The sequence below is a fragment of the Scylla paramamosain genome, chromosome 45 (genome assembly GCF_035594125.1).
Source record: "Scylla paramamosain isolate STU-SP2022 chromosome 45, ASM3559412v1, whole genome shotgun sequence".
Lineage (NCBI taxonomy): Eukaryota > Metazoa > Arthropoda > Malacostraca > Decapoda > Portunidae > Scylla > Scylla paramamosain.
Genome location: NC_087195.1, coordinates 11,193,578 through 11,265,666, shown reverse-complemented (window position 1 = coordinate 11,265,666; position 72,089 = coordinate 11,193,578). Strand labels below are relative to the sequence as shown.

At 41.1% G+C, this 72,089-nt stretch overlaps 1 protein-coding gene and 1 long non-coding RNA gene across 3 annotated transcripts; both read right to left on the bottom strand.

Moving 5' to 3' along the window:
- Positions 1 to 26,298: 26,298 nt before the first annotated feature.
- Positions 26,299 to 36,417, bottom strand: LOC135094519 (uncharacterized). 2 transcript variants are annotated; one of them, XM_063994680.1, is made up of 4 exons: positions 36,189 to 36,417; positions 35,803 to 36,023; positions 34,416 to 34,546; positions 26,299 to 26,504 (listed from the first exon to the last, which is right to left on the bottom strand). In XM_063994680.1, the coding sequence occupies exons 1-2, from the start codon at positions 36,370 to 36,372 to the stop codon at positions 35,896 to 35,898; spliced, it is 312 nt and encodes a 103-aa protein (XP_063850750.1). In that variant the 5' UTR covers positions 36,373 to 36,417; the 3' UTR covers positions 26,299 to 26,504; positions 34,416 to 34,546; positions 35,803 to 35,895. The 2 variants fall into 2 exon arrangements, with proteins under 2 accessions (XP_063850750.1, XP_063850751.1); XM_063994681.1 differs by lacking the exon at positions 34,416 to 34,546.
- A 20,851-nt stretch (positions 36,418 to 57,268) lies between these two features.
- Positions 57,269 to 58,306, bottom strand: LOC135094349 (uncharacterized). Its single transcript, XR_010263755.1, has 3 exons — positions 58,190 to 58,306; positions 57,837 to 57,947; positions 57,269 to 57,600 (listed from the first exon to the last, which is right to left on the bottom strand). It is a non-coding gene; the product is annotated as an uncharacterized LOC135094349 (long non-coding RNA).
- Between the last annotated feature and the right edge of the window lie 13,783 nt (positions 58,307 to 72,089).

Genomic DNA, 72,089 nt, shown 5'->3' with positions numbered 1-72,089 from the left:
TGCGTCACATGTCTGGGGGGGGGGGGGTTCACTCATACTGCTCTTCTAGACAGGGTGGAATCAAAAGCTTTTCATCTCATCAACTCCTCTCCTCTAACTGACTGTCTTCAGCCTCTCTCTCACCGCCGCAATGTTGCATATCTAGCTGTCTTCTACCGCTACTTTCATGCTAACTGCTCTTCTAATCTTGCTAACTGCATGCCTCCCCTCCTTCCGCGGTCTCGCTGCACAAGACTTTCTTCTTTCTCTCACCCCTATTCTGTCCACCTCTCTAACGCAAGAGCTAACCAGTATTCTCAATCATTCATCCCTTTCTCTGGTAAACTCTGGAACTCCCTGCCTGCTTCTGTATTTCCACCTTCCTATGACTTGAATTCCTTCAAGAGGGAGGTTTGAAGACACTTATTCATCAATTTTTGACCAGTGCTTTGACCCTTTTATGGGACTGGCATTTCAGTGGGCATTTTTTTTTATTAGATTTATTAGATTAGATATATATATATATACATACATATATATATATATATATATATATATATATATATATATATATATATATATATATATATATATATATATATATATATATATATATATATATATATATATATATATATATATATATATATATATATATATATATATATATATATATATATATATATATATATATATATATATATATATATATATATATATATATATATATATATATATATATATATATATATATATATATATATATATATATATATATATATATATATATATATATATATATATATATATATATATATATATATATATATATATATATATTTTTTTTTTTTTTTTTTTTTTTTTTTTTTTTTTTTCCAGTTTTAAGGAATATTCTAACTACCAGTCATTCACTTACGGTCAGGTCATTCTTCTGTCATTTTATCGTTCTGAGAGGAATATTTTTAACTGTGTAATCTATCAACGAAATATTTATATAACTCATCAACATTTACTTCCTCTAATCTCCTATTCTCAGGCCCCTCCATTGTCTCCACTCCATCTTCCACTCTCCTCGACCTCAGCTAAATCATCTCTGCATTACCTGACCCCCGAACTACATACTTGCACCACAGCATATTGTTATGACCGCAAATCGCGTTCCTCTCACAGTCTGTCTTTTATCTGGTCAAGGCTCCCTAAGCCACCACCTACGTAATCTAGTGTAGGGCTCAGTTATGGGTCACAAGTTTCTTCTGGTCTCTTGCACCTTATTAACAAACGGCCATAACACCAGGTTCTATTCACCTTTACGGCTGTCACTACCTGCGATCAGTCTCCCTACAGTGTTACTTCTACACAGCGTACACAGCGTACACAACTAAGGTTGTCAGCCTGTTTCACACACCTACAGGCAAAGGAATATTACTACTGCCAAATCATTCCAACAGCTGGGAGAGAATCGATAGGCACGTTCTAGGAGGGGACAATTACATACAACACAGGACACACACTTAAGAGGTATAATACCTCGTTGGACAATCGCCATTGATAACTGATCCCCCACTTCCCAACAAAGTATTATATCTTCCTGTGGATCAGTATTGTTTACAGCTTCCTGGAAGACAAGCCCCAATCACCCACACAACGGCAGGGCCTGAGGAAGGAGTAAAAACTTCACTGCACGGCAGTTTGCATATAATTCTTTTTGTCTAGCCTCTTTACAAGATCGCTAGATCAAACTAACATGTAACAACGAATACACGAACAAGCTGCTCACAAACAGAAAAGGATGGTTCACTGACCGCTCCAAAACTACAGCACTTTACGAGCCGTCAACGAATCCAGTAATTATTGACATTCTTGCGCGAGAGGGACGGCTGGCATATGTTAGGGCCTAACACAAACCAGCCATCCCTCTCGCGCAAGAACGTCCTCGCTATGTGATGATGCCCACTCGACTGAGCCCAGAGGCTTGAGAACACAAAGCCCCTGCTCGTCATAAATATATGACTAATGGGAGGGGGGAGGAGGAGGAGGGGCGGGCAACCCACCCTCGGCGGCCCACATTCCCTCAATCGGCTACCTACGTACAAGTAAACGGTTATCTTCAGAAAATAATTGTTATTGAACTATAGGGTTGAATGCATTCTGATCACTCTATAGGCAAGAGGGACTCAACTAAGCAAAACGTGGGACTCAAATTGAATAGGACGACTTGAAATATGGTAAATTAAATGGAGAAGGATGACTACGTATGAGATGATTTTATAGTAAACTCAAAGGCGCGCGGCCACCTAGTCATCATATGCCGGGCGTTTGGACTCTCTCTCTCTCTCTCTCTCTCTCTCTCTCTCTCTCTCTCTCTCTCTCTCTCTCTCTCTCTCTCTCTCTCTCTCTCTCTCTCTCTCTCTTTCCTTCTTTCTCTCTCTCTCTCTTTTTTCTCTTTCCTTCTTTCTCTCTCTCTCTCTTTTTCCTTCTTTCACCTTTTCTTTTTATTTCGCCACTTACGCCCCACACAACAATATCTCTCCCCTCTGCCCGCCCACCCCTACCGTCCCCTTGCTCATCCGGGCCATTTCTCATCTCTTGCCCTCCACCTTCACATCTTACTTCACCTACCTCACCTTGCTTTATATTCCTCACCTCTGTCCTGCATCTTACCTGCCTATCCCCCTCCGTCCGTTGCCAAAAAACTCCCTGGAGTTACCTTCTTATTCCCTCCAAATCTGCTCCCCTATATATGGTATCTTACTATTGTATTTATTTATTTACTTTTTTTTTTTTTTGCCTCTAGAACCTTCCTCCCATTTTAATGTGTACCTAATTTCACAATGGTTACTGTTACTTAGCTGTCCTCCAACCTCCACCTGTGTGATTGCTTCCTCCCTGTTAGTCACAATTAAATCTAAGATATTATTCACCCATATGGGTTCTGAGATTACCTGTTTAAGAAAAAAAAAAATCCTGAATTACATTAAGAAATTTCTTTCCTTCAGTGTTACCCGCCATAAGGCTCTAGTCAACATTCTTAAAATAAAACTCTCACAAAATCTCAAATATCTGACTGTATCTGCCTACTTTTTATCTCTTGCCATAGTGATCTGAGATTGTGATCCTTCCTTAATATCAACTCATGTTTTGCTGTTTTTATGTTACTGTTAATACAACATTATAATGTGTTCCTAACAAAACACGATGTCAGAACATCGCTTCAAAAGATTCTGAAACTGGATTTAAAAAAAAATTTAAATCCAGTTTCTTAATTTAAAATCCAGTTTCTTAATTTACTGATGTTATGTTCTCGCGTTGCCTTAATTAGAAAACGGATTTTTTTTTAATCCAGTTTTTTTAATCTTCAGCGATATTCTGGCAAGGCCTAATTGAGGCATCGTCAGAAAATCGCTTCAGTAAATTAAGAAACTGGATTTAAAAATCTTTTTAAATCCATTTAAAAAATCTGAAGCTATGTTATGGTGATGCCTAGTTGGGCAGAGCGACGACGGGTAGAAGCTGATGGTTCTCCAAGGACACTGCCGCGTACAGCTTCCACCTCTGCGTCAATGCGCACAGTGCTCTTAAGACCTCTTCCCGGAAAATCGCCGACTGATCCAGTTCTTTCATATCTGGCGACTAGATTCCGAATCATGTTATCGCTAGGAGATACTCTGACATCATCATCAAATGTTGCCGGTATTTTCTCTGAGTACTAATAATTGATCTTTCACTGGAAAAGAAAAAAAAAAGTTTTTCACGTTGCTGGACATTATACGTAACCCTTTTAATCTCCAATGAATGCTCTGTAACCTATGAAAATAAGTAAATAAATAAATAAATAAAAAATACAAAATAAAATAAAATAAAATAAAGGAAAACGAACAAGTTATGACTTCTTCAAATCTTCAGTGGCCACCTAGTAGAATAGTGTATAACTAACAATCTGAACCTATGGATTAAATACCTTACCTGACATATAATCAAGTGTCTGGTAATGCAATGATATCAAAGTTTTATACATACGCCATTCCTCTAAGTATTTTTATTTTTTTATTAAGAATACTTCTACAATTGTTGTAATAAACATTTGAGTTATTCCTCGCCTTCGCTGAACTAGTTATTTATTTTTTTTTTTATTTCCTTCGCTGAACTAGTTATTTTTTTTTTTTTTTTTATTTAAGTAATTTATCTTTCCGTTCATCCCCATAAGCCCTTCCTCCCTCCTGACTAACGAAAAAAGCGCTGGGGTGCAGATACCTCTCGCTAGAGTATTCCGGACAAACTCCGAACACTCTGGTTTGATAAATGCACTCCATCACTGGTATACAAGGTGTTTCTGCCATGTAAGCGATCCCAGTTGTCGATGAATTTCTACGCGAGCCTGCAATTCACTGAAATTAGCCCTACACAGCCACTCAGCCCCTACTCCGTTCTGACCTTATAAAGGTCATTTACGTCACGGTCACGCTGATATATATATATATATATATATATATATATATATAGAGAGAGAGAGAGAGAGAGAGAGAGAGAGAGAGAGAGAGAGAGAGAGAGAGAGAGAGAGAGAGAGAGAGAGAGAGAGAGAGAGAGAGAGAAAAAAAAAAAAGTTTGGTCCCATCATTTTCCAAGCACGCCTATCCGCTACCTTTCCTATTCCTGTCAAACACATCCCATTTCCTAAGTTTCCTATCTTTGGCACAAAACACACTATCTAAGTGTTTAATTTGCCACTTTCTTCTACTTGTCTCCTCCCACCACGTCTCTCCCTCCAACACAGTGAAGGGATTCTTCGTCTCCACGTGGCGCCCCTTGAGGACGTTCATCCTAGGAGACGTTTTTCCTCTTCACGCCCTTCACGCAACCTACCACTACTTCTCCATCACCTTACTTTAATACTCTTTTTATTCTCGGAAGAATGTTTAGACGTTGGCCAAGATCCGTTAGCTACTCTGCCACATCACACAATTTCTCATAAATAAATAAATTTCAATTTTTATTTTTCTATTGAAATTCAAATATTAAGTATGAACTATTTAGCTCATCAGACTATGCAGTACTACAAATGGTTCGGGTTTTAAGATAACAAATAGTCTGGATTTCACATAAATATCACAGCATTCAATAGCATAGCTTTGCGGCGTTATCATTTAGGGCGAGCACCCGAGGCGTTTGTCGGTAGGGTCAGGTGGTTCATGTCAGAGAGAGGGGCTGCTTAGCCTCTCAAGGGACACTTCCACGATGGAAGCAACTCCCAAGTGTTCGTGTGGTCTTCATAACCGGAAGGAATAACTTATTTATAACACGAATAAATATTTTTAGAAGAAAAAAGCCAATAGAGGTCCTACCATTGCATCCTCCAGAGCAATAGCTCGAACAGCCCAAGCCACTAATGCGAGTGAGACGACAGTGCGACGAATCTTCTGTGCCCCAAATTAAGACTACGAGAAAAAATTACCACGAAAAAATACATTATAGAAAAAATAAATAAATTCTCACAGTATCATACAATGCCTTTGGAGATAACAGAAGCGATAGCGACAGAGGACCCTGGGCCAGCAGTACCACACCCGATCTCACCAGTAGTTATATCGGGTGAAGACTCGTTGCCGCTAGAAGACTCGCCCAGGAGCAGTCGTGCGCTACTACCTACAAGCAGTGGCCGCAGGAGGTGGCAGCCTGACAGATTTGTATTATCATGATTTCATGTTACTGTACTTGTTCTTAACTGTAAGAGAGAGAGAGGTAGAGAGAGAGAGAGAGAGAGAGAGAGAGAGAGAGAGAGAGAGAGAGAGAGAGAGAGAGAGAGAGAGAGAGAGAGAGAGAGAGAGAGAGAGAGAGAGAGACGGTTACCTGTCCTTTCCGTCAAGGTGTTAAACCGATAATTGGTCCAGTAAAGACGCGGCAACGCAGCTCATTGGAATTCCCCTACTCGGCCAACGCCCATACGCTCTTCCAGTAGTAAAAACACTATAGGTAAAATGACGGCAAAGCCTGAGCCTCCCTCAGGTGTTGAGATCTGCTCAAAGATCTCAGCCTGCTGGTCTGAGATGCTCTCAAGAAACTCAGCCTGCACCTGCGATATCCTTCGATGAAACTCGGTCTCCATCTCTGAGACCTTCACAACGACAGCCTCGAGAACAAAACTATCACAACCAGTTAACTCGGCAACACAAGCCACCATCTCTATTCTTGGTTCAGTTCGTTGGCTCACTACATACAGACACATCCGTTCCCTATAAACTCTGACCTGAAACTGAAGAACTCTGACCTGAGACTCAACAGTATCAAACGATATCAAAGATACCGCAAATTTAGTTGATAATGTGGAAAGGATATGTGGAAATTTTCATGCCATAGATACTGATGGTATAGTGCCTGGTCTCAAGGCCAGGAGGGTAAGGAGAGGCGCACTGCCTGTACAACCGTCAGGAAACCAAATCCCGTTTATTTGCTTGGTAAACCCGTCACCAACTCTGGTCCAAGTCATTGGTCCAAGTCTGGTCTAAGCATTCGAACTGACCGAACATAATTCAACCATACCACAAAACAACCCAGCACTACATCACCCCCACTTTAAAACAATTCATATAACCTATTCATTTTGAAATATACACAACACCGTACACAGAAGTTGGCAGGGAGTTCTAGAGTTTACCAGAGAAAGGGATGAATGACTGAGAATACTGGTTGACTCTTGCATTAGAGAGGTGGACAGAATAGGGGTGAGAGAAAGAAGAGTGTCTTGTGCAGCGAGGCCGCGAGAAGGGAAGATCAGAAGACCAGTTAGCATGAAAATAGCGGTAGAAGACCGCTGAAGATGCAACATTGCAGCGATGAGAAAGAGGCTGAAGACAGTCAGTTAGAGGAGAGGAGTTGATGAGACGAAAAGCTTTTGTTTCCACCCTGTCTAGAAGAGCGGTATGAGTGGAACCCCCCACACATGTGAAGCATACTCCATACATGGACGGATAAGCCCCTTGTACAGAGTTAGCAACTAGTAGGGTAAAAAAAAAAAAAAAAAACTGGCGGAGACGTCTCAGAACACCTAACTTCATAGAAGTTGTTTTAGCTAGAGATGAGATGTGAAGTTTCCAGTTCATATTGTGATATTGTGATTGTGATTGTGATATTGTTCATATGTATAAGTGAAGGACAGACCGAGGATGTTCAGTGTAGAAGACGGGAACAGTTGAGTGTTATTCAAGAAGAGGGGATAGTTGTCTGGAAGATCAGAAGAGCAGTTAGCATGAAAATAGCAGTGGAAGACAGCTAGAGATGCAACATTGCGACGATGAGAGAGAGGCTGAAGACAATCCGTTAGAGGAGAGGAGTTGATGAGACGAAAAGCTTTTGATTTCACCCTGTTCAGAAGAGCGGTATGAATGGAATCCCCTCCAGACATGTGAAGTATACTCCGTACATGGACTGATAAGGCCCCTGTACAGGGCTAGTAGCTGGAAGGGTGAGCTGGCGGAGACGTCAAAGAAAACCTAACTTCATAAAAGCTGTTTTAGCTACAGAGGAGATGTGAAGTTTCCAGTTTAGATTATAAGAAAAGAACAGACCGAGAAAAGAACAGACCGAGGATGTTCAGTGTAGAAGAGGGTGACAGTTGAGTGTCATTGAAAAAGAGGGGATAGTTGTCTGAAAGATTGTGTCGAGTTGACAGATGAAGGAATTGAGTTTTTGAGGCATTGAACAATACTAAGTTTGCATTGCCTTACTCAGAAATTTTAGAGAAATCAGAAGCCAGGCGTTCTGTGGCTTCTGTTTGTGAAATGTTTACTTCCTGAAGGGTTGGACGTCTACGGAAAGACATAGAAAAGTTCGGAATGTTATCAACAGTGTAGGAGTAGATAAAAAAATAAGTTTGGTTCAGAAGATCATTCATGAATAATGGGAAGAGAGTGGGTGACAGGACAAAATATTTAGGAACACTACTGTTAACTTTGGGAGAACAGTAACTATCTACCACAGCAGCAATCGAACGGTGAGAAAGGAAACTTGACATAAAGCTACAAAGAGGCTGTTACAGAAGCTGTAGGAGGGCAATTTGGAAATGAAAGCTTTGTGCCAGGCTTTATCGAAAGCTTTTGATTTGTATGATATATAGATTTAGGAGAAGAACAGTGATCATCTACCACAGCAGCAATAGAACGGTCAGAAAGGAAACTTGAGATGAAGTTACAGAGAGAAGGATAGAAGCCGTAGGAGGGTAGTTTGGAAATCAAAGCTTTGTACCAGACTCTATGAAAAGCTTATGATATGTCTAAGGCAACAGCAAAAGTTTCACCAAAATCTCTAAAAGTGGATGACCAAGTAAGGAAAGCCAGATCATCAGTAGAACGGTCTTGACGGAACCCATCCTGATCTGATATAAGGCTGTGAAATGATAGATGTGTATGAATCTTCCTGTTGAGGATTGATAAAAAAAAAAAAAAATAGGCTAAAAAATTCTTTTTAGAAACAGGCTGTTCCCCTACTCGGGTCTCAGTTACTCCAGTGGCGAGGTTTGAGTTAATGTAGCGTGATACGAGTAGGCTTAAAAAAAGAAAGTTTGAATTAAGTCAATATATTCAATTTATTTACACTAACAAGAGTTTTCTTTATGGGATATTGTACTAACGTGGTGGTGTTAGGTCTCTGATTACTGGAGAGACTAACTATACATCACTGTTTTGTATCACTGAAACAGTGACATTACTTCTCTTAGTTTTATAGTTTGTTTAGAGTTTTACACACACTCGCAGCACTGAGTTCAGTGGATATACACCGGCAGGCTTGCTTGGTAGGACTACTCCTACCGCACAGCCAGACGGGTTGGAGCTAAATGGGAATAAAGCCTTGCACATAAACTCCTCGAAGCGACTTTATGTACAAACTCCTCAAAGCGACCTTATGTATCAGTGATAGCTCGCTGTCACCGGCGGATCTACGCACCGAAGCGCTACAAGCAGCAGGATTCTCTAAGGCTTCAGTCAAGACCTTTTATTCATAAACTAAAGCCTGGGTAAGAAATGCTCCTTGCTTCAATCTCATCGGACAACCAGAAGTATTTATTGCAAGAACAGTGGTCTGACTGTCCTCATGGACTGGGTTAAATGTAGGCTCCACAGCTAATCTATTCACTCGAATGTAGCCTTCCAGGCAAACATCACAGACTACGGGGACATTTGTAATGGATACTGGTATGTGTGTGTGTGTATAAATAAATATATAATATATATATATATATATATATATATATATATATATATATATATATATATATATATATATATATATATATATATATATATATATATATATATATATGGGCAGCAGTACGGTCAGGAATGAAATGATTGCCTATTACCGTGGCTTTATTTGATTTCCAATCAGTTGTGATGTCTTTTTTCACAAATTATTGAATGCTAGAAATATTTTGGTGTCTAAGAGCTGAAGTGGTGTTTTTAATAGGGCGAGAAGAAGACATGAGGCGCATGGGTTTACCTATCGCCTAAAAATATCTCACTCCAATCTTCACTGAGTTGGTCTGAGGGTGAATCTCCATATGGTATGCCTTTAATTATTCTAAGCCAAGAAGCTTACCTGAAGGCAAGGTGAAATTAGAAATAACAGAAATCCATTCTCATAACCTTGGAGTTCTTACCCAACCTAATAGATAGGCAAACAACATCCAGTATTTTAAGATGGGTATGCAAAACACCTAATAAGTTGGATGTAGTGGGTTTCAGAGGCCAACGTCCGTAACGCGACGCACTTTTTAGGGCTAAATGGTAGTATTCTTCTGACAGCCGCTCACGCGCCGGTGTCTACGGCAAATAAAGCCTTCAGAAAACCCTATTTGTGAAGGAAGAATCATTGCACCAGGCTGAATACAAGCATCAACTAGGGAAGCGCGAATCCCCTCCCCTGCTGTTTCAGCAATTCTCAGCTGCTATTTTGTTCTCTAAACATTTAACCTGGTTTGGGTGGCTTTCCCCGACTGGATATTTCCTGAAGCGTCACAGGTCCTTTGTTGTGTCTACACCATTTGTCGCAAGTTTTCCACCGCGTTACGCTCATCAGTGGGTGCTAGTGTTGTCCGCGCAGCAGTATTTAGCAGTTACATCAGAAGATGCAATAGCATTTTCCTGAGTGTTACTTCTGTTAACAATTCGGTCATCCACTAAGGTCCTCTCAGGACGAATAGCGGCATTACCCCTTGCCCTTGAAGCTGGAACTTGAACAGCTGCCAAGGGCTGAAGATTGACATTTGGTTGTGACTGCAGAGGCACAAGATTCCACATCTGGGTCTCGCCTTTGAGATGCTGGTCGAGTGGCAGCAACGGTAGACGCACTATAACGAGCATTTGTCGTGCTTTCATCTAGCTTGGTTTTTATTTTTTCAGAAAACTCATGGAGATTTCCACCACGGTTAAATTCAAGGGAAAATAGTCCCTTGCGTTTCCCACCATTTAAAACTAGCATGTAGGTCAAAATCTCCATTTTTTTTTTTTTCAATGATCCTTGACACTGAGGGTGTCTTGATTAATCACCCCATTGTCCCTCTGGATTCTTCCAATGTCTGCAGCTGTTTGACTAGTAATGACTTGTGCCTCGAGGAGGGTGTCTTATTTATATCCCCCCATCGTCCCTCTGGATTCTTCCAATGTCTGCAGCTTTTTGACTAGCAATGATTTGTGCCTTGAGTCTTGCTTTCGCGAAAGTGAACTTAGCCAGGCGCTCACTGACTGCATTTATACCCTAGATCACACGAGTTTGGCATAATCTTTAAAGGCTTCTAGGAAGTGATCTTTAAATGTATCATAATCCTAGTTCTCTGTTAGTTTGGTGAATGTCAAGGTTGGGATGGCTACTCTTCCTGTCAACACTCCTAAGATAGGGACGTAAAGAAAACGAGGGAGAACGGAACTCCACAATTATAAGAAAAACAAATCCACAACCCAACAATAATAGAGATATCCGGCAATATCACCAAGAGTCCTGGGGGAGTCCTTGGAGGCCGGCGTCCTGGCAGCCATAGGAATCTCGCCTCGGCTGGCAGGGGCCAACGGCAGATGAGTGCCAGGTACTGAGGGCAGGTGAGATCAGCCCACAATCTTATCAGAGCCGGCCACATGCACGACTCTGAATCTATAAGACTGAAGGCCCAACGCCCATCTTAAAACTCGATCATTTCTACCTTTGAACTTTTCTAAGTAGGTCAAGGGTTTATGGTCAACTTTAAGGATAAGCTCCTTTCCTCGGACGTAGAAGTCAAACCTATTAATGATGAAGACTATGGCTAGGCATTCCTTCTCGATGGTAGAATGTCGTTGTTCCCTCTCCAACATCTTGCGGCTGGCGTAGGCAGTAGGGTATGGAAGATCTTCATGGTACTGTAGAAGCACAGCACCAATCCCGTGGTTGGAAGCATCAGTCCGCAGAACAAAGATCCGGTTCGGGTCTGACGGACAGAGAACAGGCGAGGATGACAATGCCTGCTTCAGTTGTTCGAAACGGGAGCGAAGATCAGCAGAGAGGTTCTCGTACCGCCTTCTTTAGAAGATCAGAGAGGTGTCCAGTTAGCTCAGAAGTCTGAGAAATAAAGCTCCTGTAAAAAGATATCCATTCCAGAAAACTCCGAGGCAACTTCTTAGTGGAAGGAGAAGTCATTGATGTTATGACATCTTGTCAGTTTGGGACCGAAGGTAATCGGGTGTCATGACAACCCCAGGTAACTGATGGATTCCACTCCAAAACGACACTTCGAGGGCTTGACTAGACGTCCATGGCGTTGGAGACTCTCTAAAACAGATCTTAGAGCAGAAATGTAAGAGGGCCAATCTGGATTCCACTCCAAATCGACACTTCGAGGGCTTGACTAGAAGTCTATGGCGTTGGAGACTCAACAGACCTTAGGGCAGAAATGTGAGTGGGCCAATCTGAGGAGTACACAAAATTGTTATCAAAATAGAAAGACAATTAGGTAGACCAGCAAGAATTATCCTCATTACCGGCAAAAAATGTGAGTGGGCCAATCGGAGTAATACACGAAATTTGTTATCGAAATAGAAACACACAGCAGGTAGACCAGTAAGAACTCTCCTCATTAACGGGACGCAAGTGGCACAAGCTGTGACAAGACCAAAAGGCATACGCGTGAACTCTATGAGTCCTCGGTGTGTAGGGAAAGCCGTTAAAGAACGGGCCCTAAGTGAAAGAGGGACCTGATAGTATGCCTTGCATAAATCTAACGCTGAGAAAAACTTAGCTCCAGCAAACTTATATAGCTCTGTCTCAACCCTGCAAGACGGTTCAGCGTGAAAAACTAACTGAATTAAGCAGTCTGAAGTCTACTGCCATCCTGTATGAACCATCTAATTTATGAAACATAACTGGAGACCAGTGAGAAGTCGACAGTTGAATTATACCTTGACGGAATAGTTGATCAGCCTCCTTTTGGCTGCAAATGGATGGGGACCGGGTAGATCTTGGCCTGTATCCTCTGTCGTCGTACACACGATGTCATGCTCCAGTTTGGAGATGCAGCCAGGTTTTTTTTTTGGAGAAGGTGGCCGAGAAAGCTAGCTGCAAGTCCTCTAGGTCGACCCTCAGTTGCCATGTAAGAGTAGGATTAATAGTTGGTCGGGATTGGTCGCTAGGCTCCTGGTCAGGGAAAGGAAAACACGGCAAATCATCGATGTCCTTAGCACATATGTTCTTCCTCGCGTCCTGGGTGTTCCTAGGCGTTAATTCATCCAGGACCTGGACTTAGTTAACTTGGACCCTCCGGTGGTATTTCTTCAAAATATTTGCAACAAAGTTTTGGTCCGTTAGGCTCTTTGATTAGATAATCCACCTTGCCTCGCCTCTCAACAACCTTGTACGGACCAACCCAATCAACCAGGAGCTTATTAGAGGAGCTGGGAAGTAGGACTAACACTTCATCGCTATGCTGGAATTGGCGATCCTGCTATTTCAAATCGAAGTACGATTTGTAACAGGTGGTACTCACGTCAGCATGCGCACACTCTTTCAATTTTTTACGAAGTTCGATGACATACTGGAAGGTAGTGTGCTCATCCTCTGCGATCCTCTTGTCCTTCCATAAATCTTGTAGTACCGACAGCGGTCCTCGCACGCACCGACCATATAAGAGTTCAAAGGGAGAAAATCCGGTTCTGTCATTAGGGACTTCCCTGAGAGCAAGAAGTGAGCATTAGGTAACGGTGCCATTCTCGTTTGTCTGAACACAATTTCCGAAGTACCATTTTCAGGGTGCTGTGGAGTCTTTCAACACATCCATTTCCGCTAGGATGATGTGGGGTCGTGACAATAGGTTTCACTCCAAGCAACCTATGTAGTTCCGACATCAACTGGGAGGTGAACTGGTTTCCACAGTCCGACAAGATCTCCCTGGGAATTCCTACTCAGGCGAAAATGGTAAGTAGAGCATCGGAGACAGATGGTGCCTTGAGTGGCATGGCTTCTGGAAAACCAGTGGAAAAATCAACAAGGGTTAACATGTAGCAATGTCCATCTGAAGAGGCAGGAGTCAAGGGGCTCACTAAATCTATAGCAACAGTGGAGAATTGTTCAGTCACCACTGGTAACGGCTGAAGGGGCACTGGTCGTACTCGTCCCTTATGAGACATGCGTTGGCACTTGTCACAGGATCTGTAATAGTTCCTCAAATAGGCTTCCATACCTGGCCAGAAGTAGTCTTAGATAACCTTTATTTGGGTCTTCCTATGAGAAAAATGACCAGCAAACCGTCCTTCATGAGCAATACGTAATGCAATCGGCTGACATTCCTTTGGAACGACGAGAGACATGTTGCCAATTTTCCTAGGACAGAGATGATGCACTTACGGTATAAGAGACCGTTTTTTACGACGAACTGGGAGATGGAACTATTACGTGCTTTATCACCCTCACCTGAAAAAGCTATAGTTCGTAAGTCAATCAGGGTTCGGCAAGCCAATTTTGGAGAGTTGTGTCCAGCGGCAGAAGTTTAGGATGAAGTAAGGGATGAACTCTTTTCAACTACCCTGTTCCGGTTTTGCCCGGCTCATACCTGGGTGGTAATGGAGATTACGTCAGCGGCAGAAGCTCCAGGAGATACGGAAGGCCGGGTTTTGATATTATCCTTGTTGGTAGTAGCAGCAGGAGTATCGGTAGGATCTTGCTCATCCTGCCCATGGGCATCAGAGGGCTGTTCCTCGTTAGATTAGCGAGGATCGTTAACGCCGGGAATGTTCTTAACGAGAGGAATCGCGAATTTGATTGGCGCCCTCATGACGTCGGTCCAACCCGTGTAGAAAGGACACCGTAGGTAGCGACGGACGACTGGAAACTCATCGACGCGTCCTAGGTAGTCTGTCACTTTGACCCTAGGAAAAAGGAATGGGCAGCATCTCTTCTGAAACCACAACACCAGAACAACCAGTGTCTCTAATGATGGTCGAAGCCCGGGATCCATTAATGTTACTAGTCACGGTGAAAGAAGGGACACTTCGATCTTCCATACAAAACCCAATCTTGTATTGGGGAGTGGTGGTAGTTAGGTGATCCTTCAAAGCTCATGGATTTTTGGGGCACCGTGGTCGAATGTGGCCCTCCTCTCCACAGTTGTCACACCTCACTGTGGACGCAGCGGGCTTCGCAGGAGGAGAAACGATTTGCTTGGAAGAAGGCATAGCCCTGGGTGGCAAATTCTTGGGTCAAGGAGATGTAGAATCCTTTCGATAGGCGTTATGGGCAGACGCCCAACAATCGGCAAGGCTGGCCACATCCTCCAACTTCACATCTCTTCGCTCCTTAATAAAGAGGCGAAGCTCGGCGATTAGCGAGGACAAAAACTGATCCAGCAAAAAAAAAAAAATCCCTCAGATCATCGTACTCCTTTTTAACCTTCCACGATTCAAGCCAGGAATTGAGTAATCTGCCTAGTTGAATGAGGAGATGCGGATAATCTAGTCCTACCCTGATCTTGGCGGACTTGAATTCGTGGCGATATTCATCAGAAGTCTTGCTGAATCCTGTTAGTAAAGCTTGCTTAAGTAGATCGTAGTTATCGGTAGCAGAAGGTGGGAGAGAGATATACAGTTCAGCGGCCTTAACCGTGACAAGACAAGCGAGTCAAGCGGCATATCTATCTGTCAATTTTTAACAAGGGTGCCACACGTTCCAATCTAGCCAGGTAGGTAGCAATATCTTCATCCTTGTAGCCAGGTAAGGTAGGCCTGGTAACAGCATCACGATGTTAAAAGCTGTCTCGGTCCGGTGGCAGAAGCCTGAATTTTGACCAGTCGAATCTCCTTCTGCTCGTTCCGCTCGGTCTCGTTTTTTTCTGCTCGCTCTGACGTTCCTCCCGCAGAAAGGCCAGCTGTTCTCTGATCAATTGGCTCCCTTCCGTGCCTTCCAGACCCAATGACTCGGCCTGGGACTTGCGAAAAATCATCCATGTTAAATGGATGGCAGAAGACGGCGGAAGTTTATAACAAAAAATTACTACATCAACAAAAACACAAACAAGGGTTGTCAATGTCAGTTAAGTCAAAAACACGTGGCAGTGTAAGTGAGAGGACAAAACCTCACCTCACTAAAAGATAACAACAACACTTGACAGAGTCGGGTGAGAGGAGAACAAATCCGCACCTCACCTCACAATCCAGGGCGTTGAAAACACCCGAACGCACTTGGTAGTGCTGGCGAGGAGACATCAACATCCACACTCACCATGAACCTTACTCCCGGGCCTCAGGCAACAAGGGCGCGCACTGGCGGCTTATACACGCTCAATCTGCATTAGTTGCGAAGACGTTAACAGCAGCCGAATCCTGGCGAGGTCGCCAATATGTCAGGGCCGGAATGGCTACTCTTCCCGTCAACACTCCTTCTAAGATTGGGACGTAAAGAAAACGAGGGAGAACAGAACTCTACAATTATAATTAAGAAAAACACAAACCCACAACTCAATAATAACAGAGATATATGGCAATATCATCCAGAGTCCTCTGGGAGTCCTTGGAGGCTGGCGTCTTGGCAGCCGTAAGAATCTCGACTCGGCCGGCAAGGGTTGAACCAGGAACGATTTTGGGGCCGACGGCAGATGAGTGCCAGGTACTGAGGGCAGGTGAGTTCAACCCACAATCTTCACCGAATCCTTCCGGAATGGTAGAGGAGAACAGCTTAACGGAGGTGTACTCGTGGCAGGTGGTGAGAGCTGTCTACTTCCTGGTGTCTGCTGGCCTCACGATGTCAGCTCCTGCCGAGTTCCTCTACCAAGGAGAGAGGGAATGGTGATGAGGGCACTCGAGGCGTTGCTCCGGAGCGTTGACGCTGTATCATGAGGAGTTAGCAGCCCGAGCCCCTTCTGCTCGAGGATTCGGGAGGAGGAAGAGGAACCTTGGGTGAGACACTCCGCCCTTAACATGAAGGAAGGATAATTATTCCTCCCTTTACCACAGTACTTAAAGTGCTGCTTAGATGGTTGGCGATTCCTTCACAGTGAATGTACGTGAGTCCATTAAATAATGGGCCAGATAGCCAGGGTGAAGTTTTGATTTGACAAAAGAAATTTTACCACCCGACTCGGTGATGCAAGCTTGAGTCATTACATCCTCACACTGAACAATGAATTGTCGGGCTGAGCACCCTGGATCTGTTCCCGAAAATAGGAGTGCCTTATTGGTGGTAGAGAGTAATTTAAGAGGAACTCTCTTTGCACCTTGCGTGAGCTGTTGTCCAGCACCAGTACCATGGGAGGTAGTGGTTGTATTAGTTACGGTAGACATGATGTTAGTAGGTGATTTAGACATGTTTTTTTTTAGGAAATCGGTGGTGTCGAGTACCACTCCTTAGTTCACAGTGGTCATCACTCTCGTTAGACTCATCCTCCACGTCACTCGGCTCTAAAAACTCACTATCTTCTAACGAAATATATCCCAGAGAGATTAAATATATCCCAGGGAGATGTTGTAATAAACGACTCGAAATCTGAGTGGGGTCATGTAATTAGTGGGATGCCACAGGGATCAGTATTAGGGCCATTGTTATTTCTAATATATTTCAATGACTTGGATAGTGGAATTAGTAGTGGCACAAAGATAGGTAGATTAATTAGGTCAGAATCGGATGCCATCGTCTTGCAGGCAGATTTAAATAGAATGAACGGATAGATGGCAAATGCAATTTAATATCAATAAATGCAAAGTACTTAGCGTAGGTAGAGGAAACCCACACAGTAGGTACACATTAAACAACCAAACTCTGGTAGGTACAGGGTACGAGAAAGATTTAGGAATTATAGTTAGCTCTGAACTCCGTCTAGTGAAACAATGCATAGAAGTCAGAAACAGGTGGAAATAGGGTACTAGGATTCATTTTTAGGAGTGTTAAAAGTAGAAAACCAGAAGTAATATTAAAGTTATATTTGGCGCTGGTCAGACCTCATCTAGACTACGCTGTGCAGTTCTGGCCCCGACATTACAGGAAAGATATAGGTCTATATCAGTACAGAAGAGAATGACTAAAATGATACAGGGGATGAGGAGTATTCCTTATGAGGTGAGATTGAAGTTGCTAAATTTACATTCTTTAGAAAGACGTAGGTTAAGAGGGGACCTGATAGAAGTCTTTAAATGTTATAAGGGTTTTAACAAGGGAGATGTAAGCAAAATTCTTAGGATCAGCAACGAGGGTAGAACAAGAAATGACGGGTTCAAGCTTGAAAAATTCAGGTCTAGGAAGGAGATAGGAAAAAATTGGTTCTCAAATAGAGTGGTAGATGAGTGGAACGGACTCAGTTATCATGTTGTTAGTGCTAGGACACTAGAGAGCTTTAAGAGAAGATTAGACAGGTTTATTGATGGGGATAATAGATAGAAATAGGTAGGTATATTTCATATTGGGACCGCCACGTGTAAGCCTGGTCACTTCTTGCAGCTTCCCTTATTTCTTATGTTCTTATGTTCTTATGTTAACGCGAAGGAAACAGACTGAGAAAAACACAATCGATGAAATTCCCCAGCTAATTGCTCTAATTCCTTTTTTTTTTTTTTGAACATGGATGGGTTATGTAATAAGTTAAAATTATGGTGCAGTATTAATATAATTTTCTTTTAAGTACAGAAAACTTCGAAGAGTTTTCAGAGAAAAGTTACAACACTAATAGACTAAAAAGGAAGGATGAATTGAAATTGAATGATTAGTAAATTACAAGAAATTATATAATTATTATATGAAATGAAAATGAGCTTTACTAAAGGAAAACACATATTTTTTTTATCAAATAAAAAATGTTTTACACAAAATATTTCTTTACTCATTTAAGTGTAAAATAATTACATAATTCACCACTGAGGCCATAAGTGATGTTATTAAGTAAGGTGTCTATTAAAGTGCCAGCTAATGCGTGTTATAAGCTCACCTACTGCAGTGGAGTTACTCTAGGAGTAGTTTTCCTGTCTTCCTTTGTATTCCTCAGGGACGCTGAGTCACCTTGGACAGCTTGATCGCCTGGCGAAGTGTTGTCACAGATCTAGCAGTGGTCCACAGGAAGAATCAACAGTTGCTGAAATAATCATATAAAATTAATATTTATACTAGAATGAGTATGGACGACTTTAGTCTCGGGAAAAGGAATGTGTGCGTGTGTTGATCTTAATTGTGACTCTAAGTTGAGGGAATTATCAGTGACTAATTAAGGGCCCGTCAACCGGTCGTAGTCAGTTCACTATTTCCTCACAATGAGTCTTAGGAGTGAGTGTCTGATATTATGTATGGTGATAATAACATCATCATGACATGGCAAACAAAATTATATAGGAATGGACAAGGAATAATGGAGAAGGGATAGCGAGAGCTGGACGCGGGGCGAGGCAGTCCGGACGCCGGGAGTGAGTCTTACTACCAGTTCACTCTTCACTTTCACTAATGCTTTGTTCACTCACTCCGTTCCACAATGTTTAGTGTTTTTTTCACTCACCCACGATTTTCCATGTAGTTCTTTGAGTTTTTAGGCACAGTTTTCAGGCATTGGTTTATCCCACGCTGTGACACCATTTATGTTCCCCTATTTGGCTGTTTGTCACGCCAGCAGCAAAAACATTTTATTTAAGGTAGCATGGTATGAGTAGGCTTGAAAGAATGTTTGAATGAAGTCAATATATACAATTTATATACACCAACAAGAGTTCACTCGTTACGAGGTATTGTAGTAACGTGGTGGTGTTTGGTCTCTGATTACTGGAAACACTAACAATACGTCACTGTGTTTTGTATCAGTGAAACAGTGACATTACTGCTCTTAGTTTTATAGTTTGTTTAGAGTTTGTGCACAAACTTGTAGCAGTGAGTTCAGCGGAGATAATCGGCAGGCTTGCTTGGTAGCACTACTCTTGTCACACGGCCAACCGGCTGCCAACTGCCTCGGGAGGGTGCAGCCGGCAACAGCAGTGGACGCAGACATATCACTAGCACCTCGTGATCAGTCTGTGCTAGGTGGCGACATTTCAACAGATGCAAAACAATGGAAATTTTCACCATGGAATTTTCCTACACTACACGAATAAAAATTCTATCTATTCCTACCTTACCTATCCTTATTTACCTATGGTTACAAGGCTAATGTACTTAAATTTCCAGCAAAAAGGAAAGATAGATGTTGGCAGAGAGAGTTGAAAGATTTTGACTAGGCAAGGTGTAAGCATGGAGGCGCAGTTTCGAAGAACAATAGGAGGAACCCTATCAGGTCCATAAGCCTTCTGAAGATTTAGACCAGCGAGGGCATGGAAGACATTATTGCGAAAAAAAATTTTAATAGGTAGTATGAAGAAGTCAGAAGAATGCAGAAGAAAGAGGAACAAGCCCTAAATCATCCACGGTAGAGATTTAGCAAGTGCACGAGCGAAGAGTTTAGCTTTAGAGATAGATATAGTAGCAGTGATGCAATCTGGTTGAAATAAATGAGGGAAAGAACAAGCAAAGTTATTGGAGATGTTTTTGGTTAGGTGCCAGAAGTCACATATCGTGTCAAAATCTTGAAAGATTTTGACACTTTCTATTAATGAAGTTTTTAGCTAGTTGGAGAACAGACTTGACATGGTTCTGGTCAGAAATATAAAAGTGCATGAGATTCTGGTGATGGAAGGCTCAAGTAAATTTTGTGAGCCACCTCTCTATCATGTACGAGTATAACACGATAACAGGCTGTGTTAAACCAAGGTTTAAAAGGTTTAGGTTGAGGAAAAGAGTGAGGAATTTACGCCTATACGCTAGAACTAGCACTTCTGTTATGTGCTCGGCACACTGAGACGGGTCTCTGACACGGAAGCAGTAGTCATTCCAAGGAAAATCAGCAAATGGCAGTCCCCCAACTAGCGGAGGCAAAACGCCAGAAGCACCACCGCTAAGGGGGGATACTGAGTAAGGATTGGAGCGATACAAATAAGAGATTGTGATCAGGAGGAGCCCAACGGAGATTATAGGGTAAAAGCATAAGCAGAAGTATTAGAGGTTAGGAAAAGCTCAAGAATATTGGGCATATGTCCAAGACAGTCAGGAATACAAGTAGGGTGTTGCACCAGTTACTCTTGGTCGTGGAGGATAACAAAGTTGAAGGCTAGTTCACCAGGATGGTCAGTGAAAGGAAAGGAAAGCCAAAGCCGGTGGTGAACACTGAAGTCCCCAAAAATGGAGATCTCAAAATGGAAGAGTCAGAATGTACTCCACCTTGGAAGTTATGTAGTCAAAGAATTTCTTATAGTTAGAAGTGTTAGGTGAGATGTATACATCTCAGACAAACTTAGTCTGAGAGCAACTGTGTAGCTGTAAACAGTTGGTAGAAAACTGGGAAGATTCAAGAGCGTGGGCACGAGAGCAGGGTAAGTTGCTGCGCATATAGACGCAACAATCAGCTTTGAACTGAAAATGAGGATAGAGAATGTAGGAGAGAACAGAAAATGGGCTACTGTCAGTTGCCTCAGACACCTGTGTTTCAGTGAGGAAAAAAAAGGTGAGTTTTAATGAGGAGAGATGGTGTTAAAGGGTACTAAGAAAGAAGAGCCTCTCCTAACCCTCTCTTCCAACAGCCAACATTAAAAGAACGAAATAATGATACTTTATATTACAGCAGCAATCACCCAGCAAGAGCACCATTTTAAGGTGACTAATATATGAATACATACCCTACGTAGCGGCGGCGGTGGATCACTGTGCGCACATAAGCAAGAAAACAGACAACGAGTCCGAGAGCACAGTTCACTCGTTGCTGCCCTGCTTCTACAGTTCTACGAGAAATTCATTCCATTCTATTTTACCTATCTTTTGTCACGACAGTGCAGTTTTTTAGTCTAGAATCACTTTCACAACTTCCTTTTTAACACGGACCACAAAACATGCCTTCAAACCTTGTCCTTACTGAGGTGCTTACTGTTTAGCAGTACTTTACCGCTTGGAGCCTCACAGCCACTTGTTATGTGTTAGGTTAGGCATTTTCATCAAATTAGTGTAATTTAATCACTGAATAACTATCACAATTATAGTCCTTTATAACATATTTTCATTCATTTTGCACCACACAGTGATCTAGGTAAGTGTATGTACTACACCAATCCAGTCACACAAAACAACATTGCAGTGCAACAGAGATTAGCACTACAGTGCAGACTTACCCGGCCACAGTCACGATTATCGCTCCCCCACTTGAGTTGTGAACAGTCGGCAATCCCCACACACAAGGAACATCACTGGTTAAAGATACTGTATAACTGCGACAGTCCTACATCACGCAATCCACTGCCAGGACTCTGTGACTTCAACTTAGTCCTGTTGATCATTCACTCGCCCAAACACTGGCCTTTATCAGCAATTCCGTGGCCGGGACAAGACACATGAAAGTCCTTCCTCTGAGCAGCAGGAACATTATCCACGAGAGCAGAGGACAAGATACACGACCGTCCTTCTCAGCAACAGGATCACAGCATACGAAAGCAGAGGACAAGACACACGTACGTCCCTCCTCTGAGCAACAGGATCACTATCCACGAGAGCACGGGGCAAGACATACTTACGTCTCCTTTGAACAGCAGGATCACTATCCACGAGAGCAGGGAACAAGATTCATATACATCCTTTCTCTGAGCATCAGATCACTATACACGAGAGCAGAGGACAAGACACACATGTGTCCCTCCTCTCAGTAGCAGGATCACTATCCACAACAGAAGAGGACAAGATACATGAGCGCTTCTCTTCTCAGCAGCATTATCACTATCCATGCTAGCAGAGGTTTGCTGTGTCGCGGGATCTTTTCGTTCAAACTCTTGTCCTTGGAGCTGGCATGCCCTGCAAATATCTAGCTGTAGCGGCGTTACATCTATCCAAGGAGCTGTATACATAACAATATATGTACTTCAACGTAACAAAAATTTTCTTGCTAATTGTTGTACACATAACATAACCCATTAATCTTAACTTAAAAATAAAGCTTAAATACAGTGCCATGTGGCCAGCAGTAAAGATGAACACAAGAGTGAGTGAAGCTGTTAAGCTGTGAAACAACTGGAGGCTTTCATGTGGGTTACTATCAACCTGTGGATCGGTAACCGCTTCTTATCTTCCTGCTTTTCATTTTCATCCTTACATTCTTCCGTTCCTCCTTGGTTCTCTCTACAAAAAAAAAATAAAATAAAATAAAATAAAATTATATATATATATATATATATATATATATATATATATATATATATATATATATATATATATATATATATATATATATATATATATATATATATATATAAATATAAGAAGAAGAAGAAGAAATAAGAAAAACATTGAAATCATAAAAAAAAAAAAAGCTCACAAACCAAGTTTTCATAAATCGTTTTTATTACTGTGTAGTTTGTATCTGCCTCCCAGCCTTCCTATCGAAAGGAATAAACATGATAAGTTTTTAAATGCTCTCCCTTCTCCTCTTTTTTTATTGAGACTTCATTGGTCGATATCCTTTGTGAGATGATGACTCTTTCAGCCCTCGTTGTCTTTTACTTCTTTTTTTTTATTATTGAGGATTCAGAATTAGAGACTTTAAAATCTGGAGACATTATCCATTTCCATAGTCACACCACTACTTTTACAACAATAGATCTTTCTCTCTGTACCTCTAATTCTTTTCTCGATTTTAATTGGAGCCTTTATCAGATTTATATGGAAACGAGCACTTCTTTTTTTTTTTATTAGAGTCAACTGATTCTGCACCACAGCCATGTCTTCGGCAGTGGTGTGTAGATAAGACGGACTGGCAGCTATTCACAGAACTCAGCAACCCTGCTCTCTATGTGGATGAGATAGGAAACTGTGATGAGGCTGCAACATACTTCAGTAATGTCTTGCACTCTTCTGCTCTTCAATCCTCCCCAAAGACTTCTGGTCGCTTTTCTAAACGTCCTGTTTTCTGTTGGAATGGAATGTTGGAATGAATGTTTTCTGTTGGAATGTTCTGTTTTCTGTTGGATTCCACAGGTGTCATTCGAGAAAACCGTGGTGCCTTTTCTCGCCTTCGACGACATCATGGGGACGCCCACTGCATGGGAGCTTTTCGAGAAGCACGTCCCCGTGCTCATCGGACTTATCTTAAAGACGGTGCGGCAGGAATCTTGGAAGAGGTGTGTCTCTTCCATCACAGTTCGCACTCCACCGATGTCCTCGATAGAGTCCGCAAGATATCTGGGAAGTATTCTTCACATCCTCCATCTGTTTTTTCCCATGATGGAGGAACGGTGACAAACCTTAAGACAGCTGCTGACATGTTTGCTGAGCACTTTCCTAGTGTCTCCAGAAAGGATCAAATTGCACCTATGACACTTCTTTGTCGACACTTAGAATCTGTTGAACTCAATTTTTCATCTTCTGGTGGAGAGTCTTATAATGTTCCATTTTTTTGTTCTAGTGCCTTGATTCATTCCCAGATCCCAATGACATCCCATATTCCTTTTTGCGCTTTTACCTTTGTACTTGAACTCTATAACCTTATTTGGAATACTGGTGATTTACCATCTTCTTGGGCATTGCTGTAATTATCCCCATTCCAAAGCCTGGAAAAGATCATCAGTTAGCGACCAATTATGGTCCGATTTCCTTAACCTCATGCATTTGTAAGTTGCTGGAAAAGATGACAAATGTCAGGCTCATGTGGTACTTGGAGGGAGGGAATTACTTGTCACCTGTTGAATATGGTTTTAGGAAAAAGAGTTCTACGTGTGGTGCCCTTTTATCTTTACAATCTTCTATATATGAAGCATTCTCTAATAAAGAGCATCATGTCACAGTATTTTTTCGATTTGAAGAAATCAAATAACAGCTTGGTGCAATGGCACTTCATTCGGTCTGTCTGAGCTCGGTCTCCGTAGCTGACTCTATTTTTATACAGCAGTTTTTTTTTTTTTTTTTTCTACCAGTACAAATTCGTTCTAACTAAAGCTCACCAGCTTGAGGATGGTGTGTCGCAAGGGAGTATACTCAGTGTCATCCTTTTCGCTGTGACTATAAACAGTGTTATTGATGTGCTTCCAGAAGGAGTTCATGGTAGCTTATATGTCGATGACTTGTCGATCTCCTTTTCTGCGGCGCGAATGCCTTTGATTGAGATGAAGTTGCAGTTAGCAATTAGCAGGGTTTCTCATTATTGGGCTACAACTGGAAGATTTCGTTTCTCGTCTTCGAAAATTGTGGCCTTGCATTTTTGCCATCTTTTTTTGGTGTTCAATCTGATCCAGATCTCTATTTATAAGATAGAAGAATTTCTTGTGTGGAGGAAACAGGTTTCCTGGGATTTATATTTTACAGACACCTGAATTGGGTACGTCACTTTCATTAAATGGCAGCATACATGAAGGCTTTGTCACTCCTTAGAGTCTTGGCTCATACCTCATCGGGTGCTGACAGACAGACCCTCCTCCACTTGCACCGAGCTCTTATTCCGTCTAAGCTGAAGTATGGTTGCGAGATTTATTTATCTGGCACTGATGCCTGACTTCATGTGTTGGACTTGGTGCACCGTGCGGGTGTTTGCTTGGCAACTGGTGCGTTCCGCTCGTCCCCAATTCCTAGGTTACTGGTAGATGCTAGGGTCCTCCCGCTGGACTTCCGTCACCAGTCTTTATTATTGAGGCGCTGGTATCGTGATCTTTCCGCTGTTCAACATTTTAACTCATCTTCCGCCCATCCACTTGTTTTATCGAATCTTGAATGGCTCCACCTTCTACGTAGTAGAGGCTTTCTTTCATACATCAGGATGTAGGACGAGAAGCAATTTTAGAATGTGGACCTCAAGAAAACTGTGGCAGCATATACCGAATCCCGTTTCCATTTTCTCACCCACAATTTCGTACATCCTTGCTTTCTGCTTCCTGTTGATTGCAAATTATTGTTATGGGTAGTCTTTTGACTTGGGGTCTCGTTTTTCTTCGAGAGGTGTTAACAGTCTATAATTTTGTGTTTGTAATGCATTGTGGGAGCGGTTATCGACATGGCGGAGCAGGCCGAGGCAACGCTGGCCTCGCTCCGGTCAAGCTAAGCGACTATTACCTGAAGTTAGGTTACCTGTGTGTCGGGGGCGGTGGATTTACTGTGACGTGTGGTTGACTTATGAAATTAATTTACGGTATTTTGTTGTGCTAGGAGGAATGGACTATGGTGCTAGCTTTCTGTGTTGTGAACAATCGCAGTCTGAGCTATGGGATTTGTCCTGAGATTAGATTATGATAGGTGTGGGTGTGAAGCGGTATATGGTTGTGGGTGAAGGTGTAGGTGTGTGAGCGGGATGCCATGGGGATATTGATATTGTGCTTCTGTGTTGGATGATGGTGGATTGTGAGTGGTAATGTAAGTGGAGTAGGCGTGTGACCGAGGTGTACTGGGAATGTGAGTGACTCTGCAGGTGAGAAGTGGTGTTCACTGATTTCAGGAAGTGGTGTTGATGTAAGAGAGGAGTGAAATCGGTGGGTTTATTGGTATTGTTATATATCTCAATTGTTATATTTTCTTATTTCAATATATTTATTAAGATGAGTGGCTCACTTCTTAGTTGCTTTTCTTCGCTCAGTGACATTTAACAGGTGAGTTACGAGACGGTGTAATGTAAATATATTTATTACACACATATAAAGCCACATCAGAAGACTAGTGATAATATTATACTAATTAAGCTCCAAAATAATGCAACAAGTACTTGTTATATGTATTTGCCTGTGCTTGTTGCTTTGAAGGATCTCCTTTAAAAGAAAATGATAAATTATTATTATGGCAATGGAAACAATATATCATCCACAATCCCCTCGTTCACACTCCCTGTGAGTGGTGTGCTACAGGACGTTGTCGCATCGATGGGTTGAAAGCTTCACATTTCTCCCATACACAGTCTTCACCTGTTCCGTTCCAAATCGGCCATGGATGAATATGAAGTCAGAGGGATAGTTGAGGGAGCGAAGGGAGTACAGATACGAGATGATCATTGCAGGACCACCGCACATAACAATCTGTAAGGCAACAATAGTAAGCTTATTAATGTACTGTTGTGGTGCCGCTGGTCCACATGTGTACCGTCCCGCCGATGTCACCACCTGTACCGGGAATGGTACGTCCTTTTCCCCTCCTGCCTCATACAGGATGGGAATATGGAGTGAAAGAGTTACATTCTGCAGAGTTGGACGTTTATTCTAGTTTTGTTACCTAACATCTCTACAACCCACAGCTCCGTCTGGCACCTGGAGGGCACAACGATGATTTGTAAAGGAGCACCTTGTGGTGCTCATCGCATATAGAAATTTCGATTCTAGTCTCGGAAACACCTGCAGATAAGTAACTTCTGACGGAGATCTTTCCTGATTTATGAGATTTCTTCGTCAGACCCACCGTTTTGCCGTATTTTACATATTTTGACTTATCGAGCGAGGAAAATGCACGAATTATATCTCATGACTAACTTCATATATGGGATAGCCAGTTTAAGTTGGCATCATCAGACTCAGCAGTGATTGTGGAATAAAAAAAAAAAAGTGGTTTATAACGAGCTGACCTGTGAAGATGTTAAAAAAAAATGTTTTTAATATGTTTTACTTATGGTCCCTATTTTCATCAGTTTATCAATGACTGCTGAAATATATTATTACATTAATTAGGAAAAACTCTTTTTAACACGATGGTGTGAACAGAATAGAGATAAACCTCCACATATTGGAAATACAGAGTTATTTATAGTAGCAACATGTCACTCGCCTCATCCACCAGGGCGGAGCATCACTTGGCGTGACGTTATGTAAGCAGGCTTTCTATGACCAGTTCTGCGACGTGTCTAAAAATTAGAACCCTTCCAGCCACTGGGGAAGGTTAAAGGACCTATTTCCTGGTTTGATATATAATTAAGGTGATACTGAGTGTGCTCGCTTCTGAGTCTTGTCCTGCACTGCCCTCTCAATGGAGGGGTCAGGCAATATTTATTTGGTACAAGTCATACGTACACATAGTGGGTTAACAGCTCCGACTTCAAAACAGCGTGAGACGAAACCGGAAGAATTAACACAGGCAAATGTGATAAACCATGAGAGGAAAAGGAAAGGAATATATTTGTACTGGTGTTTTTTCAAGGGACACTTGGCGAGGGTGAGTGTGTGGGGTCGAGCATTATGCACCGAAACAATATATACTACTACTACTACTACTGCTACTACTACTACTACTACTACTACTACTACTACTACTACTACTACTACTACTACTAGCACTACTACTAGTACTACTACTACTTCTACTACTACTACTACTATTTAAGAGGGTCACTGGCTAAAGGAAAACAAAACCGGAAAAAAAATCCCACTTAGGCGCCAGTCCAAAAAAAAAGATGTCAAGAGAACCATTAATAAAATGAACGATAAGTTTCTTAAAACCTCCTTCTTGAAAAGTTCAAGTCATATCAAAAAGAAAATAAAGAAGCAGGCAGGGAGTTCCAGAGCTTACCAGAGAAAGGGATGAATGACTGAGAATACTGGTTTACTCTTGCACTAGATTGGTGGACAGAATAGGGGTGAGAGAAGGAGGAAAGTCTTGTGCAGCGAAGCACAAGGAGGAGGGAGGAATGCAGTTAGCAAGATCAAAAGAGCAGTTCGCATGAAAATAGCGATGAGAGAGAGGCTGAAGACAATCAATTAGAAGAGAGCAGCTGATGGAATGAAAAGCTTTTAATTCCACCCTGTCTAAAATAGAAGTTTGAGTAGAACCCTCAAATACTTGTGAAGCATACTCCATACAAGATAGATAAGACCCCTTTACAGAGTTAGCAGTTGGAGGGCAGGGGACTCAGAACGCCTAACTTCATAAAAAGCTGTTTTACCTAGAGATGAGATATGAAGTTTTCAGTTTAGATTATAAGTAAAGGACAGAGTGAGGATGATCGGTATAGAAGAATAGGGCAGCTGAGTGTCACTGAAGAAGAGGGGATGGTTGTATGGAAGGTTGTATGGAGTTTCTGAGGCATTGAACAGTAATAAGTTTGCTCTGCTTCAATCAGAAATTTTGGAGAGATCAGAAGTCAGGCGTTCTGTGGCTTTCTTACATAAATTGTTTACTTCCTAAAGGGTTGGATGTCTAGAAAAAGACGTGGAAAACAGCAGGGCAGTATCATCGTCGGAGTGGACAGGGCCATAAGTTTGGTTTAGAAGGTCATTGATGAATAACAGGAATAGAATGGGTGACAGGACAGAACCCTAAAGGAAACCACTGTTAGTAAATTTAGGTGAGGAACAGTACCCATCTGCCACAGCACCCATAGAACCGACAGAAAAGAAACTTGAAAAGTTACAGCAAGAAGGAAAGAAGCTGTAGAAGGGTAGTTTGAAAATCAAATCTTTGTGCCAGACTCTATCAAAACTTTTTGATATATCTACAAAAGGTGCACCAAACTCTCTAAAAGAGTATAAACAAGACTGAGTAAGGAAAGCCAGATCACCAGTAGAGCCGCCTTGACAGAACCCATACTGGTCTTCGGATAGGATATCAAGTGATAAATGTTTCAGGATGCTCCTGTTGAGGCCAGATTAAAAAAAATAGATAGGCAGGAAGTTAAAGCAATAAGACGGTATTTTGAGAGATTACAACGGTCACCCTTTTAAGGAACAGTAGGTAACCTTCCAGCAAAAAATGAAAGTTAGATGTTGATAGACAGAGTTGAAAAAAGTTCGACTAGACAAGGTGCAAACATGGAGGCACAGTTTCGGAGAAAAATAAAAGGGACCCCATCATGTCCATATGCCTTCCGTGGGTTTAGGCCTGCAAGGGCAATAAATAAATAAATAAATAAATAAATAAATATATATATATATATATATATATATATATATATATATATATATATATATATATATATATATATATATATATATATATATATATATATATATATATATATATATATCAATACGAAGGATTTTGATGGGTAGCATGAAGTACTCAGAGGGTACTCCAAGGAATAGTTTATTGCAAGGATTTGAGCGAAGATTTCGGCCTTAGAAAAAGATGAGATTACAGTGGTACCATCAGGTTGAAATAAAAGAGAAAATATTAAGAAGATTGAAGATATTTTTGAGTAGGTAGGTGCCGAAAGTCACGAGGAGAGTTAGACATTGAAAGATTAAGACACTTTCTATTAATGAATGAGTTTTTGGCTAGTTGCAGAAAAAGACTTAGCATGAGAAATAAAAATATAAAGCAGAAATATAAAGCACATGAGATTCTTGTGACGGAAGGTTCAAGTACCCTTTTGTCGTCCACCTCTCTATCAGGCTGTGTTATAGACCAAGGTTTGGAAGGTTAAGGTAAAGAGAAAGAGTGAGGATTGTACGCCTCCATGCCAGACACTATCACCTGTATTATGCTCTCAGCACACAGAGACGGGTCTCTGACACGGAAGCAGTAGTCATTCCAAGGAAAATCTGCATAAAACCTCAGATTCCCCAACGAGCAGAGACAAAACGCCATAGGCACCTCCGCTTTGAGGGATCCTGAGAAAGGATCAGAATGATATGACAAGATACAGATGCGAAATTGTGATCCGAGGAGTAGACAGGGTGACACGTTAAGCAGAAGGATAAGAGGTTAGGAAAGGGTCAAGAATTTTTGGTGCGTCTCCAAGACGGTCATGAATACGAGTAGTGTTTTGCATCATTTCCTCTAGGTCGTGGATGATAGCAAAGTTAAAACATAGTTGAACAGGATGGTCAGTGAAGGGAAAGGAAAGTCAAACTGGTGGTGAACACTGAAGTCTCCAAGAAAGGAGATTTCCTGCAAAAGGCAAGAGATTTAGAATGTGCTCCACTTTTGAAGTTAAGTAGGCAAAGAATTTCTTATAGTTGGAAGAGTTAGGTGATAGGTATACAGTACAGATAAATTTACTTTAAGAGTGACTCTGTAGTCCCAGATGGTGAATAATTCTAAAGATTGAATAGCGTGGGCACAAGAGTAGCTTAAGTTGTTGCGCACATAAACGCTACATCCAGCTTTGGATTGATAACGAGGATAGAGAAAATAAGTAGGAAGAGAAAAGGAACTACTGTCAGTTGACTTTGATGAACTGGTTTCAATTCATCCAAGGAAAAGAAAATGAGATCTAGTAGAGGAGAGGTGGTGTTCTACAGATTGAAATTTAGATCTTAGAGAATGAATGTTGCAAAGTTAATGAAGAAAATGTTGAAGACACTTATAGTCGATACCAAAAGAGCAGTCCGACACATCTGCGGTTTCCCTGCTGAGATAAGGAGTCCGAGGCTGGTGTAGGAGTCACCATGATAGTTTTGAATTTTGAGTGAAGGGTGTGTATGTGTAATTACGTGCATGTGGTGTGAAGGAAGTGAGTTGTCTTTAGGATACAGGCTTTGACTGCCCCCTTTTATGATGAGACACAAAGGGAAACGTTCAGTGAGGTAACAACTGGGCTTAATGTAAACTTCACAGAACCCTCTGATCCAGTGCTTAAGAACTCAATGGTAGTAATTATTATTTTGCCAGATGTCTACTGCCTCCTTTTCCTCGAAGTGCTTCTATTACTGCTACTACTAGTACTACTACCACAACAATAAATACTACTACTACTACTACTACTACTACTATTAATAATAATAATAATAATAATAATAATAATAATAATAATAATAATAACAATAATAATAATAATAATAATAATAATAATAATAATAATAATAATAATATCTGCATCCCAAAGGAATCAGGTGGTGGACATCACGTCACTAACTCTTTTTTTAAGTATTCCTCGAGAAAATATCCGTACAAATACATTCTTTTCCCTTTCCTCCCATGGATTATCACATCGGAATATATTAATCCTTCCGTGTCCGTCTCACTCTCTTTTCAAGTCGCCGATGTTAACCAACCACGTGGACCTATGATTTATAGCAAATAAATATATCTAACCTCTCCATCGAGAGAACAGTGCAAGACAAGACTCTGTAACGACCACACTCTGTATCATCTCATATGTACATCAAATAAAGATGCACCTCCTTTACCCCATACACTTATGAAGGAGGCGGGATGGTAGGAGAAAATACCACCCCTGATACACGTGGTATCATCGGCGGGATAAGAACATAAGAATATAAGAAATAAGGAAAGCTGCAAGAAGCCAACAGGCTTACACGTGGCAGTCCCTGTATGAAATATACCTACCTGTTTCCATCTATTGTCCCCATTCATAAACCCTTCCAATCTTCTCTTAAAGTTTCCTAATGTCTTAGCACTAACAACATGATTAATGAGTCCATCTCATTCATCTATCATTCTACTATATATGAGAACTAATTTATTCATATCTTTTTCTTAAACCTAAATTTTTCAAGTCTGAAACCGTTATTTCTTGTTCTGTCCTGGTTACTGATCTAAGAATTTTGCTTACGTCCCCCTTGTTATAACCCTTATACCACTTAAAGACTTCTATCAGGTCCCCTCTTAAGCTACGTCTCTTTAAAGAATCTAAATCTAACAGTTTCATTCTTGCCTCGTAAGGAATACTCGTCATCCCTTGTATACTTTTAGTCATTCTCCTTTTTGCTGATTCTAATAGACCTATATCCTTCCCGTAATGTGGGCAACAGAACTGCACAGCGTAGTCTAGATGAGGTCTGACCAGCGCTAAATATAACTTTAATAATACTTCGGGCCTTTTACTTTTAACATTCGTAAAAATGAATCCTAATACCTTATTTGCCCTGTTTCTGGCATCTATGCATTGCTTTCTTAGATGGAGTTTAGAGATAACTATAACTCCTAAATCTTTTTCGTACTCAGAATCTACTAGAGTTTCGTTGTTTATTGTGTACCTACTTTGTGGGTTTCCTCTACTTACGCTAAGTATTTTGCATTTGTTGATATCAAACTGCATTTGCCATACGTCCGTCCATTCGTTCATGCTATCTAAATCTGCCTGCAAGGCGATGGCATCCGATTCTGACCTAATTTACTTACCTATTTTTGTGTCATCCGTAAATTTACTAATATCACTACTAATTCCACTATCCACTATGGTAAAGTCTGGTCTCTCTCTCTCTCTCTCTCTCTCTCTCTCTCTCTCTCTCTCTCTCTCTCTCTCTCTCTCTCTCTCTCTCTCTCTCTCTCTCTTATTATTATTATTATTATTATTATTATTATTATTATTATTTTTATTATTATTATTATTACTATTATTATCATCATTATTTATTCTAGATAGAATGAGGAATAAAATACTCCCTGAGACTGGAAATGCACAGTGTGGTTTCATCAAGGAGAAAGATAGAGGAATGCGATCTTCATTCTGAGGATGTTGATGGAAAATTTAATAGAAGTGAAGAAAGATCTTTATGTCTGTTTTGTAGATTATGAGAAAGCGTTCGACCGTGTTAAACATGTAGACCTTATGAGAATGCTGGAAGGGTTGGAAATAGATGGTATAAAGATCTTCGACTAATACATAACTTATATTGGAACCAAGAAGCAGAAGTGCGAGTAGGGGATAAAGAGTCGGAAACGCAGAGCATAAAGAGAGGCGTGAGACAGGGATGTGTGATGTCCCCTGATCTCTTCAATTACTACAGTGAAATTATAATGAGGGATTTAAGAGATATGGAAGGAGTAAAATTGGCAGGCACTAACATCAACAACATAAGTTATGCAGACGATGCAGTGCTGCTGGCGGAATCCCACGACAAACTGCAAGACCTGGTTAACACACTAAATAGATCAAGCAAACAGAGAGGCCTAACAATTCACAAAAACAAAAAGTGATGGTAGTATCGAAAGAGGAGTAACCGCCACAAATAAATATATTACTTGATGCGTAAACTTAAACAAACAGACAACTTTAATTATTTAGGAGGCACGATCACATGTGATGGGAAATGTGAGATGGATATAAAGAAGAGAATAGTACTTGCAAAGAATGCATTTGGCCAGATTAAAAACTTGGTGACGAATGTTAAAGTATCAATAGGTACAAGAAGGTTTGTGAAATGTTTTATATGGTCGGCTTTGTTGTACGGCTGTGAGTCCTGGACAATGAGAAAGCCAGATGAGCAAAGACTTCAAGCAGCTGAGATATGGTTCTGGAGGAGGATGCTTAAGATATCTTGGATAGAAAGAAGAACAAATGAAGAAGTGTTGCAAGGGGTAGGTGTTGGAAGAGAGTTTATGAGTACGGTTAGGAGTAGACAGATGCGCTTCCTGGGCCATGTTATGAGAAGAGAGGGACTGGAACATCTATCTCTTACTGGTAAAACAGAAGGCAAGAGACCACAAGAAAGACCAAGACAGAAGTACATGGATGGACTGATGCGAGTGATTGGAGGAGGAATGTCTGTAGCTCAGCTGATACAAGCAACTAGAGATAGGGAGCAATGGTTGCCAACGTCCTATGGGATATGGCACGTCAGTAAGTATTATTATTATAATTATTATCATTATTGTTTTAATTATTATTATTATTATTATTATTATTATTATTATTATTATTATTATTATTATTATTATTATTTTTATTATTATTATTATTGTTATTATTACTTTTATTATTATTATTATTATTATAACAATTATTATTATTATTATTATTATTATTATTATTATTATTATTATTATTATTATTATTATTATTATTATTATTATTATTTTATTATTATCATTATTATTATTATTATTATTATTATTATTATTATTATTATTATTATTACTATTATTATTATTATTATTATTATTATTATTATTACCACTATGACTATAAATATTATTGCTGTTACACTCTACGGCTATTATAATGATTGGCGTAATAACCACCACTCCTATTATAGTCTTCACTCTCTCTTTACCTGTCAATCAGTAATCAAACATGCTAGTAATCATGACACAATTACCTTGTGTTTCTCCATATTAGGTTTTGCGACATGTTTGTCAAGCATCTGTGAGCTAATGAATCCCTCTTCACCCTCCCACTCTTCCGGCGCCTCACCCAGTGTGTACACCACCTGCAGGCGACTGTCTTGTTCTGTCAATGAAAAGTAGTCCGGGCAATTGGCACAAAATATTTTGCATCATATATCAAATACAACAGAAAGGGACTAGCTGCTCTCTATGCAGGCATTTGAGCACACATTGTCGTGCGATGTAGGTGTGAACCTGTTTTAACCGATTCATCAACTCCAGCAGGGAAACCCAGCAGGATTGGACATCCCTTATTTTCATCTCTTTCCATAATGCTCGTGTTTCTTTTAATAATTCTCCCCTTGGCCTTCGATATGTTTCATAAAGTCTTTAAGTAGGTATTAAGTTCGGTTATATTGCTATTGTTAACATTTCAATATATTTTACTTTAAGCATATTTTAGTGACCAGGATGAGATAGTGAGATGACTACCAAAATCGCTTATCGGGGTTCAGGGATATCAATGCGTTCTTCCTTTCCTTAACATAACTGATCTGAGGTCACCCCTCCTTGCCTGTCCTTCGTTTCGACCATTGCTTCACTATTGTCTGACCACAACAGTGTACCTTCCTTCCCATACAAGGGAAGTGTACACCCTCCAGATTTTTTGCATGTGAAATGTATGATCTTATGAGGAGGTATATTTACGTTAACTTTTCTTTATATATATATATATATATATATATATATATATATATATATATATATATATATATATATATATATATATATATATATATATATATATATATATATATATATATATATATATATATATATATATATATATATATATAAAACATAAGTTTCTCTCTCTCTCAGTTCCTCTCTCTCTCTCTCTCTCTCTCTCTCTCTCTCTCTCTCTCTCTCTCTCTCTCTCTCTCTCTCTCTCTCTCTCTCTCTCTCTCTCTCTCTCTCTCTCTCTCTCTCTCTCTCTCTCTCTCTCTCTCTCTCTCTCTCTCTCTCTCTCTCTCTCTCTCTCTCTCTCTCTCTCTCTCTCTCCTGCTCACAGCTAATAGCTTAATTTGATTGTATTCCCATGTTCCAGGATTTTTTCTCTCCCTTTTGCTCCGATATGTTCATCTTTATTCTTTATTTTTGTATTACTCTGCGTGCTTTGCCTGTTATATGTGTACATGATATTAATTTAATATATTACATTCTTAATTTTTGTATTGACTTTTCCAGACATGAAAGCAATTCAGTTAACTAATACCAAGATTTGAAAAACAATTCCTTATTTCGATCTTGACTAATACTAACTATCTCCCAAACAATACATTACAACATTGTCTAACCATAGCAAGAGCAAATGCTTACCTCTATACTTATCCAATTCTTCTTTGTATAGTATATCATTGTAGTTTTCAGAGAAGTAGAGCAATTTAATGTTGGTTTTGTCTGCTGAGTTCTTCAGGATGAGCGGACAAGCTGCATACTGGGTGTGATTTCTCCTCCGGAGGCCAGCAGAGTCGATTCGTGCAGTTGGTTCGGCGTGTACTCGAACCCTCCACAAGGACCCTGAAACTCCATCCTGTCACCTGCAAGTAAGTTTTCATAAGATTACCAACACTTGTGAAATTTGCCACCTATTTTTTTTTTTTTTTGACACTAAAATGGAAATTGAAAATGATATGCCTCATAAATATAAAGTAAAATATGCCAAACTGAACTGAAATGACCAGGAATATCTGAATGATGCCTACCTGGCTTTAATGCCTTGAAGTGTTGGGACATGATGCCATGGCTTTCAAATCTTAGCACTATTTCAATGACGCCAAAATCATCAGGGGGGGACACAGAAGAGAAGTACCGCACATGTTCCTTGTCGCTGATGATTGACTTGGTCTGCAGCAACTCATCCATGTTTATCATTGCTTTCACCTGCATGTTTAACACACACACACACACACACACACACACACACACACACACACACACTATTGTAAGGTTTAACTAAACATATTTACAAGTGCTGCATATATCATAATATAAATAAAAATAATAATAAAAAATAAAACAAATAATAACAATAATAATAATAATAATGATAATAATAATAATGATAATAATAATAATAATAATAATAATAATAATAATAATAATAATAATTGTTACGCCCCACCGGTGGATAACGGGGGACTGGCGATTCCTTAGAGGCTGCCGTCCCACACCGCTAACCCAAGTTCAATTCGATCGGCCAATGGCGAGGCATGTCTTTACTCCTCACACCTCTATCCACAGGTGTCGAGTTGGGCACGTATACACTCTACACTTCTAGGCCGGTAATTCTCCCGGATATGCCGGAGGGAGTCACCCTCCCTGTACCCCCGGGTAACCCCGCAGCACAGCAGGGCCTCCCTAGAGTCATGCCTTGCGTTGGAGTACATCACCCTCGATGATGTTGCTCCTGCAGTGGCCGGGCGTGAACAATCCGTCCCCCACCGTAAACTGCAGTGCCTTTCCTGGGCAGAGGTGCTGGTAAGGGCGTGCATTAGGGCAGTTGTGGCTGTGGGTCACCGTCTTGGCTATGGTACCTCCTCCATGATGATGATGCTCCCGCGGTGGACAAGGCGCGAGCAAGCCGTCCGCTGCCGTCAATTGCACTGTCTTTCCTGGGCAGAGGTGTCGGCTGGGGCGTGCATGAGGGACGTTGTAGCTCAGAGTCATCGGCTAGACTGGTTAGGGTGGTTACCACTGGTCTCTGTTGAGGTTCGTTGGTGAAGGATGGCAATCTACGCCCGTAGAGTTGTCAGGTGCCAAGATGTTACTCGGGTTCATGCGTTGCTGCGCGCACGGCCCACTAGTACGGCACTTGGGACGCTTCCACTTGTGGATATCAAACTAGCTCGCAGCACATTGTCCAGTCCTGTAATACACTCCAACTACCCTCCGGGGTGCCAGAGGGGTCGGTGACGGAGGCGCCAACGGGGAACGTCCCCGGCATGCCGTGAGCACAAGAGTCCGCACTCCCTGAGTTTGAAGACGGAACACCACACGTTAGTCTTAATCACGATGCACGGAGTCGATCCTCCGCGAGACACTGACGGAGATGATGACGGGAAACTGTCTCAAGGCGGAGGTCGCTGAGCACACGCCATCCACTCACCAGAGACACCTTGTTTCTTTCCTGGTTTGTCCTCGCTTCCCAAGAGGGTTGTTGTTTTTATTCCCAGCGCCGAGCCCACTGTGACAAGGGGTCATGCGGATTGAGCTGGGTCAGCAGTAGCAGCTTTTCATGTAGAGATAGGTCTCTCGCATGCGTCTACTACCATCTCACAGCTCATGTGCGTGCCCACAGGCGCGTGGATACTTGTGTGCTTGGGTGCGTGTGGGTACGTGCGTGAGAGCTTGTGTGTAGGTGTGTGTGGGTATGTGTGTGAGTGCTTGTGTGTGGGTGCGTGTGTGTGTGTTTGGGGCGTAACAATGATAATAATAACAGATCATAAAACATCTGATTCAAGTTTTGGACACAACTGATCCTATCAAATGTCACGCAGTAAAACTTTGTCTTACAGAAATATACGGAAGGACAGGTCATCACTTATTAGTAGTCATTTATTAAAATGGTGGATAGGCTACAGATACACTTACAGCAATATACTGTTCTGGGAAGCATCCTGTGTGGTCTATGTCTTTAGGCGAAGCAAACGCAAAAGAGGACATCTTGTCAGTAACAGTGACGGTGGATTTAAGGGTGAGGGACACCCAAGTTCTTGGCTTCAGGGCAGGATAGTGGTTCTCTCCATCAGCCGTCTTGATCACCTGAAAGTACACAAAAAAAAAAAATCTATAAATAATAATCCCTTATCATTAGTTATGTACATGACATAGTAGTCACAGTTATTACTTTATTTTGTTTCTATATCATCATACCATTACTTAGCTCCGTTCATATTTCCATTGCGTCAATGGTCAGGATTTTATTTAAATCAACATGTTACACAGCTTCATACTCTTTTCTACCTTATCATTGACAGCAGGTGGACATGTGTTGAACGGGTTATCAAAGTCACTATCTTGGAAAGGATGTTTCAATTCTGTTTTTTTTTTTTTTTTTCTCTAGCTCTACTTCCTCCATCAGCTCCTCAACCATTTTTTTTTTTATTTTCATAGCTCATCTTTTCAATCTCATGATGAACAATTCTTGTGTTAGGCCTCTGATGCCTGATAAAAAAAAATAACCTAAGATACTTTTGCCAAAAATAAAACATGTATCATATGCACACAAACATTAAAGCTTTAGTGGTTGGTAGTAGGAAGGAATCAAAGAGAGACTCGTCATTAGAAATCATCGCAAGTAAAGGATTACTCACCATAAGTCAAAAACCTCAAAGTTTTCCAGAACTGTTTTGCCAATTATCTGCTTCACCTTCTCATTAGAGGGCCCCATCACCCAGCCAGCCTTGCCATCTCTGAGCAGCCGTTCAATACCCAGATGTGTCTACAAAGGGCAACACATCATAACCATACATACAATTTTGGCCATAATATAAAAAAGAAGATAAAATAATAATAATAATAATAATAATAATAATAATAATAATAATAATAATAATAATAATAATGATAATAATAAAAAAATTAATTAATTAAATAAATAAATAATTAATTACTACTGTTACTACTACTACTACTACTACTACTACTACTACTACTACTACTACTACTACTACTACTACTGCTACTACTATTACTACTACTACTACTACTACTACTACTACTACTACTAATAATAATAATAATAATAATAATAATAATAATAACAATAATAATAATAATAATAATAATAATAATAATAATATTATTATTATTATTATTATTATTATTATTATTATTATTATCATTATTATTATTATTATTATTATTATTATTATTATTATTATTATTATTATTATTATTATTATTATTATTAATCCGTACGATAAACTAGATATGGAGTGTGTAAGATGTTACAATTTGATCAATTGATAGGGAGGAAAAATTAAAATATAAAATTGAGGCAACTAAAAAATAAATAAATAAATACTTGCAAAAAGACAAGTTTCTGAAACAAATCTGAGCTATACATAGGCCTTTACCACATCTGCGGAGTCACATTGCTGTTGCAAAGTTGTTTATGGTGCATGACATTTTTAGTGTACGCTCTCGTAATTATCCAATTTTACCCTTGTTTAGGACAAGATTCCATATTTACCAAAACCTCTACTTGACAAGTATTTTTTATTATGCCGCAGAACTTCCGGGGACGAGAACGTAGCCTTATTGGAGAGCGAGATCTGTTTGTATAATCAAAAGTTAGGTAATGCTTTATCTTTATCTGTGTCGCAGCTCAGAGCCTCACCTTGTACCCTGTCCCACCACAAGCATGTAACATCTTGTCTCTCACATCGCTGACCACCTTAGAAGCAGAATACTTATGTTGCGTTAAGCAATGCACATATTTTCCTCTGAAAGAACAGTTTTCATTTAATTCCAAGATGTTTTTGAAATATATTAAACATGCCATGAACAATGTATGAATTTCGTCTCAGTTAGTGGCACATAATATTCAGTAAAAATTCTAACTGTCAGTAAAAATGTTCTAATTTTAATTATGACCAAATTTACCGTAAAGATGGACGTTTCAATATATCAGTTGAGAGCTTACATATAACAAACAAAAGTTAAGTTTTCTTTGAAATAACAAGCAGAATGAAGATATGTAAATAACTCCAATGTATAAATGATATTCACACAATAAAAGATAAATAAAAAAAAGTTGCATGTCTAAGAATGTAGGTGAACACTTGCCTTGCAACGAATGCTTTATCTTCGTGCAGCCTCCAGTCGTTGTTGTTGGTCTCCTTATCCATGGCATCAGCAAGCAAGATGCCCTGGCAGCCTACTGAGTTGACGTCGCACACTGCCTCTCCAAAGAAATCCTAAGGTGAGAGATTCCTGTTTACATACACTCTGCACATATACATGCTCAGTAATTCACTATTCTCAGATAGCATTACAATATTTATAAATTTCGGCATGAAACTTTCTGTAGGGATGTTACATGTGAGAGACTTTAAGTGTAACATAATTTTAGATTACTTCGTTTCACCTGTCTATCTAATGACGGACTGTGGGCAAATTATGTAAAAATTGTATTTCTTTATAGATGTGGAACATGAAAAGTAAAGAAAATGGATGGATGTAAAGTATAAGACACATTCAAGATGAAATCGTTATATAGTAGAGATGGACATGGGTACGAATGAATACGTGAAGAGTAGAATGAAACATGAATGCATTGGTAATGTGTTGAAATGAAGCATATGAAAACAGTGCAGGATACTATTTAAGTGAAAAAGGTTAATGCTAACAGCAGATCTATGACTTGCCAGTGTGGAAAAACAAGGACAAAGTCATAGCTGAACCAAGATGTTGCGAAAGATCACGTAAAACAGAAAACTTGCATAAAAAATGGGTGACACTACCAAAAATCTTTCAAAATAAACCAAAATAACACTGCAGTTGGGTCGTATGTCTACATCAGATCGCCTGTTTGGTGTGAGGAAGTAGGATAAAAGTGCTCACCTGGACAGACGGGCGATCACACACCCTCATGCCTACGTTTGCATGAGCCTTGTGGGTGACGTGTTTCTTTGCTACGTCAATGGATGCCAGTGAAATGCCAATCCAACACGCAGAGGTGAACAACAAGTGGTAAGGGATAATAGTTTCATCATTACTCTGTAAAAAGGACGAAGATACTTTTACCATGGACATCCTTTTTATAAGGAAAGGTGATAGAGTTTTGTATATATAGAAAAGATTAAGCATTTTCCTTTACTTTAACACAGTTTTCTTGTTTATAGTTCTTGTATAGTTTATAGTATATACTTGTATAGTTATAGTATAGTTTATAGTTCTTGTAAACTCCGACTTCTTTAAGAAGTCGGAGTTTACTTTCCCATATACACCCTACAAACTATAAGATACCTATTAGCTAGAACTTTGGGCACTCTCTTATCGTGCATATATTTTCTCTTTTCATATATTTAGTAAACATAAAAAATGGAAATGGACTTTAATACTTACACGTTTACCTTCACCGCGAGAGCCAATCATCCTGTCAATGTTGAATTTTCCCTCTATTACTATAGGTCCAGACATGTTGTCATGCATCCCTAGGGCACTCCAGTCCCCAGTGTTGGCTCGAACTTCATTCTGGAAAGACTCCAAGTTACATTTCTAACCACGTGCTGGGGAAAATAAACGCTATTTAACGCCCTTTTTTTTCTAGTTTTGAAATTTCTATCCATTTATTTTAGAAACTCTTATCTAATATGTACAGAATATGTAACAATGAGGAAAGGGTATGAAGACAAAAAAAAACAAATAAATAAATAAAATGTGGTAAACAATGAGAAGCTGGACACAATATGAGTGACTTACTTTAAAGACCAAGAAGCAAGAGAAATCAGAGTAATCGCCTGCAAAGCCTGGATTGAGAGTTTGGATGACGTATCAGTCTGACCAGCACTGGTGGCCCAGGAAGCTAACTTGAGCAGCTGTACGGTCTCTTCGTCAAGGCATTTCCCCTTGGAGGACATTTGGAATTGAGAGTGCCCACCTACACAATAAATAAATAAATAAATGTTATTATATATATAAAATTTCATCAAGAATAGAATTCAATTACTTTTGGCGCAAGGATAGGGAGATTCTCACCTCCTTAAGATCTAACTCTCCTTTCCGAAATCTCCAATTATAATTAAATAATATACTCAAATACTTGTAAACGTCAACCACTTCAATGTTTTCATTACCAAACTCAAAATCATAATTATCTTGGTGAACCCTTCCTCTGTTGAACACAACAATTTTTTATTTCTTAGAATTAAGTTTTAATTTCCATTCATTACAATAATCATACAAAGCCAACAATGCCTGCCTCATTCACTCTTCAGTATCACACAGTATAATTGTATCATCTGCATACATAACAACTAGAAGTTTCAAATATGTATTTATAAAATCATCACTAAAATTAATATAATTGCAACCATGTTCCAGTAATTTATTCTCCATATCATTAATATGAAAGGCAAAGAGCAAAGGTGATAAATTTCCCCCTTGTCTGACTCCTACATTGCACACAAGGCATCCGTGACCTGTTGGTTCAGCATAACACAAGACCTAATGTTGCTATACATATTTTTTGATGACATTAAGTATTTTGCCTTACACATTCTCCCTCACCAACTTAAACCAAAGTCCTTCTCGCCATATCATGTCAAAGGCTTTTTTGTAGTCCACAAACAAACAGAATAACGTCTTTTTCTTCCAGAAGAACAGATCAATTATACATATGAGTAAGAAAATATGGTCTAAAGTACAATGTCAATACCTAAAAACTGCCTGTCTTATTAATAATATTCATGGTATCTGAGAAATTACTCAATCTTTTATTCAATATGGAAGTGAGCAGTTTTCCCATACAGCTAAGCAAGGTGATCCCTTTGTAGTTGTTAACATCCTGGATGTCACCCTTATTCTTATACAGTGGAACTATTATACCAACTAACCAGTCAGTTGGCATAAAACCTATATCAAATATTTCATTAAAGAGGTTTATATATAGAGGATATAATATATTCTGTGTATTTTTTATATACTCATTCAGTACCATTTCAATTCCTGGAGATTTACCATTTTTTTATTTCTTTATATTTATCATCACTTCTTCTTTGGTCATGGGATCATTAAGTATTGGGGAAAGGTCATTGTTTGTGTTGTCAAGAGTTATTTAGAGTACCTACATCAACTTCATTACAGTGAACATCAGCAAGGTGTCGAAAATATTGATAGAAATCATTTAGTTTTACAGGGATATGGCAATTTTTCTTCTGACTATTTTTTTTTTTTTTTTTATGTAGGAAGGACACTGGCCAAGGGCAACAAAAATCCAATAAACAAAAAAATGCCCAGTGAAATGCCAGTAAAATCCTATAAAAAATCCTATAAAAGGGTCAAAGCAGTGGTCAAAAATTGATGAATAAGTGTCTTGAAACCTCCCTCTTGAAGGAATTCAAGACATAGGAAGGTGGAAATACAGAAGCAGGCAGGGAGTTCCAGAGTTTACCAGAGAAAAATTGATGAATAAGTTCTTCCCTCTTGAAGGAATTCAAGTCATAGGAAGGTGGAGATACAGAAGCAGGCAGTGAGTTCCAGAGTTTATCAGAGAAGTACTGGTTAACTCTTGCGTTAGAAAGGTGGACAGAATAGGGGTGAGAAAAAGGAGAAAGTCTTGTGCAGCGAAGCCGCGAGAGGAGGGGAGGCATGCAGTTAGCAAGATCAGAAGAGCAGTTGGCATGAAAATAGCGGTAGAAGACAGCTAGAAATGCAACATTGCGGCGGTGAGAGAGAGTCTGATGACAGTCAGTTAGAGGAGAGGAGTTGATGAGACGAAAAGCTTTTGATTCCACCCTGTCTAGAAGAGCAGTATGAGTGGAACCCCCCTAGACATGTGAAGCATACTCCATACATGGACGGATAAGGCCCTTGTACAGAGTTAGCAGCTGGGGGGTTGAGAAAAACTGGCGGAGACGTCTCAGAACACCTAACTTTATAGAAGCTGTTTTAGCTAGAGATGAGATGTGAAGTTTCCAGTTCAGATTATAAGTAAAGGACAGACCGAGGACGTTCAGTGTAGAAGAGGGGGACAGTTTAGTGTCATTGAAGAAGAGGGGATGGCTGTCTGGAAAGTTGTGTCGAGTTGATAGATGGAGGAATTGAGTTTTTGAGGCATTGAACAATACCAAGTTTGCTCTGCCCCAAGTTTGGTTTAGATCATTAATGAATAATAAGAAGAAAGTGGGTGACAGGACAGAACCCTGAGGAACACCACTGTTAATAGATTTAGGAGAAGTACAGTGAGCGTCTACCACAGCAGCAATAGAACGGTCAGAAAGGAAACTTGAGATGAAGTTACAGAGAAAAGGATAGAAGCCGTAGGAGGGTAGTTTGGAAATCAAAGCTTTTGATATGTCCAAGGCAACAGCAAAAGTTTCACCAAAATCTCTAAAAGAGGATGACCAAGACTCAGTAAGGAAAGTCAGAAGATCACCAGTAGAGCGGACTTGACGGAACCCATACTGGCGATCAGATAGAAGGTTGTGAAGTGATAGATGTTTAAGAATCTTCCTGTTGAAGATAGATTCAAAAACTTTTTTTTTACTACTACTACTACTACTACTACTAGTATTATGTTAAACAGACACACACGATTCTCTCTCTCTCTCTCTCTCTCTCTCTCTCTCTCTCTCTCTCTCTCTCTCTCTCTCTCTCTCTCTCTCTCTCGCAAAAACATGCAAACGAACAAACAAACAAACAAACATGCATATACACAAGAAAAAGAAAAACAAACAAGCAAGAAAAATAAAATAGAGCGAGCTTTAGATTAGAGCGAGAGATTAAAGATAGCTCTATTATACAAACAAATGTCACTTACTGAAAGGTATCCTGGTTGGTAAACATTTACTGGCCCCATATTGAAAGCATTGGATCTATAATACCTCTTTTGTACGTCTGAAAGCTATTGAGAGAGTGAAAAACTGAGATAGAGCGAGGGGAGTAAGCGGGTGACAGAAATTAATGGGAAAAACACTGGGAAAAAGAGAATTAAAGATAGAACACTGTACGAAAAGAGTTACAGGTGTCACAGTGAGAAAATGAGAGAGTAAGAAAGTGAGATAGAGCGAGGAGAGTATGTGGGTGACGGAAATTATGAGAAAAAAAATAGAGATAAAGAATTAAAGATAGAAGACAGTAAAAATAGATATGGAGGTCGAGAGAGAGAGAGAGAGAGAGAGAGAGAGAGAGAGAGAGAGAGAGAGAGAGAGAGAGAGAGAGATATGCAATGCACACACACACACACACAAACACACAGGTGCTTACAGATATTCCAAGCTATGGTGTGTGTGTGTGTGTGTGTGTGTGTGTGTGTGTGTGTGTTGTGTAATAAGTTCACATTGAATCTTATAATAATCATGTAATCATTATCTCACTACCACCACCACCACCACCACCAACACCACCACTATAAGTATTTCTCCTTTTTTATACAACTAATGAAAGAAAAAATGAAAAAAAATATGAAAAAGAATGAAGAAACACGACAGGAAAATGTTAAAGACTGAAAAAAGAGGAAGGGAAGTGGGAGAGGAGGAGAGGAGGAAACCTGTAAACCTACTGGCATACAAAACACAAAGAAAAACAAAATAAAATGAAAGAAAATACGGAAAAAAAATAAATGGTGTATATAGTTTTACGACAGCTGTTCAGAGATTTATGAAGAGACAGGAAAAAAAATGAAAAGAAAAACGAGAAGCGTGGAACACATATAATGAAACAAGAAACTCAGTCATTGAATGAAACCTAAAATATTGAATGTTGAAAAATAGAGTATGATTTAAGCACCTTGATCCGCGACCGCCCAGTGAAGCCTGGTGTTTAATGACGAGAAAACAACGAGAGCTGGAAGTAAAATACTGACTGAGAGAGAGAGAGAGAGAGAGAGAGAGAGAGAGAGAGAGAGAGAGAGAGAGAGAGAGAGAGAGAGAGAGAGAGAGAGAGAGAGAGAGAGAGAGAGAGAGGAACATTCACCTTCGGACAGATAGATATATAAAAGATGTAAAATATTCTCTTTTCCTGCCTATCTGTCTGTTCGTCAGTTTTTCCTGCCGGGGAGGAAGAGAGAGAGAGGGAGGTACAGGAAGGTGGGAAGGCCAGGAAGAGGTAAAGTGACAGTGAAGTGAGAGAGGAGGGGCACAAAAGGAGAGGAAGGGCAGGAGGAGGCGAGGCAGCATCAGCAGAGAGGAAGGCACAGAGGGGAAGGAAGGGCAGGAGGAGGCGAGGCAGCATCAAGAGGGGCACCTTTCCTTCACGATTGTGCCCTTCATTACATGGACAACGGAGGAGAGAAGGGAAAAATGTGCCAGAAAAAGAGGAAAGGAAAAGAAAGAATGGCGGGGTAAAGATGAAAAAAAGTTCCCAGGTTTTCACATATAAAGGAAAAGTTAATTCTTACTTTATTTCACTTTCATACGCCCGTCTTTTCTAAGTGAAAAGTGATCGTTCTCGCATTTCCTTTGAGACAACGACTGGCTGCACTGATTGTCAGGAAGGGAAGAGATGTGTATTTGTTGAAGCTTCTTGGTGTGTGTGTGTGTGTGTGTGTGTGTGTGTGTGTGTGTGTGTGTGTGTGTGTGTGTGTGTGTATGTGTAGACAAATAAAAGCAGATAGACTTAAATTTAGTAAATGAATGATCAAACGAAGCAACAACAACAACAACAACAACAACAACAACAACAACAACAACAACAACAACAACAACAACAACAACAACAACAACAACAACAACAACAACAACAGCAGCAGCAGCAGCAGCAGCAGCAACAACAACAACAACAACAACAACAACAACAACAACAACAACAACAACAACAACAACAACAACAACAACAACAACAACAACAACAACAACAACAACAACTAATTATCACTGCTGCTTGTTAGATGCTATCGAGACAAGCAGGAGGTTTTAAAAACAAAGTTTCTCTCTCTCTCTCTCTCTCTCTCTCTCTCTCTCTCTCTCTCTCTCTCTCTCTCTCTCTCTCTCTCTCTCTCTCTCTCTCTCTCTCTCTCTCTCTCTCTCTCTCTCTCTCTCTCTCTCTTGTTCATTTCTATCTATCAGAGAAGAGGAGGAGGCAGCAGACACCTGCCGGAACGATAATTACTCCCAGTGAGGTCTAAAGCACTATTCAGGGGGTGCTGTGAACTTATCATTAAACCCAGCTGTGACCTCACTGAACGTTTCCTTTTGTATCTCACAACAAAAGAGGACAGTCACAGCCTGCCCTCTAAAGACAACTCTCTTCCACAAAAAACTACAAGCAGGATGTTTTAAAAACAAAGTTTCTCTCTCTCTCTCTCTCTCTCTCTCTCTCTCTCTCTCTCTCTCTCTCTCTCTCTCTCTCTCTCTCTCTCTCTCTCTCTCTCTCTCTCTCTCTTGTTGATTTCTCTCTATCAGAAAAGAGGAGGAGGCAGCAAACACCTGCCGGAACGATAATTATTCCCAGTGAGGTCTAAAGCACTATTCAGGGTGTGCTGTGAACTTATCATTAAACCCAGCTGTGACCTCACTGAACGTTTCCCTTTGTGTCTCACAACACAAGGGGGCAGTCACAGCCTGCCCTCTAAAGACAACTCTCTTCCACAAAAAACTACAAGCACCTAATAACACACACACCTTTTACTCAAAAATTTTAAAATCATCATGGCGACTCCTACATCAGCCTCGGACTCCCCATCTGGGGAGGGGACCATAAATGTCCCCAGGTCGGACTGCCTTTCTGTTGACGACCCTAAGTGTCTTGACACCCCCCCCAACTTTTTCTTCATTAACTTCTGCAACATTCGCGGTCTAAGATCTGATTTTCAATCTGTAGAACACCACCTCTCCTCTTCTAAACCTCATCTTTTCCTCACTGAAACTCAGGTGTCTGAGGCAGCTGATAGTAGCCCCCTTTCTGTTCCCTCCTACTTTCTCTATCCTCATTTTCGATCCAAAGCTGGATGCTGCGTTTATGTGTGCAATGACTTTACCTGCTCTAGTGCCCACGCTCTTGAATCTTCCGAGTTTTCCACCATCTGGCTGCGACTACAGAGTCACTCTCATACTAAATTTATCTGTGCTGTATACCTCTCACCTAACTCCTCTGACTATAAGAAATTCTTTGACCACTTAACTTCCAAAGTGGAGCACATTCTGACTCTCTTCCCTTTTGCAGAGATCTCCATTCTTGGAGACTTCAATGTTCACCACCAGCTTTGGCTTTCCTCTCCCTTCACTGACCATCCTGGTGAACTAGCCTACAACTTTGCTATCTTCCATGATCTAGAGCAATTAGTGCAACACCCTATTCGTATTCCTGACCGTCTTGGAGATACGCCCAACATTCTTGACCTTTTCCTGACTTCTAATCCTTCTGCTTATGCTGTCACCCTTTCTTCTCCGTTGGGCTCCTCCGATCACAATCTCATATCTTTATCTTGTCCTATCGCTCCAATCCCTCCTCAGGATCTCCCTAAGCGAAGGTGCCTCTGGCGTTTTGCCTCTGCTAGTTGGGGGACCTGAGGAGGTATTTTCCTGATTTTCCTTGGAATGACTACTGCTTCCGTGTCAGAGACCTCTCTTTTTGTGCTGAGCGCATAACAGAAGTGATAGTGTCTGGCATGGAGGCGTACATTCCTCACTCTTTTTCTCGTCCTAAACCTTCTAAACCTTGGTTTAACACAGCTTGTTCTCGTGCTATACATGATAGAGAGGTGGCCCACAAAAGGTACTTAAACCTTCCATCGCCAGAATCTCATGCACTTTATATTTCTGCCCGGAACCATGCGAAGTCTGTTCTCCAAATAGCCAAAAACTCCTTCATTAACAGAAGATGTCAAAACCTTTCAAGATCTAACTCCCCTCGTGATTTCTGGCATTTAGCCAAAAACATCTCCAATAACTTCTTCTTCTTTCCCTCCTCTGTTTTAATCAGATGGCACCACTGCTATCACATCTATTTCTAAAACTTAACTCTTCGCTCAAACCTTTGCTAAAAACTCTATCTTGGACGATTCTGGGCTTGTTCGTCCCTCTCCTCCACCCTCTGACTACTTAATGCCACCTATTGAAATTGTTCGCAATGATGTTTTCCATGCCCTCGATGGCCTAAACCCTCGGAAGGCTTATGAACCTGATGGGGTCCGTCCTATTGTTCTCCGAAAGTGTGCCTCCGTGCTTGCACCTTGCCTAGTCAAAGTCTTTCAGCTCTATCTGTCAACATCTACCTTTCCTTCTTGCTGGAAGTTTGCCTACTTTCAACCTGTTCCTAAAAAGGGTGACCGTTCTAATCCCTCAAACTACCGTCCTATTGCTTTAATTTCCTGCCTATCTAAAGTTTTTGAATCTATCCTCAACAGGAAGATTCTTAAACATCTATCACTTCACAACCTTCTATCTGATCGCCAGTATGGGTTCCGTCAAGGCCGCTCTACTGGTGATCTTCTGGCTTTCCTTACTGAGTCTTGGTCATCCTCTTTTAGAGATTTTGGTGAAACTTTTGCTGTTGCCTTGGACATATCAAAAGCTTTCTGTCCTGTCCTGTCACCCACTCTCTTCTTATTATTCATTAATGATCTTCTAAACCAAACTTCTTGTCCTATCCACTCCTACGCTGATGATACCACCCTGCACTTTTCCACGTCTTTTCATAGACGTCTAACCCTTTAGGAGGTAAACATATCACGCAGGGAAGCCACAGAACGCTTGACTTCTGATCTTTCTAAAATTTCTGATTGGGGCAGAGCAAACTTGGTATTGTTCAATGCCTCAAAAACTCAATTCCTCCATCTATCAACTCGGCACAACCTTCCAGACAATTATCCCCTCTTTTTCACTTCAACTCAACTGTCCCCGTCATCTACACTGAACATCCTCGGTCTGTCCTTTACTTATAATCTGAACTGGAAACTTCACATCTCATCTCTTGCTAAAACAGCTTCTATGAAGTTAGGTGTTCTGAGACGTCTCCGCCAGTTTTTCTCAACCCCCCAGCTGCTAACTCTGTACAAGGGCCTTATCCGTCCATGTATGGAGTATGCTTCACATGTCTGTGGGGGTTCCACTCATACTGCTCTTCTAGACAGAGTGGAATCAAAAGCTTTTCATCTCATCAACTCCTCTCCTCTAACTGACTGTCTTCAGCCTCTCTCTCTCATCACCGCAATGTTGCATATCTAGCTGTCTTCTACCGTTATTTTCATGCTAACTGCTCTTTTGATCTTGCTAACTGCATGCCTCCCCTCCTTCCGCGGCCTCGCTGCACAAGACTTTCTTCTTTCTCTCACTTCTATTCTGTCCACCTCTCTAACGCAAGAGTTAACCATTCTCAATCATTCATCCCTTTCTCTGGTAAAATCTGGAACTCCCTGCCTGCTTCTGTATTTTCACCTTCCTATGACTTGAATTCCTTCAAGAGGGAGGTTTCACGACACTTATTCATCAATTTTTGACCACTGCTTTGACCCTTTTATGGGACTGGCATTTCAGTGGGCATATTTTTTTTATTAGATTTTTGTTGCCCTTGGCCAGTGTCCTTCCTATATTAAATATAAAGAAGTTTAAAACCGTTTTCATTATTATTATTATTTATTATTATTATTATTATTATTATTATTTTTATTATTATTATTATTATTATTAGCAGTAGTAGTAGTAGTAGTAGTAGTAGTAGTAGTAGTAGTAGTAGTTATCATCATCATCATCATATTTCTTTCTCTCATAATATACAGTAAGTTGTAGATGACACAGTATTGCACACATGAAATCCTGTACTGGGTTCATGAATTTGCACACAAGTGATTTATGCTAAAATAATATCAATATCATAATGTAAAAGAATCAACTAGATATGTTTTCTCTAAATACTTCGAAAATTATTTATACCTAATTGCATTTAAAAACGATGTCCTATTAAGAATAAAAATGTGAAATTTGTTGTTGTTAAAAGAGTTGAAATATGTAGTTTGTGTTAAAGGTGCCTGGTGTTTCAATAAAAGCAAGACACAGTGATGACTAATATCGTGGTTACTCACACGAAATGAACATTTTTTTATCTTTCCATACCACTTACATATGTACTCTCAAAAACCTTGAAAATATTACTAGAAAATGTCACTCCATTATTCCAGAATTGTAGTCCATAATCTGGTACACAGTATGACTTTAAATAAATATAACATTGTTCCAACATTTGTCCTTCAACTTCATGAATACTGAACTAAATTTACCATAAAAAGTCAGAGTGAGCCAGTGTGCCAGATATTTCTGGCAATTCACAGTTTCATATTGTCTGATTACTCTACTGTCGTTAGTTGTAATTTTAGTCTTACTGTGAAAAACAATGCACTTTGATTAAGAGGTATCATGGCCACTCCATCCTTAAGTTTCTTAATAAACATTTTTAATGACTGAGGCGAGGTTTTCATGTCAAACTTGTCCAGCGTCACACCTCTTACTCTGTCTTTAAGTGTCTGTAATATCGAATCAAGGTCACCCCATGTATCACACAACACAACAATGTCAGCTGCATATGCAATTATATTTATTCTTAATGTACCCAGTCAGCATCCGATATTCATTTTGGAAATAGTTTTAATCACATTATCAACATACAACTTAAACAAAATCGGAGACATAATTTGTCTTTGCCGCACACCTGCATTAATGTAGAAATAATTTCCCTTCTTTCCATTATATCCCATTCTTGCCTTCTGGTTCCTCAGATGAGTGATGAGAGTCAATACAATATCAGGTGGAATATTTCTTTGTACCACCAGGTTACCTCAGAGATGTCATTAACTTTATGAAAGGCTTTGGAAAGATCTACAAAAGCACCAAATGCCTCACCATTTATTGTAGTATAAGGAATCACACAAATGCAACATTTGTTGACATATGTTCAGTAAAACCCAACTGCCTATAGAAAAGGGGTTCTTCTAAAATATCTAAAAAAAAAAAAAGCCTCTAAAAAAAGTTTCAACAAAGAAGACAGCATGACTGGTGTGTAATTGGCAGGGTCAGCAGCATTACCCTTGACATCCTTCATGATAGGGTTAATATCACCTTTTACTAACTCCATAGCAATATAACAATGACTAAAACCATCATTCTTAAAAAAAAAATAAAAACTTACACGCATTACAAAATGGTGTGGTGCATGGCTCAACAAGTGAGAGTGGCCACTTTTCATGTCAAACTTCTCTTTTTCATTGCATGCAGCTTTCAGTTTATTTAAAAGCCATTCCTCATTTTTCTTACCTGTTGTACAGTCACTGTTACCACCATTCATAAATCTCTTACTAAACACTTCAATAACATCATTAATATAATTTTCACCGTCAATAACACCAGACCACTTTGTTTTATCAGACTGTTGCTTAGCCTCTTTCAAAAATTCTTTCATATACTTGTTACCACCAATTATCATATCAATCTCCTCAATTTGTGCAAGATGGTCAGCTTTCTGGCAACCAGCACTGCACCATATAGGTGCCTCGCAGGGCATAATGCCTCGTGTATTACCAATAATATCTTGAAATGCATCTGAAAAATCACGGAGGTTTTTTTTTTTTTTCATTGGATAAAACAGTTATCTCCATTTTCAATTTTGATAGTGCTACAGCCATTGTTAGACACCCAAGTGAACGTTTCCCACCATTGGTAAATGATCGGATCCGACAAGTTGATAAAGAAATTTAACATGGTTGACACAGACATGCTTTGAGCTTCCTCCTACATTATGATCTAACCACTTACAGTAGCAGTTATTGTAAGGTATAAAAAGAAAAGTGTTATCGTCCATCACGTTAAAATCCAGACAACACAAACAATTTCTCTCACAAAAGCTCACCAAGTTGTTCCAGGCTCTGCTCATAAAAGGATCAGCATCAAAACCACCTAAAATAAAAATGAAATTAAAATCATGATCGATTAAAACACTTAAAATATTCCAAGGCAAACCATCAGTGAAGATATTCTTCAAGTGTCTTCCTTTCCCATGTTACACTCCTCATATATACATTTATTATAAGAATGTTCAAATAACTCACTGGTAATTGCAAAGCAATATAATCTTTCTCAAACAGAAACACCTTTACCTTAAACGTCAATTTTTTCTTTCATATACAGGCCAGTTCACCTTCACACCTCCCTACATTGGATACAAGAGCCTTTCCAGAGTAGGCAGCTTGCACACTTACACTCGTATTTCTCATTGAAAAAAATCTGTCACCAAGTCTGTCCTCTAAAGCAAGTCTCTTGTAGAAAAATAAATTCATACCGAAAACCAGTTAAAGTGCAAATGACATCAATATATACATATATATATATATATATATATATATATATATATATATATATATATATATATATATATATATATATATATATATATATATATATATATATATATATATATATATATATATATATTTTTTTTTTTTTTTTCATATACAGGCCAGTCCACCTTCACACCTCCCTACATTGGATACAAGAGCCTTTCCAGAGTAGGCAGCTTGCACACTTACAGTCGTATTTCTCATTGAAAAAAATCTGTCACCAAGTCTGTCCTCTAAAGCAAGTCTCTTGTAGAAAAATAAATTCATACCGAAAACCAGTTAAAGTGCAAATGACATCAATATATACATATATATATATATATATATATATATATATATATATATATATATATATATATATATATATATATATATATATATATATATATATATATATATATATATATATATATATATATATATATATATAATTCAGACTTTTTAAGTCTGAATTATGGCCGGAGGATGTCATAATAGATAAATATTTTAACAGAAACTCAAAAACAAGAAAACGAGCCACCTCCTCCTCAAGAACAGCCCCGAAATCAAGAGAGAAGATACGCAGAAGTCACATGTCGTATATAGATTTACTTGCAAACAGGGAAACTGCGAAGTCCTACCATCATCTTACATCGGCATGACTACTACAAAACTCTCTCGACGGTTAACAATGCACTTAGCAGCAGGCGCCCCTAAAAAAAACATCTAATGGAAGAACATGGCATCGCTATTACAAGAAAAACCCTAGAAGAAAGCACAGAAATAATCGATGGATGCAACGATGGACGACGCCTAAGCATCTTAGAAGCCCTTCACATAAAAGAAAATAATCTGAAGTTAAACACTCAGTCAGAAGACCTTCAAGCCCTACCAAGCATGAAGAAATCAAGAAAGATAAACGAAGCGGCACCCTCACCGAGCCACGCGACAAAGCAGCCAATCAGCGGCTCCGCCCATAGTGCGTAGCTCGTTCTGATCCCGAGCGGGCAGCATATAAGGCGCGCATCCTCTCTGTTCCCCCCTGCCCCCCCCCCTATTATGTATCTCCCCCAACTTTACTCAATAAACTTTGAAACTTGAAACTTTGTTCCCCCCTGTCTGCAGTGACCAGGATTCGCTTGTACACACCCCCACAGTGCCCAGGATTATACCCAAACCTCGCAGGGAGTGCAAGTGAAGTGCCCCAGTGCTCCCGCCCTTTAGCAAGTGTTCCAAGACTTTCATCACGGTGCCCAGGATTACATACCCCCCTCTGTGCTAGTGTGAAGTGGAAGTGTGCAGTGACCCAGTGCTGTGTCGGAGTAGTAGCTGCCCTCTTAATGCTCCGGTGACACTCCCCAGTGTCCGCAGTGTCCCCAACCATGGGACGTGTCAAAATAAATCACCCCTGGCCTAAGGAGCTCGCCTCCTGCAGCTTATTGCCCCAACGGTGCGAGTTACTCGTCTCATCTCCACTACTGATTCTGTGGTTGTCCTAACGGCCACAGACAAGGACACGGACGCTATCTTTCAAGAGGATGTGCTGCAGAAACTCTCTTCTGAAAACTTCACGGCCATTCTTCCCCCGGACCTAAAAGCTCAGAGGACTGTCCTATGCTTCCAACTGGACGACCTTGTCTACCAGTATGAGGCATGTGAGATGAAAAAAGAAGTGGAACGCGTGCAGACCTGGGCGAAATTACAGGACGTCTACAAATTCTCTAGGTCCAACACTGTTAAGTTCACCTTCCAGTCAAGCGAAATGGCACGTAGGGCACGCTCAGAAAGCCTTCTCCTCTTCTTCATATCAGTTCCTCCCCATCAGATAAAGGAGGAGACGTACATCCCTCTCCTCACTTGTAACACCTGTTATGCCATAGAAGACCACTCGACAAAGCAATGCCCCTGCTCTGAGTGTGGCAGTAATGACCACACCTTCAGAGAATGCTCCTCTCCAATCAAACAGTGCCTTCACTGCGGCCAGGCTCATAGCTGATGGCCATGCACCGTCCAGCCAGGAAGAAGGCCTACAAAGAAAAGGAGGAGCGTCTGCGTACGGAATCTACAAGGAGCACCTCCATCTCGTACGCCCAGGCAGCTTCTCCTCCAGCCTCCGAAGGTACATAGAGACTGAACCTTACAGGCCTTGTGTGCGTCATGCACGCCCACATGGTGAACTGTGCCGAACCGGGTTCCTTCCAGACCACGCCCTCAGCTAGTCTGGCAATGAACGGTCTCCCTGACATCAAGCTGCCGCCCAACCCTCCCTCCCAGGCCATCATCAGGGCTATAACGGGTAAAATGAGCCCTGTCCAGGACCCCAGGAAGGACCTGCTCCCTCCCAGCCTGGGCAGGACTCATCTCCCCTGGCCACCGATGGGGAAGGGTACTCATCCCCATCGGAAGAAGAGTAAGACCCAGAAGCAGAGGAAGTGGATGTGGAGAATGCCCCCTCTGTCACCGCGCACACACAGTCCAAAAGGACTTCCTCCTCCCCCCACTCTCCACGACGTCAGGACCCTCCAAGACCCTCAAAATCCGAGCTTCACTCCGAACGTTCCCAGCATGCAGGACCCCCACCTGAACAGCGGACCCGGACTTCTCGCCAGAGGAAGCAGGTTCACCCCAAGACAGGTCGATGACTCGACTTAAGGTAATCCAGCACAACGTACTAGCCTGGGACGGACGTAAGTACGACCTAAACAATACTTACAGACAATTTGACCCTGACATAATTTTAGTAAACAGCCACGGACTAACTCATGACAAGAGATTAAAAATTCCAGGATACAGGACTATCCAACGTAACTCCACCAACGAACCAAGCGATGGTGTAGCTATTGCCTTAAGAAATAGCCTGATGTACGTATACTAGACTAGAGGACGACTTCATATCAGAGATACTAGCCATTGACATTGAGGCAGAAGACGGCCCCTTGACCATTGCCACCTCCTACCTTCCCCCTAGACGTCCTTTTTTACCTCATCCTGCCTTTCTCCGCCCCTTCAGACGGCATTCCCCCGTGTTCTTCGCGGAGGACCTAAACGCCAGACACCCAACACTAGGATACTCCACAACCAATACTGTAGGACGTGACTTAGACAACCTTCTCCAACTACAGACAGTAAAGCACATCGGACCTTTCTTCCCCACCTTCTTTGGCCCAGTCTCTTCCTCCTCACCCGACATTGTGCTCATCAACCCCTTCAACCCTTTTGCTCATTCCATCCGCCCTGGACCCCTCACTTCCAGTGATCACCTTCCTATGATCATTGACATCTGTTCTTCACCCATTCTCGTCCCCATCTCCCCTACTCCCCTACTTCACTCAGCTAACTGGAACAATTTCAAAGAAGACGGACAGCTAGACATGACTTCACAGCACGACATCTCCCATGCCAGACTAGAAGACATTGATAGCGCCCTTGATGACTGGATGCAGACCGCTGGGACAGTAGTTGACAAACACATACCCAAGACTTCACATAGAACCATCCCTTGCCCCAGACCCTCCAGGAGGACACAATTGACTCGCATTCAGTTCCAGGCATTACGTGACCACGCTAGAACTATAGGGTGGACATACGACAATTACAGACGATACAGACAGTTAAGACAGTCACTAACGGACTAACCTTTCCCTCTCTCCATCGGTGTCCTCCAGGGGAGTGTCCTCTCCCCAACACTGTACACCATTTACACCCGTGACTACCCAAGCTCCATGGCTGGGATCAACGTCCAGTATTCGGACAACGTCACGCAGCTCGTCTTCCATCCAGGTCGGTCATCCAGGATGCTTAATTCCAGGACTGGGAGGGAAATCGCCAGAGTCAACGTATTCGAGGAGGAATGGAGGATCAAGACGAACCTCAATAACTTCACGGTCGTCCCCCTGGCCACCCAAAATCCAGCACCCCTGCTGGTCAACGAGGCCCCGGTCGACTTCAGCCCACGTGGGAGGCTCCTGGGACTACAAATCTCAGGACGTGGATATACCTCCCACGTGACGAACCGGGTCCAGCAAGCCAGGAGGACCTTGGGAGCCCTGTACCGCTTCCGAGACCCGGAATTGTATCAGTTAGATGTTGTAATGTTATTCAGTGAAGGAACCAGTTCTGCGGAGTTGGGATCCCTTTACTGATTCAACCTGTTAACATCCAAACAATCAATTTTCCCCTCAAAATTTAAGATGAAAAGTCCAACCCATGAAATCACATCACAGTAAGAAAATATAGAATACATCATTCAATAACCAAACCAGGAAATCACATCACAATAAGAAAATACAGAATATATCAGTCAATAACTAAGTGTATGAATCAACCATAAACTTTAGCTGAACTCAATACATGAAAATAGCTGCACGAAAACAGTCAAACTCACAACATTGCCGCACCGTCTCTTGACACAACACACCAATAACATCAGTCAGTCAGCACAGGTCCCACACTGACAAACACATGGAGACAGGGCACCAGCCACTTCACCACACTGCTGAAATGTATATTATAGTCCTAATAACTACATACAAATGATGTACCGTCTCACCACAGGTATGGAACTGACGCAAAATTCTCCACCGGGACCCCCGCCATGTTTCATTTATCTCACCCTCTCATCGCTGGAATAATCACTAATACCTATACAAATTAACCCTGCTACTGACCCAAACCTGAATATCGTTGCATAAAGAGTCAAAAGAGATATTTAACACAAAATACAGATCCTGGACACACCTCTGACACGTCTGCACGCTGCCTGAGCTGGGTTCCTCTGAGACCCGGAAACAACAACGTCACGTTGTCAGTCACTGCCTCAGTCCGGCTAAAGTAACACAACCCTACAACCCTATTAAAGATTAAACATAAACATGTACGAACATTTATGCACTGAATCCGTAAATTTCCCTGCCTAATGCATTTCATGTAATTCAATAGTCCAACATAATTACCAAGATAGACAAAGTTATAACTTAAACACCACAGTACAACCCGTAAATAAACCACGCCCAGATGGTTCACTTATTCAGTAACGCTTACATATTACATATCACATATTGCATACAACACAGACCTTACATAGAAATAAGTTTCTAATATATTGTGATTTTTACTATAATTACAATATATATATATATATATATATGCACTACATTTTTTTTTTACACTTGGAGGAGACCAGCCGAGGCCACAAAAACCGGAAAATGGCCGTTAATGTTCTGTTGTTATAGAAATAACGCTAACACTGAAATTCAAGTTTAATAACGATTTCTTAATGCAAAGTCATAGGTGAAAAAAAAAAAACAGGTTCCATAGTTACCTATTAAAAGATATGAATAAGTGATGGCATTCGTAAGACACATATCTATAAACAAGCATTACTAACTGTGAAATTCAATAACGTTTTAATGCAGCAAACATTTATATTATTATAGGAAATTTATCACGAGAATGAATTTAGAGCCAACTTTCACTTCATCAGCCTCATTGTACAAAGTGCAAAACACCTAAAGCGAAATTCACCAAATTTCTTATTCTTTTCGATCTCTCTAGGTTATTAATGAATTGTTGTCTAATGGAAATAATTTATATTGGGGATCTGTATCTTGTCCCAGGCTTTCTGCCTCCATTATCGTGACCTTTGGCATTATCATTATTCTCATCGTCGCTGTTATCAGTTATGTTCCTGGTCTTTATCCTTCTGACTTGTGTGGTTTCGTCTCAGGCTTAATTAAGTGACCAGCTGCCTAAAGCCCCAGGTAAGTTTAGGGTATAACTTTCAAAGTAACCACTCTGATTACAAAACGCGCAATCGAATATTTCAATAGCTACAATTTAGCTTACAAGTCTTACTCAAATTACCATATTACCATTACCTGTTATCCAATGGCTTATATCGTGACGTCAATAATCTTTATTATTATCGCTATTCTCGTTGTAATCAGTCTCATATGCACTTGATCTGCATCCTGTGCAAAACAAGTCACGTCACCAATTGTGAAGGAATGTCACCACGAAGTAAACAAATCTACCAAAATGGTTGCTGTTCTCGTTACCATCGCTACCGTTACATGACATCCGTACAGAGGCGGTGTTCACTTCCTTGCTAATGAAACACGAGGCCAAACAGCAGAGGTCACTGGCTGATCCGTCATCCCTGTCAGACCATCCGGTGACCCGCGCTGACCTTTCTCAATCCATGGTAGATCCCCACGCTAAATGTAGTTGTTATACTTCAAGTAAAGTGGGTGTATGCACACACACACACACACACACACACACGGATGTGAAGAAATGCACATCATATTTTCTGAACTCATTTCAAACTTTCATTTACTGACAAAGCCAAGCCAGTCAGGGCCAAAACTTACTTTTTCTAATAAACTTGGTCTTCCGGGGCAGGTTGGGCTGAGACCTCACCAGACTCCTAAAAGCAGTACTTCGCTGCCAATCTAAAAAAGGCGGATTGGGAACAATAGCAGAAATATATGTTCTTTGAATTAACAACGATTATTCAGAGCTGAGTGACCGAACGCTTCCATAACATAGCAAGTCGTCACAAGGCAGGCGTGTATGTGAGACTGTCTCGTGGATTTTTTTTGATAGCATCAGAAAACGTCGTGTAATATTAAGGTGTAACTTCAGGGGTACATTTGCACACTAAACTAGCTTACATTCAGATAATGTGCTACATTCAAGTCAGACTACACACACACACACACACACACACGCAGTTGGTAGCGCAGTGGTTAGCACGTCTGATTCATACTCGGGAGGACTCGGGTTCGAATCCCGGGTAAGGTCAGAAGTCTTTGGGTGAACTTCTTTGCAGTGTAGCCCCTGCTCACCTGGGAGTGATTAGGTACCTGGTGTAAATCGAAATTAATGACCCGCAGCTAGGTAGGATAAACAAACTCTGAATAGAAAAATACACAAGGGTGACCTGACTATCCCGGGCCTAGTCTACCAGGTTGACTGGCGCCATCTGGCACCCAAAGTATCAACTTGTAAGATACTTCCTTAAGGTTAAATGTGTATGTATATTACTGTATAAGTACGCAATAAGTGGAAGTTCAGCTATAAGGCTGCAAGATTAATAAACCGGATATTATTATTATTAATTATAATTATCATTATTATTATTTATAATTATTACTATTACACACACACACACACACACACACACACACACACACACTTCCGAACTCATGCCATGTTTCTCCCTATTTAAAGATCATAAGAACATAAGGAAAGCTGCAAGAAGTTAGTAGACCTATACGTGACACCCTCTGCTAGACAAGAAGAAAAGAAAAAAAAAACATACCTATCTATACCCAGTTTGTAGCCACTTATTCTTATCAACTATACAATGGATTTCAAATACTTACTCTCAATGCTGACGATACGAAATTTCTGTGTCAAAAGTCCTTCACACGTACCAGCGCGCCCTGCATCACTCCGCCTCACGCAACATCCCAGCAAAGATTGGCCAGGGTCACCAATCACCACTGCCACGCACCATTTCTCATCCTCGCTGGTCTGTTGCTCGTACATACCACCAATATATTATTTTCTTCGATCAACAACTTAAATTTCTATGATTTAGGAGCATCTTCTTGTAGCTATCTCATCATATGATTACTTAGTGCAGCGCAAGGTGGCTTTAGTACCAGGTGGATATCACATAAACCATCTTTATTTAGTTGGTGAAACTTATCGTGATGGCAAACCTTACTGAATGCGCACATGCCTCGTCAGACTTAGTAATCGAGTTTGGTCACTGTTATCCGTTTTCAATATAAACACATCCAGGCTTATAAACAACTGGTGCCCATAATCTACTGTTGCAGAACAGAGAATATCATAGTCAGGTCCTAATTTCTAGTCCATCTTGATCAACCAGGAGAGAAGGGAGGAAGGGATGAGGGTGGATGGTCATTTCAGGGTTAACAAAGCGTCAGTAGCTCCAACTAGCTCGTTGTGCGGTCTCCAATCCTCAAAAATATTCGCTTCATATCTTGTTTCCTTCATACAACTTTTCATTATTATTAAGGCAAGAATTTAAGTATGTTGAAACTAGTGGTGTATCTGCAAATTATACACAGGCATCTGTAAAACAAGGGTGAAATTATCATTATCGTACGTTACTGTAACGAGACAGATATGAAGCACTTAACATAAAAGGAAACGATTCTTGTGTGTGTGTGTGTGTGTGAGAGAGAGAGAGAGAGAGAGAGAGAGAGAGAGAGGATTATCCACCCTCGTTGCATGTTAGCAATGAAATACTCATTTGTAACATGTCATATATACTTCATATTTGTCAAGATATTGTAACATTGTAAACAGTAAAGGTTTAGCAGAAAATGAATTGATCCGATATTAAAATTGTGGCATGAATTTAACTGACTCTTACAATATTCCCTCCACTCTCCAGTGTCCACACACACACACATACACACACACACACACAAAGTTGAGGATTACAGACTTAATTTACTTCAAAACAGCATACTGACAAATACTGATCTAAAATCCAAGCAAAGTAAAATATCCCGGACAGAGCCTCTTCACAAGGGAATGTAAAAAAAAAAAAAAAAAAAAATCGGAAGAGAGAGGCTGCCGAAGGTTTAGTGAGGCGGTATAAAAGATCTGAGACGCTCTCCAAACACTCCAATTAGAGGCGATGGAAGGGCGATCAGTGTTGGTGGCAAGTATGATGCCGGGGAGCAAGTATATCCTTAATTAACACGGTCGGAATATCACACGCACGAAAGAAGATTTTTATCAAAAGTTTTAATTTGTTCTGTTATTTCCAAAAGATCTCCAGTTTCAGTTTTCTCTTTTATTTCGGAAATCAATCTGCACATTATAAGTTCCAAATGTGAGCCACAAAATTAATTTACCCGTCGTGCACTGAATAAGATGGAGGCAAATATTGCGATGCCGCGACACACAACCCTTTCAATTTTACCTTTTTGACAGCCGAATGTGTAGCTTTTTTTTTTCTTTGCATTTGCTGGTCTTCTTCAAACACACATATAAAATAATAACAACAACAACAACAACAATAACACTGTTACTGTTACTGCACACTTTTCTATCCACAATATAATGAAAAAAAAAAAAACATTGGAAGGGCAGCATTTCGATTACAACGTCAAGGAAACTCCATCAGCCGCCACAGCACCTCACGCATAAGTAACCCTTGCCATGAAAACCAGCGGGCCATAACACAATTAGCTCACTAATGACTCTCACTAGACAATGAGAAATGATCTGAGAGTATTAACAGTTCTCTTCATTTAATTAATTGATGAGAATGATCCAGACAGCTGCCTAGATCTTCGACCAAGTGCACACTGTCCTAACGTTATTCTTTACTCGCCTAAGAATCAGCGTCTCATTTTTTACTTATACTCGTGTATTCCTTATTATTATATTCTGGCTAGGAAAAATGTACAATGTAGGAAATAAAGCAGAGAGTTATCTTTTTGGGTCTTTTTTTTTTATCTTTTTTATGTAGGAGGGGCACCGGCCAAGGGTGACACATCTGCAATAAATATAAAAGGCCCACCAAGGTGCCGGTCCACGAACAGTGTCGAAAGCGGTAGTCAAAAATTACAGGATAAGTGTCTTGAAGCCTCCCTCTTGAAAGAGTTCAAGTCATAGGAAGGTGGAAATACAGAAGTAGGCAGGGAGTTCCTGAGTTTACCAGAGAAAGGGGTGAATGATTGAAATAGTGGTTAATTCTTGTATTAGAGAGGTGGACAGAATAGTGGTGAGAGAAAGAAGAAAGTCTTGTGCAGTGAGGCCGCGGGAAGAGGGGAAGCATGCAGTTAGCAAGATCAGAAGAGCAGTTGGCATGAAAATAGCGGTAGAAGACAGCTAGAGATGCAACATTGCGGCGACGAGAGAGAAGCTGAAGACAGTCAGTTAGAGGAATTGCTAAGATGAAAAGCTTTTGATTCCATCCTGTCTAAAATAGTGGTACGAGAGGAAGCCCCCCACCCAACAATATATGTAAAGCATATTTCATACATGAACGGATAAGGCCTCTGTACAGAGTTAGCAGCTGGGAAGGTGAGAAGAACTGGCGGGGATATCTCAGAACACCTAACTTCATAGAAGCTCTTTTACCTAGAGATGAGATGTGAAGTTTCCAGTTCAGATTATAAGTAAAGGACAGACTGAGGATGTTCAGTGTAGAAGAGGGAGACAGTTGAGTGTCATTGAAGAAGAGGGGATAGTTGTCTGGAAGGTTGTGTCGAGTTGATAGATGGAGGAATTGAGTTTTTGAGGCATTGAACAATACTAAGTTTGCTCTGCCCCAATCAGAAATATTAGAGATATCAGAAGTCAGGCGTTCTGTGGCTTCCCTGCGAGAATCATTTACTTCTTGAAGTAGTAGTAGTAGTAGTAGTAGTAGTAGTAGTAGTAGTAGTAGTAGTAGTAGTAGTAGTAGCAGTAGTAGTAGTAGTAGTAGCAGAAGCAGAAGCAGCAGCAGCAGCAGCAGCAGCAACAGCAGCAGCAGCAGCAGCAGCATTAGTAATAGTAGTAGTAGAACTACTACTACTACTACTACTAGTAGTAGCAGTAGTAGTAGTAGTAGTAGTAGTAGTAGTAGTAGTAGTAGTAGTAGTAGTAGTAGTATTAGTAGTAGTTGTTGCTGTTGTTGTTGTTGTTGTTGTTGTTGTTGTTGTTGTTGTAGGTAGTAGTAGCAGTAGTGGTAGTAGTAGTAGTAGTAGTAGTAGTAGTAGTAGTAGTAGTAGTTGTTGTTGTTGTAGTAGTAGTAGTAGTAGTAGTAGTAGTAGTAGTAGTAGTAGTAGTAGTCTATCAACTATGAGTAAAGCAATATATAAATAAAACAAAGGCATCTCTTTCCTAAATACATACTTAATCATGTAATGATGTCCAAACGCACCTGAGCCCAGATTCCCTACACACCCACTTAAAGAAAGGAAGAAAAGGACAAATATAGATAAGAAGTCATAATACCGATAGGAGAGCACAAGTGTAGCTCAGGTCTTGTATACGACAATTAGGTAAATACACACACACACACACACACACACACACACACACACACACACACACACACACACACATCCCACTGATAAAAAGGAATTTCAAAGGATGTAGGAAAACGAGATAAAAATCAAAGTATTTCCATTCTGAATAGCTATGAATGTTGCTCTAGTGTTCTCTCTTACGTAGGATTTTATAGTGAACTGTAAGCTGCCTTACATTTCTTTTTTAACATGATACCGTTCGCGCTTATTTTTAGAGTACAATTAAGGGAGAAAAGTATATGATAGTTGTGCAGCAGCAGGAACAGCAGCAGTAGTAGTCGTAGTCGTAGTAGTAGTAGTAGTAGTAGTAGTAGTAGTAGTAGCAGTAGTAGTAGTAGTAGTACATAAGAACATATGAACATAAAGAATAAGGGAAGCTGCAAGAAGCCAACAAGCCAGCACGTAACAGTCACCCTATGAAACATACATACAGTATCTACTTATTTTCGTGTATCATCACTATCCATACATTCCTATAATTTTCTGAAGCTTAGTACCAACAGTTTGATTAATGAGCCCATTCCACTCATCTACCACTCTATTTCAGAACTATTTCCTTCCTCTCGTTTTCTTAAACCTAACTTATTTTCAAGTTTGAATCCGTTATTTCTTGTTCGTAGTAGTAGTAGTAGTAGTAGTAGTAGTAGTAGTAGTAGTAGTAGTAGTCATAGTAGTAGTAGTAGCTACGGTAATAACACTCATGAAAATTATAACTACTAATATGAATAATAATGACATTAAACACTCACGTGTAATGTGCTGCACTGAAATTTTTAGTCAAGTGCAGCTTTGTATGCATGGACTGTGGAGGGTTTTAATGACTATAACGGCAAAACTGCGTATCGGGTGACATTATATACGAATATTGAACGTGCTTTATCAGGAATTATGAAATTACGGAAAACTTTACACAGATCGCATTGGCTCATTACAGACTGACTGTAAACTGAAGGTAATGTAAAAAAAAAATAAATAAATGAATAGATGAATAAACAAATAAATAAATAAATAAATAACAAATAGATAAATAAACAAATAAACAGATGAATGAATAAACTAGGAATGTGACAGACCATAAGAATTTATTTATTTATTTATTTATCTATTTTCCACTATGGAGGCTTATCTCAACTTTCCTTTGTTGCTTTTCATGTGTGTACAAGAAAGGCAATTTTCCCTCATTAGCCGCGAGGTTCATGGTACAAATACTGCTTTGTTCGGTAATCATTAAGCACATTGTTACAAACTCTTCATTATTATCGTCACCATCTTTAAATAACAGCTTTTGAGGAAAACAACAAACAAAAGACAATGTTATGATGGAATGTGGAAAAAAAATAATAGGCAGACATTTCTGAAATTAATTTAGCTTCCCTATTGAAACCATTTTTTACTTAGCTTTGTTAATGAACGACAATGACTCTTTTATTTTATCTATTTATTTATTTATTTTTCTATTAACTAACCTCTTACACACGCGGAAACATAATCTCGTACTGCATCTCACATATTAATATCAAACCATGAAAAAAATCTAGAGGTATACGCCACATTCTCACAAGAAGGAGCAAGCACCCACCAGCCACACGAGCCACGCCACAATGCACGGGCGCCTTGAGACACCGCCCCCCCCCCATCCAGGGGCGGCCAGGCGCTCACAGGCGGCAAATTCCGTTATCTGTGACGCGGAATACCCTGAGTATGCAGCAATTTTTAGCCTCCAGTGTCCAGGAAATTGACCTTTACACACACTGTTGCTCCCTCGTCGCCATGAAAACTCTTGCAAATGGGTTATATCTTCCACTTGTGATGTCAGTCCCGGGCGGGTGTGAGGGGGAAGAAGGGCCAGCGAGCAGCAACGGTGGAGAGAAATGGTGAGAACACAAAAAGCCTCTGCAGGGAGCCGGGACTGGCCGCCTTGACATGTTGTGGCTGATTTGAGAGAATGGCACCGCGGGAGGGGACTTGGCCACGCTGAGGGGACGCGAGACACTGGGCTGCAAAGGTTAAGGATTTTGAAGCTACAAAGATTTCCCTTAAATTGTGCCACTTTTTCGCAGCACACAGTGGCGGTGTCACTGGCTGGATTAAAGTGTCAGGAAAAGGTAGCAGGGAGGGTGGATATCCTAGCATCTAAAGGGAGGTGGAGACGAAGAAGAGGGAGTGTGTGCTCTGAGAGCAGGTGAAAGATAAAGTGAAATGTACCGTGATGCTTGTGCTTTGTGGATGACGAAAAGAGAGACGAAAAGAAAACGATCACAGGATGAAACTAAGGAAAGGAAAGGGGTAAAGGAAGAGAACGTGCCTCAATAATTCATGAAAATGTGGAGGGGAGACCTGACGAGGTTTTGTGTGTGTGTGTGTGTGTGTGTGTGTGTTTCGTAAAGACGCAGCAGCATGGAGATGATGCCCCTTCGACCTTGTGTCCTAGTTCGTGATGAGAGAGAGAGAGAGAGAGAGAGAGAGAGAGAGAGAGAGAGAGAGAGAGAGAGAGTCTCCTTCAGCACCATACGACAGACTTGCTGGAAACCTAAACGGAAAAAAAAAGAGGCTGTGGGCTCAAGGAGTTGATTAGACTGGCTGGAACAAAAATGAATTAGCGAGTGATTTATGGCGGGGACCCAGGTGGCCGCTCCCTCAAGAGTAGTGTGCAGAGGTTGGGGGGGGGGTGAGGTGGCTACAGGATACAGAATCCGGTAAGCCACTGTAAGGAAATGATGCAGTGTGTGGGTGATGGGGAGAGTGAAGGGAGATGATAACTGTCTGTAAGCCATCTATTCTTCATCATGTTATCTATCACTCATTCAATCCATCATATCCTATTTGTCAATAAAGTCAATCAGCCTATCTATCTATCTATCTATCTAACCGTCTGCCTGTCTGTCTCAAAAGGTGTGTGTCTCAAGGAGTTCTCGTCCTCCTTCTCTTCTCTTCATCGTGGCAAACTGTCAGGAGACAGTCTTGTTAATGAATACTGAAATTGCTTCTGCAGGTGTAATGAAACAAGAGGAACACTGACAAAGGTAAATGGGAAAGAGGAGAAATAATAGTCAAGTGAATTATGAAGGAAAATGAAAAGTAGGAAGAGGAGAAGGAGAGCCTATGAAACGTACAAAATAGCTCGTGTCTGTAAAATATGTTTACCAACAACCAGCTGGTCTGTTGAGCCTATTACATGGCCTATATACTGCTCACAATTAATGGCTACATATCAAACACATTACCCATCATGCAGACACCAGACTCCGCGCTACTGTGTGAAGACACCCGCGTTCGAAAAATATATAATAAGGAACTTAACTATATGTGTATTCCTTGTTCCCCAAAATACGAAGAGCAAAGCAGAGGAAACGTTTGCGATCAATTTGTTACGAAGAGTGAGATCTGACAAAGCAAAGTTACTCACTCGCCTAGAACACTGAATTTGGAATACCACAACTTTCCTTGTACCTAACCAGTGAGTAGCTTCTGAATGCTCGGCCACGGAAACATTACTGACTACAACGTGCACGAGATGGTAATTAATCTGGTGGTGCTTGCTAACTAATGAATTTTCAACAGTTTTACTTTGGCGGCAGTTACATACAGAGCAACTCAACTCAAGTCAAGGTCGCCAGGAGCATGATTCGACGTAACGATTTTCCAGAACAACTACCTGAAATACAGACGCAATTAAACCTGACTTGTGCCGCAGTGGATGTTACATGAGGCAGCAGCAGCAGCAGGAAGAGGAGGATAAACGGGCGGGACGCAGACCCAGAGTTTGTTGGACGGAATGAGGAAGAGGCGGCGATGGTAACTTGAAAGGGAAAGGAAGCACGGAGCGGAGGGACAAGGGAGAGTATTTAGGAGGAAGGAAATGGGGCAAAAAGTTTAAAGGTGAAGAGAAAAAAAAAAGAAAAAAAAAAAGAAAAAAAAGCGGCACAGGGAAAAGGGGACGCGTGGTTAGACTAGCTGGGATGGTGAGACGTTGGGGAGAGGGAGGGAATAGGGGGAGAGGCGTGCAACCAATGGTCCGAAAAGGGAAAGCGTTGAAACCTCACAAAACAGGAAGAATAAAGAAGAGTCATGATGGAGGCACTGAAGCTCATGCGTGGCGCACCTCAAACAGAAATGCAACGTATTCATTACTCGATATTTTGCTTCTCTCTTCCTCCTCTCTAATGACTGGCCTTACCTTTTCCTTTCTATTACAATGGAAAACTAATAGAAAAAGGATAAAAACGGGAATTCAGAAGTAGTTTTGCCAATGTTGGGATTAGTAGCGACTTGCTTTTTCATCCACCAGGTGTTAAGTTTCTTCCTAGACTGTTTCCTAGACTGACGGATTACTCTGCTCCCTTTATCAGGAGAGAGTTTTTACAATTCTGTTTTCTCTCTTTCTGTTCTTTTTTCCCTCCTCCCGTTTGTTTCGCTCATGCATTCCTCTCTGTTTCCCTCCGGTCTATTTTTGCATTCTCTTTTTCTCCATTCTTCCTCTTTCTCTTTTTTCTCTCTGTCTTTTGTCCATCTGGTATTCTTTATAATTTTCTCTTTTTTTTTCGTGTGTCCATTTCAATACTCTTACTTTTCTACTTTAACCTTTTAGTTTACACTTTTATTTCTCAGTTTTTTCCTCGTATGTGAGTTTTAAACTTTGAGTCTTCCTATTTCTTTCACATTTTTTTTTTTTTCAGAGATATAACACATTAAATTTGTTGATCTTTGCTCCATATTGCTACCGGTAAGCAGTCGTTGATCAGAACGGTCCAAATTATGATATTCCGAGAGATGGTTATTTGTGATCAACCCAGCAGGCCATTGCCAAAGTTACATCGCCTCCTGTTGAATTAATCACTTTTGATCGTCACTCACACAAACAATATGTTAAACTGACGCTCTTTAATTTACAAATCATCAAAGACAACAGGGAATCAATGTATCGTTCCTTTGCAAAGGATTTCTCTGAAAAATAACACACACACACACACACACACACACACACACACACACACACACACACACACACACACACACACACACACACACACACACACACGCATACATATATATATATATATATATATATATATTAGGGTGGCCCTCTGTAGGGGGGTGAAATTTCAAACGAATAATGTCTATGCTCCAAACCCGGATTCTTGTTCCTTTTGACCCAGAAACGTGCTGTGCAAGGTTTCATTGAAATCGGAATATATTTAAACGGTGCTCAACGACTCTGAAATTTTACTCATCGAACGCTAGTCACAAGCACTCCGGGTCCCCCTCCCACGTTGCTCTCGTGGGAGTATTAGCCGCTTTCCTCTCCTGGCGGGGGTTGTGTGGTTGCTAGCCACTCATTGTCGCCCGGTCCGTGCAAGCGTTCCCTTCCTGGTGTCCGGGAACTGGCGCCGATGGTCCGCGACGACCTGGACGAGGAACTGCAGTTGTTCTTCGTCCTTCGTCAGGAGCCGGTTATATTCCTGAATCAGGGCGACGCCTCGTTCCGCGTGGTCATTGGTGACCGACAGGTTCCCCAGCGCTTTGCACGCCTTGCCGTACGCCTCATCCTTCTTCCAGTCTGCCGGTTCCAACGCCAGGAATCCCTTGTCGATGGACATCTTGGAGAAGAACGAGGACGTATTGGAGGTCACGAAGTCCTCAAGGCTGCAGCCGCTGATCGCTGAAGCGGGAATGGTCACTCGCTTCTGGGCTGTGTCGTTGCCGTCCTTCTCCTCAATCGCCGCTACCATCTTCTTCTTTGTTTCTGATGAAACCCGGTCGTCGAAGAACGCCAGGGCTACCAGCTCTTCCGAGAGGTACCAGAGGTGGCCGAGGAGCTTGTTTGTCGCGGCCTTGGAGACCTCCGCGTCCTCGTACCCGTCCAGTGCCTGAAGCAGCTGAAGATCGTTGAGCGGAGCCGCGACAGCAAGTGGGGCTTGCGTCCAGGCTTTGCTGTAGAGGCGGGCGGAGAACATGGCCACCCTCAACAGTCCGCGCTCCTCCTTCGGCGTCAGTTTGACCTGTTCCCTGAACAGCCACACCTTGAGCGAGTACAGCACCTTGCTCATCCACCGAGCGTGGTGCATGGGGCCAGGGGCACGGAAGCGGATTCCGCGGGGAGGTACGCCGCCGAGAAAGATGACGGTTAGTTCCAGAAGTTCCCGGTAGTCGTCCCGAAGGTCTGTCCGCTCTTTCAGGGCCTGAAGGAACCACTCGATGTCGACCTCTCCTGCTCCATCCTCGATCGGCTGGAACTCGCCTTGGTTGATGAAGGGCCACCTCTCCTGGAAACGCTTGAACAGCAGGACAGCAGGCCCTGTAGTTGGCCCCATCACCGACGTGAAGACCGCCTCGATCACGAGCTCGAGAATGTGATGCCGGCAGGCGAGGTAGAGGAGGTCGCTCTTCAGCTGCCGCTCAATCAGGGTACACGCCCCGGTGTGGCGACCCGTGTTGGCGGCGGTGGTGTCAAAGGACATCCCCACGACCCGGTCAGCGACGCTCCACTTCTCCAACGCCTCCACGACGGCCTTCGCTTCATTCGCCCCTCTTCCACTGGGAAGCTTCGCCACCTGCAGCAGCTGAACCTCCCCTCCCCCAGACACGAGGATGGGCAGGCGGTCGACGTGGGCGTTGCTGGTGAGATCCGGCATCAGCTTCCCGTCCCAGTGGACTACCAAGGGGCCTTCTACTCGCAGCTTCTCCTTGAGGGCGGAGGCCAGTTGCTCGCGGTGACGACGGCGCTGGCTTTGGATCGATGTCCTGTTGATGTTGTACTCAACTGTGTCGTGCCCCAGGGCACGCGCTGTCTCGGTGAGGACGAACACTGCGCCACGGTCGCTCACCTTGACGCGATCCAAAGAGGCCGCCACGTCCGGGGTGACGATGTTGAGGTTCGCTCGAGGCCGTTTGGGTGGGACTGGGGAGATACCAAGTGTGGGGCTTCCTTCGGCGCTGGTGCTAGAGGAGGTTGAGGACGAATCCTCCAACTGGACTCTTGCCGCGGACGTCGACGCCTCCTCCTCCGCGCGTCGCTTCCTCACCTCCTGTGTCGCTTGCCGCTGTGACGATCGCTGTTCTTGGGCAGCTAGTGCTGTGTCCACCCCTCCCATGCGTCCCCGGCGTCCTGGTTCACGTTGAGCGAGAAGAAAAGCTTTGTCCTCCTCGTTTGTCATTGTCTCTAAAGCGCCGGCCTTCGCGACGTCGAAGAGATTCGCCAGGCGCTCCTTGAACTCCTCCTCCCTCTTCACTTGTGTTCCTGTTGTCCGTGCCTTGTTCTTGCGTACAAGGGTGTACTCCTTGTACAAGGTCTGGATGTTCTTGACGACGGTGTCAATCCGCTGCATGGGAATTCTAGCCTTAGCCCACAGCGCCTCAACAATTTTCGAGACCTTCCGGGACGCGTCCACCACCGTCATCTTCTCTACGTCCAACTTGTAGGTCAGGAGGCCCAGAACTTCTCCAGAGGATGGAAGTTGGGCTCCAGATATCTCGTTTATGGGGGCACACAGATAACGTCGCTTAGAAGCCATCTTAGCCTGAAAATGAGAAAGGATTGACAACAGTTAGTAACGCACTCCAGAAACATG

Bases quoted from the DNA above. Each gene is read 5' to 3' on its own strand.
- LOC135094519 (XM_063994680.1), bottom strand. From the start codon at position 36,372: ATGCAGGTGAAAGCAATGATAAACATGGATGAGTTGCTGCAGACCAAG. The intron at 36,024-36,188 runs GTAGGCATCATT...ACTTACTTGCAG, and splicing joins CTTCAAGGCATTAAAGCCAG to GTGACAGGATGGAGTTTCAG.